The sequence below is a fragment of the Diadema antillarum genome, unplaced genomic scaffold (genome assembly GCF_040938485.1).
Source record: "Diadema antillarum isolate AM-2024a unplaced genomic scaffold, OU_Dant_1.0 scf00000116, whole genome shotgun sequence".
Taxonomy (NCBI): Eukaryota; Metazoa; Echinodermata; class Echinoidea; order Diadematoida; family Diadematidae; genus Diadema; species Diadema antillarum.
Window position 1 is genome coordinate 1,973,536 of NW_027271005.1, and position 72,089 is coordinate 2,045,624.

Sequence of the window (72,089 nt, forward strand, 5' to 3'; positions counted from 1 at the left end):
AGAAGAGTGGTTAAGCATACAGTTTATCTGTGGACACAGTGAAATAAACAAATGGATTTAATTAAACAGGCTTCACAAAATGCAGGATTTTCACAAAACAAAGTAAAGGTATACCTAACATAATAAGTTTTCAAGAGCATCTAGTGCTAATCATGATAAAAATCAACCCACCAATACGCAATCAGTGCTAATCTAACATACATGGCACTATTTCTATGAAAACTCTACCACTGATATGCAGTGTATGTACGTGGTTCCTTATTTCCTATCATTGTTTGACTTACCCTGTGGTAAATTCTAAAGTTAATGCCATTTGAATTGTGACTTCAACAATAGCCTCTCCTCTAGGGAATAATGCTGCATGTTTTAACCTAAGTATAAATTCCGATGAAGAGAAAACAGATAATGATCTTGAAACTGTACAGTCTTGAACACGCTATAGCTAAGCAATGTCATACTGCGGTCAGAAAGAAAAGACTACAAACCATTGATGCTATACAAAATTAGGAGCACTGATTAAAAGAACAAAAAAAAAACAGGACATTCACATAGTGTCTTAACATATAGTAATAGTAACTTTACACAGCTTACCCTCTTAGGGCAAAACACATCAGATATGTATGACTTCTCAGATTGTGCATTCAATTGATTACTTGTCTTGAAACACCATGAATGTTGCCAAACCCCAGTGCTAAATCAAAGATTCAATACTGGCACAGTGTACGTCTTAGCTCGTAGAATCCAGCAGTACATTCTATTTCTAACCATGTCATGTGTGACATATTCATGCAGTACACACAAAGTATTGTGCATCCATAGTATTAGACTACAATGAGCAGCTGTGCAATTACATAATACACAAGGGAAAGATCGAATCATAATGCTTGTTATCTGATTTTAATATACATTACTGCTAACTACATGAGACTTTGTCTCTGAAGTATATTTGAAAATATGTGCAAATCTCCCTAAATCCTATGAACTCTCTCGCACAAACATCTGGTGATTGATTTGCTGACTTCTAGTAAACCTGCCATCTGGGCGGAGAATATGGAATCGAGACGCCTCCATACTTTCATAGTACGTGCACATGGCCACTTTCATTTGTCTATGAGATGAAAAGCATTGACTGCCAATGTCAAATGTTCTTGATGCCGTTTGTTCCATGTCATCATTTGGACACCCTTTAGTCTCCTATCTAAACATCCCGAATCCTTTTTACAATGTGGCTTCAAGTGACAGTGACTGTTTCTTCACCATACTTTATGAGTTGCAATCTCATTTCATACCTCGATTTACATTTGAAAGCTCCATGCGTGTCTTACGAACAGATACCCATGATGACTAAACACAGTTATCACCCATCGAAAGTACAGTCTGAAAGTTTGTGTACTTCCTCATAATGAAGAAAGGTGTCTTTAGAAGTATCAGATCTCACATTATGGATACAGGGACACATTTGCTAAACAGCATATGTTAAAATGATATGCACATCTGCAGGAAATTAACTTAACATAAATGTTCTGATCCAGATCACAATCTGGTATTGCACAAAGTGAACAAAAACAATATACCTGGTACACACTAAAGATTTCCTCAAAATACATGCATCATCATAGCAACTACAAAAAAAAAGTGTTATCTCACTCACACACACACACACGCACGCACGCACACACACACACACACACACACACAATCTCATACAACCTAGGATGACTCAGGTATGCTTTAACCCTAAAAAGACTGGGGGGGGGGGCCTAAAAGGCCCCCCCCCCCTCAACATTTCACGCGATTACTCTGCAACACGCAATGCTCTCGCCGCGATGCTCTATGACTTTTTTCTTTCGAGTTTCGCGCACATTTTGACACCAAATTTGTGACGCCCCAGGGTACGGTTCTGAAGTTACATAACTTTTTGTACATGCACGTGAGGCCGAAAATGGCTCAAAAATGTGATTTTGTGTATAAAGTCAATGCAAATTGAGTTTTGCACATGGTTCATATAAATATGCTTATTTTTACTCTCAATGGCTAAAATTAATTTGTTTTAGGAGTATCATGCTTAAAAAAGTGTCTGCCACAAATTTTGCTTAAAAAAACAACAAAAACACAAGATCAAAAAAAAGAAATACATAAGAAATTCATAAAACAATAAAATAAATAAGAAATTGATTTTGATACCGAATTTTTTTTCGAGTGCATTTGCCAAAAATGCCACAAAGAATGATTAGACCAAAAATGAGCACTTTTGGAGCTTTATTTACTGATTTAGATCAAAGAGTCTGATTTCTCGCATAAATTAGCATAATTAATCAAAATAAAATAAAGGAAGACTATTTTGGAAAATTCAAATATACATTCTTGTAGATTACATCGCACACTACCATTGTGCAAATTTCCGCGGCGATCGCGCGATCTGCGGTCGAGATCTTAAGGGGGGGCCCTTTAGGCCCCCCCCCCCCCCCCCCCCCCCCCCCCCCCCAGTCTTTCGAGCTACCAAAATAGCCCAGTCTTTTTAGGGTTAAGATACAGGAAGCCTCCCCCCCCCCCCCAAAAAAAAAAAAAAAAAAAAAAAAAAATAGTGAACACACCTACCTGAAATTTTTTCTTGCTTCTGGGTACAAGCATGATGAAAGGTAAAACCTAAAAAGTTTGCGCGCAATTCAATTTCGTGAATTTTGCAAGAGGCAAGATTCGCCAAATTAAAATGCACAATTCGCAAAAATATTGTGCTGAGTGATATCAGTGAATGGACTTGCATCCCACTCTGAGTGGTACGCTTGATTTCTCTTGTGCCATGTGTAATGAAAGAATCCATATCCTGAAAGGGTAATTTTGGTTCATATACGGTACATACTTTCTCTTCTCTATGGTGCACCAACAACACCACCATCACAATACAAAACACAACAAAGGAAATCCCCACACCCCCTCAAAAACACATGTAGGAAATAACCCGTACAAAAGATACGATGACTGATTGCTGCTTTTCAGCATACAGTAATTAGCATATACCCCTCGCTGTACTCACAACACTACTTTGCACATCCAGTGGCTAGTTTTCTTTTCAATCAGCACTGATGAACCAAACTGCCTGTACTAGGGAAGAGGAACTAAGCAATCCCACCATTCAAAGCCCTGCTATATCAGTTTGACATTTATGAAAGTATGTTATATTTTTTATGAGGTGGGTTGTTTTCACACTTTGCATTCAAGTGAAGGATTAACATGCTGCTTGCTGACCATGGGAACATGAAGGGTCTGTACAGGAATTTCAATCTATTATAGGGAATGGGCCATGTGAAAAGAATAAATTTCTGTTCATGACAGAGGGAATAAAAAACCAGGGGGAAAGTTATCAAAACTTCTGCAGATGGGACATTTGTGTCAAGGTAGGGTTGTCTAATATGCCCATTACATAGTCATCAAGTCAAGTGCCAATACAGTATAGTTCAAAGAGCTACATGTGTTTGCTGCATATGAAATGTCCTTAGTCATGTAACTCTCTGTCTACATTTGCTGTGATACTTAGGTATGATCATGGAGCTCCATACTGTAAAAGTGGTTTCTTTCGCGTACAGAAACTTTCACGGTTTCCATCGGTGCGGATTTTTTCGCGTGTGTTTAAATTCGCGGTCGGTAATGATAGCGTTGTACAAACGACGAGTTCAAAACATTTTCGCGTGATGTTAAATTCGCGGTTCAACTTCAAAGCGCGAAAAGTGCGAAAATAAAACCAACGCGAAAGAAACCACTTTTACAGTAGTAGGATATCAGTGATTCATTATACTAGTAAACACAGCAGTAAGGTTTCCAAATGTGCTAACTCTTAATAGCAATGCACTACATATGCAGGGGGTATTACTCTCGCAAACCATTGTGTAATATTTTCTGATAAATGTATCGACAGCAGCATTGGTATCTTATTCACCTTTATCCCTTACAAAAGAAATCTACTCAATATTTTGCACAAGCAAATTTCCTTAATACAACTGTACAAATGGTGGGGGAAAAATAGGATAGAGGGTAGGTCAAGTCAGAAGTCATGTTATCATCAAAAGACAACTTCATCTGCATAGCCATTTGATATGCATTTCTGTACATCAAGAGTCCACCAAACACAGCCAACAGTGGAACAATTTGTCAGCAAAAAAATCAAACCTCCTACACTGGGATGAAAAGTTCATACTCCACAGTGATTATGAAATGATACAACAAATGAAGTACGAATCTTGGCATTTCAGGTGGATAACTTTGTTTTTCAGTCTATAAAGCAATGGTGGAGAACAACGTTCTAACAGAATAAAAAAAAAAAATACCGCCAGTCATTGAAATCTATGATATTGAAGTAATTTTCTTTCTGCACAAACTATTATTCATTTTTTTTTTTGCTTTTGTTTTTGTTTATTTACATGTACATATAACTCCAACGCTGCACGATACATAATCATTTTTTTTTTCAAGAAAGTTATCAAATTTCAGACTTATTAATACTTAGCACGGACAAAATGTATTTGCTTATGCTGTAATATGCCACGACATGACAGTAAATAAATAACTCCTCATATGTCACAGAATCTTTCTTGATTTCTATTTGGACAATTAATATTCTATTTCAGTCTCAAAACTTGGTGCATCTTATGGATCTACAGCTAGCAGGAATTTGAGGTTGACATTTTGTGCATTTACATATTAATGTATCAAAAGCCATGCAAAACAAAAAGAAAAAAAAAAGGAAAGAAAATCTGGTATCAATTTGGAGGGATTCTGTACAAACATATTACTATCTCTTTAACATCATCACGATCAAAATGCTGATTTTTTTCACATTAGTGCTGTTTATAGGCCCAGCTGAAGAAGAAGGGGGAAAAAAAGAAGAAGAAAAAGAAAACAAATATATATATATATATAAATATTCAAGTCTTCAAAGTCTTTGTGTTGAGTTGACTGATGCTGCTCTAATACACAAAGCCTCTGTTGAGTAAATTGTGTTTCAACTTGCAATCAGTCAGAACTAAACATACATTGTGGCCTTGTTTAATACTGCCACAATGCTACTACATGAGATAAAACTTCCTGGGTATCCTCACTAAAAACATTACACAAAATGATTCCCATCACTTTGCAGCTTGAGAACTGGAAGCATTCAGGTGATTTCAGTTTGATCGTGGTCATTGATTGCTTTGGTAATCTGATACATGCAGCATCCAACATCAACCCTCAAAAAGGTCTTCCAAAAGTTTGGTCTAATCTCCATTCATTGGCTACTACTGTGGTACCTTCCTTGCAGTCCATACTTGCAGATTGCAGGCGAAGAGGCTCGCGTCAGATTTAGCCCACTTCATGCACGTACAGGTTGGCTGTGACACACAAAACGATGATGCAGAATGTGTTGTAGTATATCAGCAGGCGAAATTTGGGGTCCACATCTCCCTGCCTGTACCAGTATATCTGTGGGAAACATGAAAGAAACTCATAAACAGCAAATTCCTTTCTAGTGATGACTCTGTGATGATTCTTTAGTAATCTCTTATTTATTGTTTCTTGATCCATCCCCCACCTCCATTTTCAGCCTCTGTTTTTCTCTACAGGTTGAACTTTGCCTTCTATGTATTTCTAATCTGTTCATCTACTCTCTCTCTCTCTCTCTCTCAAGAGAGAGAGAGAGAGAGAGAGTAGATGAAAACACAGTCATGCTGCCCCTGTGTATTGCTACAAAACAGCAAAAGGTTGTTTTGTAGCAATACATTGACCAAGTCATTGAGGCAGAGTGACAAATTAATTTAATCTTTTGAGAATGTAATGAGACAACAATTTGTTGTCTCATTACATTCTCCATGCGCTTGGGGTGAATTTCCTCTTTGATTCTGTACAATTATCCAAGGTCCAAGTTTGTTAATTTACATTGAATTTGTGCTGTTTACTTTACTAAGTATATAACATGTTGCTTTGTAGGAATGACATAAAAAGCATGGACTCACCAGTGCAATATTTCCAGCACACACGAAGATGATACAGCATGCAAAGAGAATGTTAACAGGTAGTGGCGGCCAGCTTGGGAAGACTAGAGCACTGATGAAAGTGATCTGGTTGAAGAAAGCAAGTGATTCACAGTGTTGAGTGCTTATCCAAAGAAGAAATACCAGTACTGCAGTGTATGTGTTAAAGATGCAATTGACTGCCTAGACTGTACAAGACATCACATATTGCTCAGAATGTTAGATCCATGACTTGCATTATGGGCCATGGCTTGCATTATGGGCCATGGCTTGCATTATGGGCCATGACACTTAAAACCATGTATCACATCCCCAGTATCACATCTCCCACCACAGTTTATTTTCCTGCAGACCTGAAAATTGTTTTTGTTTTTTTGCTGGAGTTATTTGTTTTTCCATTTTTCTAGCATAATGTAAGAATACCTGACATGGCTCCTTCTGAAAGCAGGGGATATTACCCTCAACGTACTTGTATGTTAGTACAAGTCAACCGAATGTGTACTTTTCATAAGATAGTAAGTTTATTGAATCCACTTTATATTTTCCTTACATCTTTGTCCTGCAGTGATGTCATCATCATGAACAGTTATGGTATTCTCATTTAAGCCTGGGCAACACAAAGATTTATGAAATTCATAGCTGCTAAATGGATTGTCCTATTTTCCTACAACTTCATTTGGTTGGTTTTTTTTTCTCCCAATATTTTCTGCATTCAGTCATGTAATGTCAGGATAAATGTCCCCTTTAAGCCCATCATTTTATCATCCCCAATGTATCAGTGAGTTATTCAGACTGTTGTGAAAAGAAAAAAAAAATATTACACAGGTGACTTAAAATAAGACTTTTCTTCATAAACTCAACAGAATTGTCTCAATTTACACAAATATGAGAGATGAATATGATGGATAAGAACTGGGGGCTACTTTCATTGCATTATAAACCAAAAAATAGAACATTGAACATGTAAATGTATAGTTAAAAACTGTAATCAATAACAGGTATGCAAATCCATACAGTGGTGTCAAATTGTCCTGCTTTTGATATAATAATAATTAATAATACAATACATTTATCTTGGGGATTAATACGGGTGTTTCTAAGCACTCAGTTTACCGCAAAAAATAATATTTTAGACATGCAGAAAATACGTCTGAAAACCTGCAGATATTCAATTTTATCTTTAGGCATTTAAATCTAGCATGCTATCATGAATACACTGGAGATACACTACAAATATCAAGGCAACAGTAGCCTTTCACTGCTTTGCTTCTGAGCAAGATGTAAATAACTGACCCCCAGAGGAAGCAACTGCTTCTTGACACTACTATTCATAAAAACAAAAACATGTTCATCTTGCACATGGTCTGCAAATGTTAGCATCAAAAAGAAGAGTTTTCATGCACGAAATACGATGCTCACTGCTTCTTTCCATTACTGACGTGGCTATTTAAATTCCTCACTGAAGTAATGGCTTGAAATTTGAATGTTTACTTCAATCTTAACTTTTTCACCACTGTTTCAGGTGAATTATTGTCTATAAATACATTTCTACCCTTCCAACCAAATCATGACATTCCTTATGGAAGTTGTGATTTCTAAACCTGCAATTTTTACCAGATGCTCAGCAACTCTTGACCTCTCACCTTGAGTTTTTTTGCCTAAAAGCTACTCAATGCTGCTACACATCACACAGCATACATGTACTTTGTGAGCCAGGTACCAAGAAAATGTTCTTATCAACTATTTATCGAGAATTGGATTTCTTGACCCCCGAACATAATGCCTCTGTTATCATTTGGGTCGGAGGCATAAAGACGTGCACATATCAAAGGTGATGTAGTTTGAACTCACACACACAATTATTTTCAACTTGACCCATGACATGGCATTGGGTAGTCAACTGGATACACACTTACCGTTACTATGACCATGGAGATGATGCCAATGGCGAGATTTACTACACGTTCCTGCAGTTGGGTGGAGAGAGGGAAGCAGAAAAAAATCTAATTCAATAACATGTACAACAAAATGAAAAGATATTTGTAGCTTCTGTTTAACTAACTAATATTGCCCTTGGTTGCTACAAATACACTCATGAACATTTTAGGACTTACAGATGGTCATGACACATTAAGCTGTACCGGCAGGCGAGAGAGCCCCCTCGTTAGTGCATATTACGTGTCAAATACAAAGTATTTTGAATCCAGAATTTGTAAATGTGATGTAAGCTGACAAAGAGGAGGGGAGTTTATTTGTCGGTCAGTGGGTGTAAACATCTTGTCTTAAGAGACAGGGAGGAGGCAGGGAGGGGAGAGAGAAAGTTGTGATCATCTCTAATGACAAACTTTCTTGGATTCCTTCATTCTACACAGGAGTGGAAGGGTCTGCTAATCATTGCCTGCTAGAAATTCTATTACATCAAGTCTTCTGGGCACATACAAACATGAAGGCCCTATGATGAGTAAATTGCCACAATTTTTGTTTCGCGCGGTAGATTTCACCCTGTCTATAGCGGCCACAGACCCGATGGAGCCAATAACTCAGCTTGTTTTTCTGCTTTGTAGCTGTGCCAGTCATTTCTTGGCAACGTTCAGTGATCGCCACTGCTGCATTCATCACTCATTCAGTCATAATAATGCACTAGTGTTAAAGGGGATGGCTAGTAACTGATCAGTGGGAATCAGTGGGAATGCTGGATGATGATCGTTCCAATCCTTGTGGGATTCATTTCAGACTACATTATATATCTATTGTTGTGTGAAAATTATTTGCTTCAGAATGGTCTCATATTCAAGTAATGTGCAGTTTAATGTTTCCAGGTTAGCATGTACTGTAACGGGCCGTTAACGATCGCCCCATCACTGTACAGGCATGCTAACCTGGAAATATTAAACTGCACATTACTTGAATATGAGACTATTCTGAAGCAAATAATTTTCACACAACAATAGATAGATAATGTACACTTAAATGAATCCCACAAGGATTGGAACAATCATCCCCCAGCACTCCCGCTGATTCCCACTGATCAGTTACTAGCCATCCCCTTTTGTGCTTTCTTCACAACTGTACACATGCCACTGTGCTTAACAATTTCATAAACACCGGCATAATTCAATGCATGAAACATGAGTGTGCATATGTACGCACATACATGTACATATATATGTACCATACTCATAGGTATACAACGCTGATATACGTACATGTAGGCAATGCACACAAAGTTGGATAACCTGTCTATAGTGGCCACCTGTCTATAACGGCCACTTTTTTGTCTCCCTTGGGTGGCCGCTATAGACAGGTTTGACAGTAGTTCTTCGTATAGGCCCTACGAAGCAAATTTCTCACCCATGTCTGCGTTTCACCAAAGAGAGGAGTTTGGATGTCAGTGTTGTAGTGATCCATCACTGATGTCATTCAGAGTACAATCTGCCCTTCAATACATGGGATGACTCCAACAGGCACTTCAAGGTGTACCACATCAACACATTCTCATAGTATCTGTTCCAGATGAAAGAAATTTATAAAAAGAAATTTGACATGAAAAGAAACATGGCACAGACAAAAACTTTTTTTTGTTTAAAAGAACAAATGTAATAATGTTCAGCAAACTTCATGTACACAGTCTTGCAGTATAATAGGATGAGCTTTATAACATTTGACATGAAAAGAAACATGGAACAGAGACATTTGTAAAAAAAATAATAATAATAAAAATGACGTTCAGCAAACTTCATGCGCAAAGTTTTGCAGTAGAATAGGATGAGCTTAATCCACTCCTTACGGGAACCTGGCGGTCTGTGTATTGATTCTATGGGGATTTAAGAATTCAGTACGGAACGGGTTATGTCAACAAAACAGTGGAAAAAGGTTAGGAAGAGACCTTGGCAGGAACTACACTATGTAATTCCTCCTTTAGACAGTTAATTGACAGAGTTTGGGGTGTGAGCAATAATAATGATCCCTCATAGTTCACCTGAAAAAGGGACTAAGCGTGACAGACCCTTCACTGATTTTTTGATGTGATTCGGAAATAAAGGCAAACATACAAGCAATCAAAATTCTGCTGTATGATAACTACAATGTACAGAATGTACACTATGTAGGTCTGTCACATTTTAGTCATAAATTACCATTGAACAATGTAACCTACAGTGCATAGTATTACATTAGAACAAAATGTATTTTCATACAATTTGTTGTTTGTTTTTAGAGACAAAATGCTTTAACACAGTAAGTAGACTAGCTGAAAAATAAACTATGGTAGATATACACCTATTCCCTTTCGTAATTTGTCAATAAAAATGTCATGATAAACCCACACAAATGTACTTGACACAATTAAAGAAATGAAGTCTAAATTCTGGCATGAAATTATAAATAATCTTATTTATCAATTGTAACAGCCCTGATTAAAAAAAAATGACAATGAAAACAAGGAGAAAATAAAGTCTAACATTCAGATACATCAGCTAGTAAATTGGAAAAAATGTAGACCCTATACAGTAGTCCACAAGTCATGGTCGGTATTGTTGGTAAGCGGCTAATTAGAGACTATCTAAATCCATTACAATCGTTAATAACGTTCTGTGCAAAGTTGATGCACTCCATATTACGCCGACACAACTCACTATCAACTAGCCCAATCAGACGAAATGATGATGAGCAGCAGTGACAGGACCACATCAGTACACATACAATTGTACTGTAAAACACAATATGTGACCCTGCATCACAAAACCAACAAAAAGTCGCCAGTTATAGATTTTTAGTTAAGGACAGATTCTGAAAGAGCAGACTCTATGCTTTAAAGATGTATAATTCAATTAAAATGGACTCCCCTAACCTACCTAAATACTGGAAAGAAAGCACACATTCTGGAAAAATGTGAACTGAGAAAAGAGGATCTGAAGTACAGGGTCTATTCAAGCACTTACTCTTTCACTAAGCCAAGTAAGATGTGCGATGAAAGGGACAAAACACAGGATGTCAACCACCGGATCAACAATGAAGGGATTATCAGATTATGCTGAAATTTAGCAAGCTCTATTAACACATTCTGTACATAATTCATGCCACCTTTCAAAGCAGTTAGCATTATCCTTTCAGAAGTTATTAGACTTGAAAGTGAAGAGTGTACAAAGGATTTCAAGAAATGTAAAGGGGCCTCTAAATACATACATAATCATTCTACTCTCCTCAAAAAAGGGGTTGTAGAAAAACTGTGGAAAACACACTTTCCTATTCGTGTTACAATCCCAAACTAAAAAAAAAAAACAATGTAGCAGAAAGATAGCTCTTTCAGAAAATATGAAAAACTCAAGATTGGGAAAGCTGACCCATTTCACCTTTCTTGAGTCCTCACATAAAAATCAAGGAGTGCGACTTTTTGTTTTGTGATACAGGCTCACATACTGTATATTCACTGCATGAAAATTTGGCAAATTGGTGCCGACTGCCCTTCATCTCATAGTAAGAAATTTTTGCGAAATGCCACTGGCATCCAATGGCCATGCATATTGTGTAGGCAAGAACTTTTGCGTGAATTTTAATTTCGCGACTGTTGGCACTCACAAAATTCGCAAAATTAAAATGCACACGAACATTCCTCACTTTACACTTTTTTTTTTCATCCCTAACAAAATAACCTACAGATGTAGTCTATTTGACTTTCAAATTCCACCAAAACTTGACAATATGGTTTGATACTTTTAGCATGCTCTCTGACACTACAGTGAGTACAGACACAGCTGGACAAAATTGAATTAACAAGCAGCCAAGCGTACAGTAGAAATGTGTTTCTAACAATAAGTAGTAACATGGTTACACAATCATATCAAATCTATACACAGCCCAGTCACCGTATAAATAGCGTTTGGTCGGGCTTAGAATCAAATCTAACTTTTAGGCTTAGGGCCTAACTATTATTAAACCTACACAGCTACCACAGACAGGCACAGCTAGCAGCTAGCTAGTATGGAGGTGTATCCTGTTACCGAACGATTTTTGTTTTATTGCTCCAAACGGGCAACATTATGCAATAATTCAGCCAAAAATATCCTTATAGATAATTGAAATGCTGATGACTTTAGCTGTAACGAAGATACTTGAAAAATAAGCCAACTTCTAGAAAAAATCCGTATTTCAAATAACCCTTCCACAAAAATTGTCTCTTTTTACCGACGCAAATCGTATTGTATTACCGAACGTGCGCCCTCTGTATGGGGAAAATTGTACATTGCATTTTCGGTCAATGTTTATTAACGCAGGACAACGAACATCGAAATTTTAGCAATTATTACGTAAATTTGAGGTAAATTACGTTTTGTTTTGTTTTTTGCTGCAGTTTAGCAATTTTCGGCACTGGCTTCCCCTGTGAGATAACAGCGCGTAGTGCAATGAATGCGTATTCGAGTTGTTGTACGCGCTCCATTGACAAAGTACGCGTTCGGTAATAGGATACCGTTCGGTAATAGGATACCTGACTATACCAGAAATGAGAAACCATGGCCCTTGCCTTATGGGGTTACTCTATACCAGTTTTGGAGAAAAAAAAAAAAATAAATAAAAGGTTAAAAAATTGACAAACGTCTAACGTTAACATAAAATTTAATTGAATCTGCATGCACCATTGTATTGGCATTGCCAATGATAACCGCAGCAGCGACCCCATACGGACAAATACGTACCGTGTACTGTGTTACAGCGCCCCGCGACGGGGTTATGCCAATGAAAGCTCTTACTAGACTACTGTATGTAAGACTGTCTGTTCTTGTGAATTTCCCCCCATAACCTTACACTACAGTCAGGCTTGCTTACAGTAGAACCTATTTAAAGCGTTTGATAGGCCCTAACATTAATGGTAATTTAATAGATTAGAATGTGCCAACAACTATCGTACTAACTGATGGTCAATGCATGCAAGTGACAAAACAGTGTCAAGTGTTAATCAACACATCATAATTTTCTCGACATTAAACTTGCCAAATGCGTTTGTCCCGTTTCCTGACGCTTTGCTAAAAACATAGCAAAGCGTCAGGATTAGCCACGCTACCAAGCAATTAATCTACAGTATGATACCACACCTGTGAAGAAACCTGGATCATGCTACCACCGCAACCATAACAAACCACCACAATGTTCAATGCACGTCTCACAACGGGCTCGACTGAATTCGAAGTAGCTTGTTTGGGGCCCAGCTCGCAGGCGAGTCGGAGCGGCGCGGCTCGGCCACTGGATAGGCTCTGATATGAGAGGAGTTGCACTTGATGCTTAGGCGATAGCCTGCGTGATGACCCGTGATGATGACAAGCATGCAAAGCAGAGGGGTCCAAAAACTTTCGTCTCGATAGAGTTTCAACTGAAGGTGGCGCTGTCACGTATTTCATAATAGAGAGTCTGGTAGTGAGTTATTGAAAGTTTGAAAGTTTATACGCAATCAAAAAGGTGGGAAGACACACTAAAAAAACAAAAAAACAAAACAAACAAACATGTTTTGGGTATCAGAGTCCAATGTAAAAACATATTTCACATTATCAATTCAACAGTATAAACCGAGTTTCAAATTACTGAACTATCTATAGGAGAGTAATCAAGAGTTTAGTTTAGTTTAGTTTAGTTTAGTTTAGTTTAGTTTAGTTTAGTTTATTAACTCAATCACCCTCCTGGGGAATGTGAGCAAAAATAAATAATGTAAGATACAAACTGGCAAGAATAACAATCTACATGACATACTAAAACATGCAATGAAGATATATACATGTACATGGAATAGAGATGAATATACGAATACATCAGACTACCGGTATCTACTTTCTATAACAGGCACTGTGCCTGCAATACATGTAAGCTAATAATCATCGTCACACACAAGGAAATCTTTTCAAAGTTTATCAAAATAATCTACAATTACCTTACAAATCTTTACTAATTTCAATATCACTGTTTGCGTAGAGTGGTTAAATAAAAGATCCATTTTATATACATTAGGTCGTTTCCAAAAAAATTCTTCATGGCTTATTTACGATCATTTTCAAATATTGGACACTGAAACAAATAATGAAATTCATCCCCGATCTGATTCAGGAAGCAACATTCACATATTCGATCCTCTCGAGGAATATTTGCATACCTTCCAGTCACTATAGGGAGCTTATTATTATTTTAAACATCGAAATCTACAAAAAAAAATCCTATCACATGGATTAAGGTGCACCAAATAATCTTCAAACACTAACTTCTGCTTATATATTCGATACACAATACATTGAGAATTCACATTTATATCGTTATGCCAATACAATTGATGGGGGAAAAAAATTATGTACAGCAATAAATTTTATACGCGATATCATGAACGAAAAACAAAGGAAAGAGAAATCGAGAGAGAAAGAGGGGGAGTGAAAAAGATAAACAATTAGGTTACTAATTCATTGTAAAGAAGGCACAGCCTATCAAAAGTTTATGTAGTAACTATAAGTAAAAGGACGAAATAGATAATCTACTAAACATGTGTCTTTATAATATAACCACAAAACTTGGTTAAATCAGAAAGAAATTTTTTCTTTTCACCATTTAATAATTGAAGAGTTTCTTCGCAAAAACCGATAAGTCCATATTTGAAGATTTTTAAGTACGGTCTCTGTCATAAAGTGCAAAATAATACTTTTTAAAGCCTATATTGGTCACTACATAAAAAGGTACATTTTTGAAGTTATGGTCAAAAGAAGCAAAAATTTTCTTATTATTCTCTCTATTTTTCTTGACCTTTAATCGCAAATATCTCCATTTGGCAAATATGGACTTATCGGTTTTTGCGAACAAACTCTTCACTTGATCCATCTTCATTGTATTGGGGGTATTTTCAGTAATACTTTTTTTTAAAGCATTTCTTTTGCTGTTCATTAAAGAGGCTGCATTGAAAATTGTCAAGGTATAAAATCATAATGAAATTCATCAACAATCTTATCCTCATTGCAATGGGTACAGAATCTTTCATTTCTAGGAATTTGATTACTTTATCTTTTGAACCAACATTAGCAATAATATTTGTGATTAGCGCAACAGAATTTCCATAAAAATATTCATCTGTGAATCATTCAAATGCTGGAAAAATTTCTCAATAGATCTCCTACCGGTACTTGAAAATTCGATAGTCAACACTAAAAAATTCATTCTACATCATTACAATATGCCACTCTTGTTTATGTCGTTTAATTTGGTGCTAACTAAACTTTTGAAGCCAGCTAGATTGAGATTTGATGCCCAGTTGTTCCAAGTTTTCATGAGACCTAGGTTGTCAAGTATCTTTTTCATTCTAATGACCCACTACATTGAATTTTCTTACCTCACAGATAAAACATAATTATTGGAAATTAATATAATGTGCTACCTTTGAAATACTACTGACGTGAACAAGCCTAAACCGAAACAGTAGTATCCGAAGGGTCACAGGCTTTTCAAACTTATATTTACCCATTTCACCATTAACTAAGCAACTTGAAGTGAGTTTTTGCAATCCAAGCAGTTCCTTACAATATCCACAAAAGAAAGTTTCAATTTGGGTGAGGTCGATCTTCAAAACCCCAAGTTTCTCTGCTGTAGAGCAATATGGGCATGATAAAAAAAAAAGAATATTCGAATAGCTCTTAGTCTTACATCAGTCGGAAGAACAAGAGGTAAAATATTACCTCTTCATCAAGAACAATGCTCTTAAGGCTTGGGATACTTGTTTGTTTATAGCTTTCATATCATAGCTTATAGCTTTCAATTATCATAATTGAACATTTTTCCTTAGTAGACATAAATAATCGCAGACACTATTTTCACCATCCTCAAAATGGATGGTTTATGGGAGCTGTTCTAACTTTCCCAAGGAAAAATAATTAACTTAGTCTTATAGTAGTATTAATGGTATTTATGTATTTTCAGCCAACAAAGTTGTATCATCTGCGTATAGTTATGTGAATTGATAAAAACATATTGTCTTCTTCAGTAAAACAAGTTTCATTCATAGCTGACGAAAGAGAATCCAGGCCAGGGTAACTCCGAGACAATGACAAAAAGTTGTTTAGATAAAGCGAAAATAATATATATATATATATATATATATATATATATATATATATATATGAAGGGTTTGTTTGCAAAAACCGATAAGTCCATTTTTGAAGATTTTGAAGTACGATCTCTGTCATATAGTACAAAATAATACCTTTTAAATGATATATTGGTCACTACATATAAAGGTATATTTTTGAAGTAATGGTCAAAAGAAGCTAAAATTTTCTCATTATTCTCTTTATTTTTCTTGACCTTTAATCGAAAATATCTCCATTTGGCAAATATGGACTTATCTGTTTTTGCAAACAAACGATATATATATATATATATATATATATATATATATATATATATGAAGGGTTTGTTTGCAAAAACCGATAAGTCCATTTTTGAAGATTTTGAAGTACGATCTCTGTCATAAAGTACAAAATAATACCTTTTAAATGATATATTGGTCACTACATATAAAGGTATATTTTTGAAGTTATGGTCAAAAGAAGCAAAAATGTTCTTATTATTCTATTTTTCTTGACCTTTAATGGCAAATATCTCCATTTGGCAAATATGGACTTATCGGAATTTGCAAACAAACTCTTCATGTATAACAATGCGAGAAGAAGAGCATTCGTGGACATAGCTGATCAACACAACACATTGATCACTAGCTACGTCCATGAATGCTCTTCTTCTCGCACTCTCTCTCTTTCTCTCTCTCTATATATATATAATATAAATGTATAATTATGTGTATATATATATATATATATATATATATATATATTATACATACATACATACATAACAACTCTGGATACAGCTTTACGGTGAAACTATGGAAACTGTGTTAGCTGTAAAGCATGGATTGAATGGGATATAATAAACAGTTGAAAATGAAAAGGAGACACATAGGGCCTATGGTCTCCTTTACATGTAGTAAGCATGTAGTATCTCTTTAAGCTGGCTTCTCAAGTGTTATACAATGTAGAGTCACATAAAAATAATGATAGGTGTGTGTGTTGTGTGTGTGTGTGTGTGTATGTATGTATATATACATATATATATATATATATATTATATATATATATATATAGGGAGAGAGAGAGAGAAAATGCAAATTTTTCTCATTCATTCAGTTGAAGTACATGATCAATAATATTTGAATTTAAAAAAAAAGGAAATAAACTCGCCTGTAGCGACATTACACCAATTATTAATTGGCTTCTTTTGACAAAGGACTCCTGTTGATGGAATGGCCTTTCCGGTATGTGTATGATCCCTGAGACAGGATCAAGAGATTATTATATTCAATGTTCCCCAGAGGACTGCAACAAGTTGTATGTGGGGGAGACTAACAATCACTGCAAGCTCACATGAATCAAGATCAAAGGCCAAGCCATTCTGATATTAGTAGTATCCCAGACTCAGCAGTCTACACAGTCTACACACACATTAACTCAAGCAAACATTCTTTCAGGCGATCATTTTGGATAGATAATCCAAATGGTTTAAAAGGGGTGATAAATAAGGAACCATCTGGGTACAAATGGAGAGACCCGCATACAACAAGAAAGGAGGCCTCCGCTTCAATTTGTCACATACGTGGGACCAGGCCGTTCACAGGATTCCATGCCATCTATCGCCTGAAGGACAAGGCGTTGGGCGTGTTAGCTCTGTACAATCTCATACTATATAAGGGCCGTTCCATAAGTAATCTCAAAACAGCTTGTCAACACTGACCACTTGTTTCACTGTCTGATACCAGAGAGGTGAGTCACCTCCTGTACATGCATAAATACCAATTGCTCTTTGTGTGAAAAGACAGAGTGTGTTACAATTTCATCATGAGCGACTTGCTCAGACAACTCACCTCGATGCAGAGCATCCAATGAAACCATCCAATCTACAATGTACGCCCGGAGTGCCTGATGTCTCGTTTTTCTATACAGTGTATTCGACCATAATTAATTAGTGAGTAGGTGTTGTTGTGGAGTGTATAATTGCAGACCTGCAATACGATTAATACACAAACACAAACGCACACACACATGCACTCACACATCCTCGCTCACTAAAAAAGCATATACATGTATACTGAATACACATACTGAACATTTTAACACTTTATTCAAGGTCCAAATAGGACATTACATGACAAACAGAATTTCCAGTTCAGTGGAAGACATCTTGAATATATAGAGAAACGATAAAGGTATATTCCAATTCCAATGAATAGTTTACTTTCTGATTTTCATATCTACCCTAGCATGTGATCAGAAATAACAGAATATTCACCTGCCACATGTAGTATACATTTATATGTTGTGTATACAGGGAATGCCGCATCAGTCAATTCTGCCTAGCACAGTCCAGTTTTAATACAAATGAAATTACATTCTCATGTATGTAGAGGACAAACTATAAAAACACAACCCACTGAAAATTATGCCAATATAACAATGAAAGGAAAATCTGTTGGATTACTATCAATACAACTTTGGATATGTATCTTTTCAAGAGATAACTGTTGTGTAGGGTTTTCTCAACTCACACCATTGACATCGTGAGCTACACATGTTAAGAAAATACACACAAGTTGAGCCTGCAAGTCATGATTTTGTGACAGCAAGGCAGGTCAGACTTGAGGTTTACGAAATAATATGATTTTAAACATTACCAAACATGTTACTAAAGTCAATGAAAGTTGAACATAATTCAGGGGAATAATTTACACAGATAAACATGCAGACACTAAAGACACACACTTATAACCGCAAACCTACTATGGGTATGTTTATCAACTCTTTTTCTTGGCAGAAACAGGTTTTCCAAACAGCTTTCAAGGAATTTTTACAAGTTGATGAATGCAAAGCTGATTTGAAAGCCCTTTCGGAAAGCCTTTTCGAAAGCCGCAAATTTGTGGCTTTCCAAACAGGTTTCCTAAACAGGTTTTCGGAAACCTGTTTGTAAAAACCTTTTGAAGTTAATAAACGCAAAGCTGTTTTGAAATGGCTTTGTAGTATTGTACTGCAGTTACGGACAATGCACGCCTTATATGAACTCTTCTCCTCGGGTCGAATTGCGCAATGCAGCTGTGCAGTGACAGGCCAGTTATCGTGTTCGCAAAGAGTTGATAAATGCAACTATTTTGGAAGCCATTTCTAAAGGGCTTTGGAAACGGCTTTTGAAAGCCGTTTAACAGGAGAAAGTTGATAAACGCAGCCATAGACACATACAGGAATCTCAAAAAGTTGTTTTAGTGTGTGTGTGTGTGGGGGGGGGGGGGGGAGGCGGTCAAGGGTATATTGCTCTTGGTTGGGTCAAGGGTCAATTTTTATGGAAAACATAGATTTCCTCTAAAACACATTCAGCATTAAATTATCAACAAAGGCAACCATATGTTAACTAAGCCCCCCCCCCCCCAAAAAAAAAAAAAAATGAATATTGAGCTCATGAATGTAATAATTCCCTACTTTGACATATTTTTTGTTGATTTTAAAAAAAGAAAGAAAAATATTCAATCTTTTTTCAGTAATTCCATATGAAATTCAACTCTTTAATGCCTTTGCGTATGTCTATGTTGAAGTGTCCATAATATCTGATACACATCTTTGCCTGAATTTATGCAAACATGAGCGAGAAGAAAAATGAAACCTGAGAAATATCTTCTGCTCTGTTGTGCAGCATATAATCTTTCTTACAAATCATTGCAGTTTGGATGATTTAAGTCAACATTGCTAGCAAATTGCAAATGGTATGAAATCTACCACTGAGGGCAGTATTCCACGATCCCACACTGCCTTGCTCTGGCTCCTCCATAGATGTCACCTCTTGCGGCTAGCATGAAGAGCCTCGGCTTTGGCTCTCAGCACTTTCATCTCCTCTTGGATTAGGTCTGTCAGTCTCTTCCTCATCTCAAGCTGTACATGAAAGAACAAACCAACAATGACTTGATTTCAAGAAGAGACAAATGACCAACATTCCACACTAAATCTGACAGAAGGTGAGATTTATTCATCAGCTCCATTGTGCTACTTATGTAAACATTTCTTTTTTTTTCACAGCAACTCTGCTTAAGAATGAAGATCCTTGGCAAATGTGCTTTGAAATTATATGTACGATTGAAGGATGAGTGTATTTTGATCATTCTGTGGACAAACATGCTCATGTCACACACGTAACCAGTTGAAATAGGGCATCCCATTATGAAGCAATGAAATTCAATGTTATCTTTTCCTGGCACAGCATGTACATATATGTTGTGCTACTGGAGAAAATAGATGCATAGTGAAGTGATCACTTTGTTGCATTTTGTGCAGGCTTATCTTTAAAAACAAAATATTTCCATATCTTGGTGATTTCTAGTCACTAGTCTCTGGTACTGATCTGCAGTGAACTAATGTGACTGGCCTCCTTCAAAGAAGACCCAAATGGCTCTTCACATAATATGCATAAATATGACCCCTCACCATTTACCCTGATCAACTCCCAGACCTAAAGGCTAAGAAGATGCCAAATAAGGTGATCTTGGTGGAAAATTTTAATATTTCTGTGGTTTTGGTTTAAAAAAAAGAACATTTTGTTCCAAGTTTGAGAAAGTTTTACATACAAATTTTTCAGTTCTTCTGATATTGCTTGTCATAGGTTTGTAAAAGTTGATTTATCATTTGTGAATGCGCAGACACATTTGTGTGCGATTACATGTTTTAAAGAGACCTACAAATAATGGCAGTTGTGATGACTGGCCATATACTTGTATTACAAAACAAAGAAGGAAAAAAAGTGGTGAAGTGAGGAAGATTTCCATATTACATTTGCAACCAAATACACGCAATGTACACAAAGAAAGTTTGACATTATCTTGCATGACGAATTATTGGAACCACGCCCATTACAGCTTCCATCACTTACGGGAGACGTCAGATCCTCCTTCATTTGATCCACCAGCTCCCTGAAGTCGAGTGGTTGACCTACTAGGACGGTTACTTTCTTGTTCCGTCGGGGAATGTATGGCGGGTAGTTTGGCAGGACATGCTCCATCCCTACATGCCACATGGGCACAACTGTGGGCACCACAAGACACTCGCTGAGGAGTCGGCCCACCCCTGATATCAAGAGAGGGAGAGAGAGAGCAAACATAAATGGTCAGACATGTGTAACTCACAGTCCTTTTGCACTCTACCCTTGTCCAGATTTTGATGAAAAACCAGTAAAAAACACATTATAATACTGAGTATTTTCATATGATCTGCAAGACCCCATCATATAAATGATTGTGAAATGGACTAGGCATGGTTTTGCATACAGGCACACAAAATAGTATATCCAGGTGATCATGATGTCAAACATGCACATTATATCTAAGGTACAACACTCTTCCTGTCCCATTTCAACACATGTACAAAAGAGACCCATCTGAACATACACATTGACATTTAATCCAAATATATGCCATTCTGTGTGCAAGTGACATTGAAAAATAGATTATTGCATTCTCTCAAATTCACAAATACACCACAAATGAAGAACTGTTTGACAGATGCCGATTCTTGGTATAGCCAATGCACAAAAAAACTTCTGCACACGCTGCAGAACCCTATCACAGATGCACTGTGGGATTCCTTGGGAGCATTGTCACTTCCAGGTGTCTTGCGTGTCTTAGTTGCTATGCCATTCAATGTAATTTTTGTCTGCTTTTCTTTCATTGCTGCTTTTTTCTTTGGTTTATAGAATCAAGCTAAAAAAAAGTTTAAAACTTCTAGATTTCAATGATTTGTGGTCACTAGAGTCATGGTTCGCTATTGCGAGGCTTCAGTGTGATGGCCACATATAAATCTTCAAGACAAAATAATCCTGGATAAAGATGGAATGCGACTTCATCAAGTGCATATGCAGCCAGTTTGTCCCCTTTAGCTACCCCATAATGCATCTAAAGCGATTCTTGCCGCGCAGTACGAACTTATTGGTGATACCGAGAATTGGCGAATGCATGGACACAATCATCCAAAGAGGGCACTAGATGGAGCGTGCATAACAAAACCAACTAAAAGTCACATGCTCTGCTTCAGCATGAGGCTCAAAATAGGTGAAACAGGTCAACCTTGCCATTACTGAGGGTTTAAAAAAAAATATTTCATAAAGGAGCAATTCTTCTACACTATTTTGAAGAATTGAATCATGAAACAAATGAGACAAGAGACCCGCGGGTCTAGCGCTCACCTGAGTATCGCAAGTTCACCTTTCACGCAATCACTAATCTAAATTATTCACAGCTCTACCAAAATTTGACCAGGCATTCTCAAGTAGAAGATGAAAATGTACAATAAGGGCCCAAATTTTTACAGATTCCTTAATTTGGGGGGATTGGAGCCCCCTGGGGCCCTCTGGGTGGGGCATGGTGCTCATTTTGATAAATTGAGATCCTGACCCCCTCGGGATGCTACCTGCCAAGTTTGATGAAAATCCGTCACGAGGTGTTCAGGAAGAGAAGATGAAAATGTACAATTCAGGCCCCCATTTGGACCTTCCCAACCACCCCCCCCCCCCCCACCCCTGCCCCCAAGAGGGGCACCCCTGGATCTCCTATGAACAAACTTGAAACTACAGTCATTAATGTACTCACTCGTAGTATTATCTTAGCTCTATAACTTCTGATTCTAGAGAAGATTTTTAAAGATTCCTTCATTTTGGGGGTGTGGGCCCCCCTGGGGCCCCCTGGGTGGGGCATGGTGCCCATTTTAACAAATTGAGATCCTAACCCCTTAGGGATGCTACCTGCCAAGTTTGGTGAAAATGGGTCATGGGGTTCTCAAGAAGAAGATAAAAATGTACAATTTAGGCCCCATTAGGACCCCTCCTCACCCCCCTCCCCTGGGTCCCGGGGGGGGGGGGGGCACCCCTGATTCTGCCATGAACAAACTTGAAACTACAGTCATTAATGTACTCACTCATAGTATTAACTTAGCTCTATCACTTCTGGTTCTAGAGAAGAAGATTTTTACAGATTCCTTAATTTTGGGGGGTTTGGGCCCCATGGGGGCCCCCTGGGTGGGGCATGGTGCCCATTTTAAGAAATTGAGTTCCTAACCCCCTACAGATGCTACCTGCCAAGTTTGGTGAAAATGGGTCATGGGGTTCTTAAGAAGAAGATGAAAATGTACAATTTAGGCCCCATTAGAACCCCTCCCCACCCCCCTCCCCTGGGTCCCAAGGGGGGCACCCCTGATTCTGCCATGAACAAACTTGAAACTACAGTCATCAATGTACTAACCCATAGTATTAACTTAGCTCTATCACTTCTGGTTCTAGAGAAGAAGATTTTTACAGATTCCTTAATTTTGGGGGTTTGGGCCCCATGGGGGCCCCCTGGGTGGGGCATGGCACCCATTTTAACAAATTGAGATCCTAACCCCTTAGGGATGCTACCTGCCAAGTTTGGTGAAAATGGGTCATGGGGTTCTCAAGAAGAAGATAAAAATGTACAATTTAGGCCCCATTAGGACCCCTCCTCACCCCCCTCCCCTGGGTCCCAGGGGGGGGGGGCACCCCTGATTCTGCCATGAACAAACTTGAAACTACAGTCATTAATGTACTCACTCATAGTATTAACTTAGCTCTATCACTTCTGGTTCTAGAGAAGAAGATTTTTACAGATTCCTTAATTTTGGGGGGTTTGGGCCCCATGGGGGCCCCCTGGGTGGGGCATGGTGCCCATTTTAAGAAATTGAGTTCCTAACCCCCTACAGATGCTACCTGCCAAGTTTGGTGAAAATGGGTCATGGGGTTCTTAAGAAGAAGATGAGAAAATGTACAATTTAGGCCCCATTAGAACCCCTCCCCACCCCCCTCCCCTGGGTCCCAAGGGGGGCACCCCTGATTCTGCCATGAACAAACTTGAAACTACAGTCATCAATGTACTAACCCATAGTATTAACTTAGCTCTATCACTTCTGGTTCTAGAGAAGAAGATTTTTACAGATTCCTTAATTTTGGGGGGTTTGGGCCCCCTGGGGGCCCCCTGGGTGGGGCATGGTGCCCATTTTAACAAATTGAGTTCCTAACCCCCTAGGGATGCTACCTGCCAAGTTTGATGAAAATCGGTCTTGGGGTTTTCAAGAAGAAGATGAAAATGTAAAAAGTTTACGCACGACGCACGACGGACGACGCACGACGGACGACGGACGACGGACGACGGACGACGGACGACGGACGACGCACGACGCACGACGCACGACGGACGCCGGACGAAGGGCGATCGCAATAGCTCACTTGAGCCTTTGGCTCAGGTGAGCTAAAAATTGTGTTTTAAGCAGTTTTCTAGATTTTTCATTTTTTTATTTTTTTAGAATAGTGTGATTAGGTATGTCTTTCAAGAGGCCTCATTTATTTGTTAAAATCCTTTCACACTCTTTACTTTCAACTTTAAGCTTTTGGAGGATAATGCTACTGCTTTGAAAGTTGGTATTAGTCATGGATAGACAGAATGTGTTGACAGAGCATGCTAAATTTCAGTTTAATCCGTTAATTCCTTTATTGTTGTTGCCCATTTGAATAAATTGAGATCCAAGTTTGGTGAAAATCCATCGAGAGGCTTTCAAGAAGAAGATGAAACTGTAAAAAATTACGCATGACGAACAACACTTAACGTACGACGCACGATGGATGATGGACGCCAGACAAAGAGCAATCGCAATAGCTCACTTGAGCCTTTGGCTCAGGTGATGTAAAAATCCATGTATAGTGAGTTTCTGTTAGTTTTGTGATGCAGGATTACATAGGGAGAAGAATGGTGGAGAGAGAGCTGAGAGACCTAAACACACCTGCGGGATTCCACAGCACCTGATGCTGCCCTAAATGCCTACAGCATAAAGGGCAGTGTGCCTCAAATTCACCTTACAAAAAGTCACCTCCTAACTGGTTAAACATACTGAAAATAACTCTGCCACTATCACATGGAGGGGTACGGAGAAATCAAGTCAATTCTTTCCCTGTATGACCTTGCATGAATTACTCACCCCATTTAAATCGCAAGAAGTCTTTGGTCATGTTGACTTTACCTGGAATGGACAAAAGAAATAATCTGGAAATACACTAGACACTATTCAAAGTAGATACTAACATCCAAAGTATGCATACCTCATGGCATTAACCTGACGAAAGTGTTAACAACTTCCATATTTTTAAACGAAACTACATAGTTTTTCCTTACTGCAAAGATCAGACAATACAGAATTGTATTCATGCCAAAGATTTTCCAGAAATGAGCTGCTTTCCCCCTGATTTTTTTGATAACACTGTTCTCAGCAAAAGCAGTAATAAATCTTTTTGGTTGGACAGTCAATTTGCTCTTCTTGACCTTCCACTTCCTGTCTGAGAGATGACATTATTCCTTCTTTTATAATAGCCCAGATGGCTGTACACGTAACAAATCTTTTACTTTTTTTGTCTTTTCTGTTTAGTATCTGTGCAACTTCTCTAAATGATTTTACCTGCCTGTCATAGTTCATTTACCCTCTTTCTTTCTGAAACAGATGCATTTTCCCCTTGTTTCTTGCCATTTTGTCGATCCAGCAGATTGACACTGAAAATTCCAATCCTTCAAGGACAACCTCAAAGATAGAGTCCAAATAAAACAGCTGTAAATCCATGAAAAGTCACAAAAAATTCAGCAAAATTTCACATCATGTAGGTTGACATCTTGGAAGCAATAGTCTGTAATTTCAGACTGAACGGACATACAGCTACCGAGAGAGAGCAGCATTGCACGATGAGGAGGGTATGCATACTTATGTGCGTCACCCTCTATTACAATATACAGGGTGGCCAATAAAGAATGGAACACCTAAAGATCTTTAATTTCAGCAATATTGTTGCAAATATGTCACTATTTTGCACACTGTTGGAAAGGCCATCCTTTTTCCAATAGAATGACACCTAGTTCTTTAATTTTGGTGGATGTGTAATGATTTTAGGACCATTTTTGTCAACCCTTGCAATTTTCAAAATATGATCATTCGGCTTGTCATAGAACCAGTAGCATTCACAATGATATTAACAATGACATTCACATTATTCAAAATGCAGGTAATGATAACGGACAATTACAATACCTTCTGCCCCACATTCCACACATCATGAACGCTACTGGTTCTATGGCAAGCCAAATTCTCACTGGTTTTGGTATCTCTGAGAGTGCAAAATGTTCACATTTTGAAAATTGCATTGGTTGACAAAAATGTTCCTAAAATCATAACGCATTACTAACCAGAATTAAAGAATTTGGTGTCATTCTATTGGAAAAGAATAGCCTTTCCAATAGTATGCAAAATAATGACATATTTGCAACAACGTTGCTTAAAGGACAAGTCCACGTTCATATGTATAGGATTGAGACAATGCAGAAATACATATTAGTAGAACACGTCAGTGAAAGTTTGAGGAAAATCGGACAATCTATCCCAAAGTTATGAATTTTTTAAGTATCTGCCAAATCACTGCTGGATGAGAAGACTACTACAGTGTATGATGTCATATGCATACAACGATATAAGGAAAATAAAAAGAGAATTTCACAAAACTTTACTTTTTGAATAAAGTGCACATTCCTTCAACTTGAAAGAGAGAAGTCGAGTGCTCTTTTGTTATGCAAGAAAAATGGAAATACGTTGAATTTCCTTTATTCTTTCTTTGTATAGTAGTCTTTTCATCCAGCCATGACTGAGCAGAATTTCAAAAATTCATAACTTTTGAACGGATTGTCGGATTTTCCCCAAACTTTCGCTGATGTGTTCTACTAATATTGCTGCATTCACTCAACCAACATGTCTATGAAGGTGAACGTGTCCTTTACATTATAGATCTTAGGTGTTCCGTTCTTTCTGGGCCACCCTGTATATACAATATTGGGCTTTAGATGAGATACCGTGACATAAAAACAAACAAACACACAAAAAAAAAACACAAAAAAAAAAACCACATGCCTCCTGTGAGGCAAAAGCAAAGTACCAGTGTACTAAGCACTCCTCTAGCTAGCTGTTGCGGGTGGTATGCATACTGCATACCCGCCTGCCTAGCCAGCCTGATAAAATTGCATGCCATAATTTGATGTGAGATACAATGCTTAAAATGTGTTTGCTGTGCATGTGAGTACACAGTTTTTGTACCTCAGCCAGTTGAGCCATGGCTTGATGATGTCATCAGAACTTTGACTATACAAACACCACATTATCTCTGAGCAATAATGGAAGCAAGACTTGGTCTCTACTGCAGTGGGAGTCACTATAATTTTTATACCCTGGTAAACAAAAACTTGATTGATATCTAATAGGACAAACTATCATTTCCAGTCATAACTTCGGTCACATCCTGTACATAGTGTCTTACCTTCTGAGTAGATGTGCGTCCATCCTCTTTCATTGAGCTTTTCTAAGCAAAAGTCCATACCTTGCTGATACACACCATCACCTGAATATAAAGTACAAGCAGAAGTTCATGTTTTCACATTCTCTTGCACAACTCAACTGATTTGAAAAAGACACTTTATGTACTCATAACGCCAGTAGTTACAATATATTCAAATTAGTTCTTGTGCAGAGTTGTGCTTATTACAAATTGATTGACAGATTGCCCTTCACCAATGTATTAACAAACACCAAATGATCAGTGTAGTAGCCGTGACTTTAATGTATCATGGACACTATCCATACTTGGGCTGGATTCAAACCAACAACCTCCTGATTACCTAACAGGTGTCGTATCCACTGGACTACTGAACTTCTGCCTGACAGTCTGTGCTGGTTCTTATCCTTATAGCACACAGCGGGTACTGTGTTTTTATCAAAATTAATTGATTCTTGCATTGAGTCCTTTCATTGCAACTGGTTGGCAGAGTGCCCTACATTGACATAAATAACCATCAATTAATCAGTGTTTTAGTAGTAGCCATGATAATATAATATCATGGCCATACATACTCGGGTTGGATTCGAAACAAGAATCTCCCAATGGCGCAAAAAATTTGTAGTACTAATAGCCATGATAAGATATCATGATTATACATGTAATGTACATGGGTTGGATTTGAACCAACAACGTCCTGACTACTGTTAATCACGAGATTGTTGCCTTGAATCCAGCATAAGTATGTATGATACATCATTTTATTCTAACATGGCTTCTAACTACGAAAACTCTGATTAAATTGATGCTTACATGTATGTATTTGCATTGATGTAGGGCAATCTGTTAATAAATTGCAATCTGAACATATTTTTTTTTGTCATTGAGATACATTCGTACATGCTCCATTCTAATTCATCTCCCAAATTTACAGTCTATCACCGACAACTTTCTAGATCCTTTGAATAGATAATGAGAAAATAGTATTCCAGTAATGGTGATCAAACTTTTACCTCTTAACTACGAGGCCCTAATATATTCTCAACTGCAGCATTACATGTCTAATTTCCATATCTTCTATTTGATCAGAAAATGTCCCATTGAAAATACAGAGGATTTTCATATTATATGTCAAAACTTTTAAAGCAATATAAAGTGGTACATTAACATTGCATTTCATTTTCAACCAAAGCTTGGTCGTGTCTTTATTCTTTATTGTATGCACAATGTCATTAAAAGCAAGAACTTCATGTGTGTAAATAATTTGACATGCAATACGAAATCTAAAGACCAACCTCTTAGAACTGGAACCACTTGGCCCAAAGAGAAGTAATAAACGTATCGCTTGGTAGTGAATGCAATCTCACTTGCTCCTGGGGTCCTGAAGAGTGTACAATGTATATCAAAAACATTTTTTTCATTACTATTCATAATGGTTTTCATTTCTGTGCTAAATTCAAGAATCTGTGTGGACCATATATCTGTTGACGTTCAAGACCGTGTTGTATAAAACAAATAGTGCATGGTCTTTACTCCTGCAATGAAAGGATTTCACACTTGGTGAGAGATGAGCCGTACTATTCAACTTGGCTTCGCCTCGTTGAATAGAATGCCTCTATCTTTCTCCTCGTGCGAAATCCTGTACCATCACACTTGTAAGCATTCACTATTAGTATATTTTATAAAACTCATTGAGGATGGGTTGATTTTGTTGTAACAGGTACCCATAGACACCTGCCGGAGTATACTCTGGACTACATGTAGTCTTCAACAGGTTAAAGTTTGGAAAAAGACTGTGATGTCTATAACAACAGGTGATTTGTAGCATCTAAGAGGGAATGCTCACAACCTCATTAAAAGAAAGCTGTGACATTGCCCCCTCCCCCAGCACACAATCAACCATAAACACAAAAGAGATGGAAATTACTTCATGTATATAATAGGAGAAACATGGCAAGACAAATTGTAAACATGTAATATCCGAAGCTCTTTCTGTGTGATGGGTGATATTCTGCAGGATTTTTTTTTTTTATTTATTGTTTTCAGAGGTGTTTTTTATTACTATTATTATTTTAGTATGAACTAGTGAGTAACAGTCATTTATGGTTTGCAAATCTGCTACGTAGAAACAATAAACATTTCAGCAAATGAAAACAAAGCAAAAGATGGATAGCTGCCTGTTGATCATCTGAAGTGCTACGGTACATTTTTTTTTGCAAATCATTAAAAAAGTTTAAAAAGTGCTGATTATTTGGACTTGCCAGGTTCAGTGTCATATTGGCTCCATCATGGTCAACAGAGTGTAGTGCCTACACATAAAATTCAGTTCCAGCACTCACCATCTTACATGCTTCAGGTGGAAAAAGCTGCGAACTTTCAGGGTTGCTACATGGGGAAAACAAATATAATGCACAAACAATTAGAAAGGCAACAACAAGTAAGTACTGCAAACTTGGCATGCGCCGGCATAATCAGGACATGTATACTTTTCTGTCAAACAATTCTACAAATGCATGTAAATACTCATTGTAACTCAAAATGCAGTCAGTCATAATTTCATACCAGCACATTGTAATACTGAGTATTAGTTGGAGAGAGAAATTTAGCCAAAGAGTGAGAGCATACATAACGGCATTACCATCATTATCTATAGTTGCATTAGTAGTGATGGTAACAGCAGACAGCGATAATAATGGTACTACTAGTAGTTAAAGTAGCAGTACTACAATGTAGTAAATGACAGTAGAAGTTGAAGAAACACTAGAAGCAGTGGTATGATTAGCATTACATGGCAAAGGTACAAGTGGGCATGATATTTAGAATTAAAGATGATAATAGTGATGGTTACAGTGGCAGGAATAGAAAGTAATTGTAGTACTAGAAGTACTAGTGATTGACTAATAAACTTAGAATTGTGGTAATACAATGATCATACCAGTAGTTAATCATCACCACCATTAGAAGTATAATCAGTGGTTCAGTGCTCAGCAACAAAACAAGCTGTGGTAAGAGTACTGTAAAAGTGGTTTCTTTCGCGGTGGTTTTATTTTCATGCTTTTCGTGCTTTGAGGTTGAACCGCGAATTTAACATTACGCAAAAATGTATTGAACTCGCCACTTGTTACAACGCCATCGCGCACATACACACACAAAGATTCAGCGCATTGAGTGTATTGATGGTCAACATACTGTACACATAGTGATACCGCGCAATGTAGGTACAAGCATGTTATAAAGTACTCGAGAGACGGGATTTTAGGTACCAGTAAGCCTGCATTTAATTTTTATTTCTATTTGATAAATAAAAGAATAATTTGATTATAGTTTGGGTTTTCATGTGCAAAATAAAACATTTTTTGCCAACTGTGAATACACAGATTTTGCCGACCGCGAATTTAAACACACGCGAAAAAGTTGGCGATGGAAACTGCGAAAATATCTGTACGCGAAAGAAACCACTTGTAGACAAAATGATAGCAGCAAGCGATGAAGTAATACTCTGATAGATTGTGGGACTACACAGAAGGGTGGCACTTTGCTTGCAGTGATGCTCGCTTCAGCAAGTACCCCGTACTGCGCATGCACACAAATTTTCGGTACCGTACACTGTTTTGCATCTGGGTGTCGTAGCGTATTTGTATCTGTTGCCATGGATATTAACTGGCATAATAACTGTACACAGGCACTGTGCGCACTTTGATTGGAATTATATGGCAGGTCGTTGCAGGTCGTTGCAACTACAGATGTACATTGTAGAGACTACTGGTTCTGCAGCATTTCTTTTTATTTATCATTTTAATTTATCTTTTATTTTTTAGAGCACACAAACTGCTACATCTGAATCTACATGATCAAAGAATGAAAATGTGATCCAATCATGCAAGTTACACACGCACACTTTTCAGTTGTTTGATTTCGATGACATGATGTAGTTTCTGATCTTACCACATAAAACAGCATCATCAAGGCAAGATGTATGGTTTGAGACAGTGACAAGAGGTTTGTGCTCCCTGCGAGATTTATCAACCTCATGTTGTAAAACCTCTGCGTTGTGGAGCTGGCATCTGTTTGCATACCCTGGTGGCAGAAGGAAAATGAAGATGAAGAAGACATACACATAGATCTTTACAAGTGATGATAAAGAAGCATTATACAAAAGACTAAGCTTATCTGTGTAATATACAATAAACCATCTTTCACTGACACAGGAGAAGAGAGACACATTCGATTATAATGGCACTGCTTTTTTTATTCAGACTTGTTATTGACCCATAGGCATTGAATCAGACAAGTGCTACAATAAATGTCATTCTGTACTGAAACTTTTAAACTTTCATGGAGCTTTATCATTACTATTCTAAGGGGTCTATTATCATTACTAATTTGTTTGTTGTTTTTTGTGAGGGCTAATATCATCAATTAATTTTTGTTTTGCTCAGAACTTTGATGATAACAACAGCATTTCTGCATTGATTTAGATGATTTTAACATTTCCCCCAAATTCATGTGTTGTTATTTCCATGCTAGGGAGTAGAATCAATAAAAAGGTAAGTCAAAAAAGAGGAATTTAATGCATGAGTGAACACCATTGTTTTTCTCTTCCGAGGCACAATTTAAAGTAAAAATTGCAAAAATGAACAAGTTTTCATTCATGCCTAAAGCAGGTTCGTGTAACAATAAGAACAAAAGACAAATCTAACACAATTAAAAAACATGAATTAAGTGGCAAAAATAAACCTTTGATCTCTATAAATATCTTTGTAGCCCAAGCAAAAGATCAATAAAGGCTAAAAATAATGGAGCAAAATGAAGAATCTTTAACTGTCAAATCCAAATTCAAATGAAATGCTAAATTACCAGGGCCCCGTTTTATCAAGATAAAGTTAGCGTCGATTGTGAAATCAACTATAACTTTGATCAACTTAAAGTCATCTAGATAACTTTAAATCAACTTTAAGTTTCCGTTTTACGAAGAGAATTGATAGTCGATTATAGTTACAGCTGATCATCATGACTTAATTATTGATTTAGTAAAAACAAAAAAACACAGGATGAGGCTGGTTTCCAGTACTGTCTGCTTACAAACAATACACAATACATAAAGCAAAACAAACAACAAAAACACAAATGGACATGATCGTTTGCCACGACCACGGAAGTGTAGTCTGCTAGTGCGCCGCAGTATGATTAGCGCTACAGCCGCTGAATTAGAAGTATGTTTGCAACAGAACTGCAAAATACGCTGTTTTGTGTTGTATTGACGAAAGTAGCTCGACAGATCTAGCACATCTCGAGCTCAACGAAAATCTGCATACGCGCGTACCATGAAAATCCTGCACACTACGTAACGTAGGATCTTAGATAACGTCACTATTTATTGACATGGATAAATAACCAACACAGAGAATTTCTGCAGTGGGACTGTCCAAGGTATGCATTGTTTCAAATCTTGTGTGTCACATGTAGGATTATGGAAACTTGTGAGAATGTGGTGACTAGCTTGTACCTTTGCGGCGCAGATCAGCTTTGTAAAGAATAGATCACGAGTCTACATGTCAAAATTCTAGACCTTAAACGCTCTAGTCTGCAGTGTTACGGTTAGTACTTGAACGACCCTGCCTAAACTGGTTAGATAGATCTTACTGTCATACTCGGTGCTATAGAATTAAACTCTTTACATTCTGTATACATACAATGTAGGCCTACTTAACTATTAATAAGTATCTATTGACGAAGTATGGACGAACTAGCTCTAGGTAGGCCTATGCATGTCAGAAATCTCTGTTTTTTTCGCATCCATTCTTTGGCAAGATATGCATTGCACACAGACGCGGTTCCAGCGCTTGGTTACTTGCCCTTGCTGGCGATGGCTTGATGGGTGGATGGGCAGGCCGAGGCGCCGGGCATGCAGGGTGGGATTGAGACTGCTGTCTAGAGTGTTTGTGTGCAGAAGTCGCGTAAGCAATGCGTGCCGATCGTGAATTTCATGCAAGGAAAAGACTATAACTAGATGAAAGAAACGTAACTAAATGTAGGAGAAAGTGAGCAGTTAACAGACAAAAATTTGTGACAAGACCCGAGCTAAACTAGGAAAGTGTGACACTCATCTCTCTTCTGTAAAATTGCCTTACAACTGAGTCTACCTAGAATGTCTACTACTTAAAGTTGATATTTTATCAACTATAAAGTTATCAAGGATTTGGAGCGGTTGTGAAAACTTAAAGTTGATTTGGGAGGAAGTTAAAGTTGATTTCAACTTTGGGTCTCTTGATAAAACGGACTTGAAGTCGATTTGGAAGTTAATCATTGATTAATGGACTTCTGATCTGAGAGGGTAATCATAGATTATCTTGACTTAAAGTTAATTTCATTTTTTGATAAAACAGGGCCCAGGTAATAAAAATGGTAGGAATTTGAACTGATTTCTAAAATTAAGAAAATTGTAAATTATATTTGGTTCTTGAAATTGTCTCATGAATTCTATTCATGTCTACAGCATTCTCATACTAACGTTAGGTCTCTAGACTCATCTAATCATCAGACGCATCTACTGGTACTACTGTACAGACACAGTCGAGTACTGCTTAGTTAGTTATGATGACCTCTGACAACACCTGTTTCTGATGAGGAATATAAAATATGGCCATTATCATGCAGGAGCAATAGCCCAACCAGATGCTGTGCGAAACCTTTATACAGCGACTGGGCTGTGTAATACAGCTACTGTAATAGGCCTAACGTTAGTTACACTATTACAGGAGCAATGGTCATCAGTACACAGTGGAATTCCGCAGAGAAGCCTACTCTGGCCGCTGTTGTTCCTGATCTATATTAATGACCTTCCCAATACTACTGAGTCTGGAATCAAGCTTTTTGCAGATGACGCTAAACTTTATGCTAGATTCCCAGAAATTGCAACTTGATCTGAATAAGATGCAGAAATGGGCAGAGGAATGGCAGCTTAGATTCCATCCAGATAAGTGCACTGTGTTGAAGATAGGCAGGTCACCCTCAGTCATGAATATTGCATGAAAAGTGGCAATGAAACAGTAACCCTGAAAGAATCTGAAGTGGAAAGAGACCTCGGAGTGCTTGTAGATTCTAAGCTCTCCTTCAAAGATCACATCTCCTAGGCTGTGTCCAAGTCCAACAAACTACTAGGGGTAATACGAAGAGCTTTCATAAACATTGATGAGGACACCTTCAAACTTTTGTATAGAGGACTTGTGAGGCTTGTCTTAGAGTATGGTCAAGCAGCATGGTCACCGTACAGGATTGGTGAACAGAGGAGACTTGAAAATTAAATGTCCAGCGTAGGGCCACAAAGATGGTACCACGTTTGAAGGACATACCCTACAAAAGCCAGTTAAGACGCCTCAAATTACCAACGCTTATCCATCGCAGAAGGAGAGGTGATATGCTTACAAGTATCTCTATGGCTTACGTGTATATAACACTGACACTGACCTGCTACATCTTAACAATGAAGACAGAAGCAGAACATGTGGTCACACTCTGAAACTAAAGAAGACATTCGCTCACCTTGATGTCAGAAAATTCTTCTTCAAAGCTACCAGAAGAGGTAGTCAGTGCCCCATACCCCATCTGTGAACTCCTTCAAAAACAGTCTAGACAACTACTGGAAAAAATTACCATCTGTATTCGACCCTGAAGGATACTAACACTAACACTAGTCTTGAAATACAATCCTCTCTCTCAACAGACCACACACACACCTTGCCATAGAACCACTCATAATTGAAAGATTGATTCAAATGACCACCAATCGATATATGAACAGGCCCAGACCTACTAGCATCGATGGATTAAAGTAAAGTAAATAAGTAAAGTAATAATAGACTAGCTAACAGAAAACAGATAAATTTTAAATTTATTACAGATCGATATTTTAAAAACTGAATTAGACTAATTTACAAGTCTACATTTACATATTGAAAAAACTTATTTATCAAAGTGGTCCCAATTTGCTCTGAATCAAAAGGGCATGTCACAAATAAAAAATAAAAAATGAAATTGTCCAAAATGACTTTTAGCGCATTTTGGTATATTATCTCCCTGGCCAGTACTAGTGCACTGTGCGGCATCTCTCTGTCTCTGGTCGGCTAAGTAATGTATTTCGGCCAAGGTCTGCTGCCAGCCCGTGCTGTATATAGGGTGGTACATCCAATTACCGGACGCTTTTTTTCGTGGCTTTGAATTCCGTACTCAGAGGATGAAATTTCGGCTAAAAATAACATCACTTATGAAATATTCACAGACTCCTGGAAATTACAAATTCAGCCAACTAATGTCAATTGTTCACTCCAGTTTTTAGAAAATATGCTTCAAACATAACCCTCTCAAAAAGTTGTCTTTTTGCGCGGTGCAAAATCGCATTGTATTACCGGACACGATTTTCGCAATCAATGAAATAATCGACATCTTTCGCACCTTATAAATCCTTGCACCAGAATCACAATTTATCCCACAAATCACCGTACACATTCTCACCGAGCGGATGACAAAGAAAACATCGGCAAAAGAGGCTCAAATTTCGTATTTCACGGTAAAATGTCTTCTTGAACATTTCGAACAGTTCACGCAATAAAACCTTGTGAGAAAATCGACAACTGGTTAGACTCTACTTCTAGTTTACGTGCTTTGTCTATGGGAGCTGCACGCGCGGGTGATGAGTTGTGGGGCCCTTAGCGCTCAACTATTCCGCATCGTTCGCGTTTGAGGACGATAGCTACAAATTTCCGATATCGATCAGTGAACTTTTTTGGTTCTATGGGAATCTTCTTCAGCATTTTTCCTGTATGTGAGTGGGATTTCATAGAATTTCAGTCGTGAAATGTGATTCAAACATGCATAAATATTAACTAGGCCTAGTCTATATCTATGATTCTCGTGAAGAGGTGCGGGTCACTCAACTATAAATTTGAAGTAAAATGTGAATTTTTTCGTGTTTTTACATTTTTATGTGGCGTTTTTTGAGATTTCGGTCCACACAAAGTTCTGTGAGGCTAATCTACGAAGTCTCGCGCGTACAGAATGTCATTAGTACGCAAAAATGTGCGTGTCCGGTAATACCATGGTGTCCGGTGACACCATGCTTGCCCCTACTATCAGTGACAGTATTAAAAACACTAATGTGCATGTATGGGACTAACGTCAAAGCACAACCTCTCATTATTGACATTAATGTCACTCGCGGATAAGTTTCTGTAAGTATATTTTACAGGTATACGGATCAAAACGAATAAAATAGAACTCACGAATCCAAAATCTTGATAGTGCATAGGTAGCCAATATTGTGATCCGTGATGTTAATTTCCAGAGTTTGCCGGGATTGGAGGGCAAAACCCACTGACCTGGATCAAGCGGCATGATTTGTGAATGGATTCAATCAAAGATTATGCATGGCGGTACCGATCGTACAGATACTGTCATGCAATCCGGATGCGATACCAAAGATCATACCGATAGTCATACTCTCAAGAACATGATAAATACAAAAGAGATTTTTCTCTAGATCCTCTTCTTCTTTTATCTTCATTCTTCTTCTTCTTCGTCTTCTTCTTCTTCTTCTCCTTCTTCTCCTTCTTCTTTTTCTTCTTCTTCTCCTTCTTCTTCTTCTTCTCCTTCTTCTTCTCCTTCTTCTTCTTCTTCTTCTTCTTCCTCAATACAATGCGGAAAAGCTCTGTACTATACGACCGCTATGAAACTAGCCCCGAGGTGCGATAATGATCTCCCTCTCCCCCGCCCGCGTGTTTTTTTTAGACGGCACAGATTGGGGAAACTAAAAATCTATCGGGGACCCTATCCCTAAACCTAACCCTAATCCTAATCCTAACCCTAACCATCAAACCCTAACCCTAACCCTAACCCTAACCCTAACCCTAACCCCAACCCTAACCCTAACCCTAACCATAACCATAACCAAAAACCCTAACCCAACGTTTTTCCCATAGGTTTAACACGCGCCATGCCCCAATCTGTGCCGTCTTAAAAAAAACGCCCCCCGCCCCCTCTCTCTTTTCATAGGCCTATTTTCTTGTGTGTGTGTGTGTGTGTGTGTGTGTGTGTGTGTGTGTGTGTGTGTGTGTGTGTGTGTGTGTGTGTGTGTGTGTGTTTGAAACATGTGTTTATGTGTTTGAAACATGTGTTTGAAACATGAGTGTGTATGCAGCATATATCCTAAGCATAATTTGCATAATTATTATGTTCTGAATGCGAGCAGAAATAACTGTGTGTTGTGGTGAGTGAATGTGTGTGCAGGGGGTGTGGAAGTGTGTTTAAGTGGATGTGTGTGTGTGTGTGTGTGTGTGTGTGTGTGTGTGTGTTTAAGCGGATGTGTGTGCAGGGTGGGTGTGTAAATGGGTGGGTGGATGAAAGGTGGATGAGATGAGAGGTGGATGAGAGGGAGTGTGTCTGTCTCGGGTAAGGAGGTGGATGTAGTGTAGAGGGTGGGGAGGTGGTTTAGAGATGAGAAGGACGTTTTTTGTTTTTGTTTTTTTTTTGGGGGGGGGGTTAAAGTTTAAAGTTATGAGTAGTTGAGGGTTGGGTATGGTGGAAAGGTGGGAATGAGGGTGGTTTATGTTGTTGTTGTCATCGTTCTTTTGATATAATAGAAATTTCATTTCCTGTTTTTTTAGTGTTTGGCTAAATTGCTCACAAATGCATATATGAATTCTGCTTGTTTGTTTTGTAGTTAAAATCATCATTCAAGCAGGATATTCGCGAGTCTGCTTTATCATCTTCGGCAGCTATGTGTCCTTCTGATGCTGTGGATCTTTACAATCGTACAATGACTACACTCTTGGACAAACATGCGCCCTTACAGAATAAGACGGTGACAACTAGGCCATCAGCACCATGGTACACGCAGGAATTAAGGAGAGCTAAACAGAACAGACGGCGTGCCGAGCGTAAGATGCGGAAATCTGGCCTTTCAGTTGATAAAGACATCTATCGCCAGCAATGTAACTCATACTATGCAGCCCTGAACGAATCCAAGTCCAAACATTGGACTGGTGTGATTGCTTCTGCGGATTGCAAGGAGCTATTCAGAATTGTTAAGAGACTTACCTGCTCTAACCACGAATCTGTTTTTCCAGATCATTTGTCTGATGCTGATCTTGCCAATGATTTTGGGCAATACTTCAGTGACAAAGTTAGCAGAACTATTTCGGCGATAGATGTCTCACCAACTGACGAGTTGCCATCCAGCGTGGAATCACGTTCACTGCCTCAGGTCAAGAGCATTGGTTTCTGCGATTTCCAGCCTGTCTCTCTCTCTGAAGTCAAACAGATCATGACAATTATTAAACCGAAGACATGTGGCCTTGACCCTATTCCTTCTAGACTCGTGAAGTCATGTACTGATGAACTCATTCCTTTCATCACAAGGATTGTTAATCTTTCCTTATCATCCGGGGAAGTTCCATGTGCATTTAAGACATCGCTCATCATACCGCTCCTCAAAAAGTCTTCGCTTGACAAGAATGACTTAAGGAATTATAGACCAGTCGCAAATTTGCCTTTCATCAGCAAGGTTCTCGAGAAGATTGTGTCAGATCAACTCATATCATACCTTGAAACAAACAACCTGTTTCCTCAACATCAATCTGCGTACCGGAAGTGTCACTCTACTGAGACTGCCTTAGTAAAGGTAGTGAATGATCTTCTGCTTGCCGTTGACAAGGGTCTTGAAGCTGCCCTCATTCTTTTGGATTACTCGTCGGCCTTCGATACTATAGACCACACCAACCTCATCAACTGCCTAAAAGAGCACTATGGGATGGATGGATCTGTACTTCGCTGGATCGAATCCTACCTCGCTGATCGTAGTCAGAAGATCGTTGTGAACGGCGTGGACTCCAGGTCATTTCCTCTTTACTGTGGCGTCCCGCAGGGTTCCGTCGTAGGACCATTGTTGTTCTCCCTTTACACTGGTCCGTTGAGCCACATCATTGGCTCACACCATGGAGTGCAGCACGCAATCTACGCGGACGACACTCAGTTGTATGTCATAATGAACGCTGATGACGACCACCGGGCTGCTTCCATGCAGAAACTTCATGATTGCTTCCTTGATATTAAGTCATGGTCTTCCCGCAACCATCTCAAACTAAATGAAGCCAAAACTGAGTTGTTGTTCGTCTCATCTCACTTTAGGCAGCAACCGGGATTTCAACCTTCTTTGGATATGGCTGGAGAATGCGTTTCTTCCTCTGACTGTGTGAGGGATCTTGGTGTTACCCTCGACAAGCATCTCACTCTCACTAACCACATTCGAAATGTCTGCAGATCGGCTTCCTTTGGCATTGCTAGGATCGGGAAAATAAGGAGATTCCTTAATGAGTCATCTACAGAAAAGCTGGTACATGCATTTGTGTCTTCACACTTAGACTATTGCAACAGCCTCCTCGCTGGTCTTCCTCGCTCCTGTCTTGCTCCGCTACAACGCATCCAGAACACCGCTGCACGTCTCATCACACGCACGAAGAAGCACGAACATAATCACACCTGTCATCAGATCACTGCACTGGCTACAAATTCATGACCGCATCATCTTCAAAGTTCTACTCCTCACCTACAAGATTGTCCACAACTTAGCACCATCCTATCTTCATCATCTGGTTTCCCTCCGGACTATATCTACTTCCTCAACAACCAGACGCCTTCGTTCTCACTCCACTGCACATCTTCAACTCACATCGGCACCGCGCACCCGTACCCGTTATGGCAACCGTGCCTTCAGTGTTATTGCACCCACACTATGGAACAACTTGCCCATCCACGTCCGTGAAGCTCCAACAGTAGACTCCTTCAAATCATCACTGAAAACTCATCTGTTCTCTCATGCCATGTAATTTGTATTGATTTATTATATGCAGTCTGTATATATGTTAAGTTCGTTCTATACGTTATAACTTACAATGTTTATCTTATGTATTTTGTATATTGTATTGCGTTTCATCGTATCTCAATCTTTATATGTTCCATGATTGAATCTATTTTTCCTAATTTTTCTTCAGCGCTTAGAAACATCGTAATAAGCGCTTTATAAATGATATTTATTATTATTATTATTATTAAAAAGGAATGATCGGATAATTCATTCTGTTTCCTCTCTTCTGTTTGATATCTGCCTTAAAATGAATTGAATGATTATTCTTGTTTTATGGATTATGGATTATGTCTCATAACTGTAGGAATATCTACATGATTTATGACAGATGTTATGTAGAATGTGTGTAATTTTTTTTGAATTGTTATATTCTCAAAGGAAATGGAATTAATAAAAAGATCACTGAAAAAAAAAAAGTAACTGTAAATGCAGCTCTATGGTTTGAAACCACTACAGGGGCCGTTGAACGTAAGGGGGTGCGGCTGGGAGACTGGTAGCAGCCCCCACATTTTTTTTTTTTTTTTTTTTTTTTTTTAGCTGGAGGCGGTGAGTGTTTATAAAGGTAGATACATGTATTGAGAGGGGAGAAATTGAGGGGAAGAGGTGAGAACAAAGTTGATTACTAAATACTTAGTTTAAAAGAGGCATGATATCCTACAACAGTTACACTAATAAAAGAAAAACGAGTGACGTGATTATAACTGAGAAAAAAAATAGAATCGCACAGATGTGCAGAAATTCCATATGAAAAAAAAAAACTAGTGAAAAAATGAAAGAAAACTGAATGGAGACAAGAGAAGGAGTAGGGAAAATGAAGAGGAAGATGGGAGCGTGAGTACAGATAAACAAATTACAAAATTATAAAGTACAAAGACGGCACAGCCTGTAAAAAGGTATCTAAATAACTGAGAAAAGGACGAAATAGAATCTAGATATGATGTCACAAAGTAACAGCAAAACTTGGTCGGATTAGAAAGGACTCCAGGTCTTCTTTTCACAATTGAATAATTGATCATCTTCATAATATTTGGATATTTCCACTAATATCTTACTAAGTATTTCTTTCATTGTTCATTAAATAGGCTTCCCTGAGAACGTAATGAAACTAATCACTATAATATCTATCCTCATTGGATTGGGTACAGAATCTATGAATTTGACTATACCTTCTACACACACTTGGCAATTTGAGATTAATAACATCGGAATTTGCATAAAATGTTCGAACCTGCGAATCAAGTTTCACGCATTCTGCGTGAGACTCATAAACTAGGGTCCGTCTCACGATCTCACGCATGGTACCCATTTTTCTCACGCATCGGGACATTATAGCTCAGAGGATTGAAGTGATAGTTGCACTTGAAGGTATTCCTTTCGTCTTTTGAAAAGAACTAAGAAATAGTCACTCAAGTATGCACCATATCGCACCATTGTTTTCTTTGTTTTTTCTTTTTCTTTTTACTTTTTGGCGTTTATATTTCTCCAATTCACAAATTGTCTTTCCTTAAATTACATAACCAAGTAAGAAATAATCTCACATCCGCATCTGGGAATCTACACCCTACAAGCAATGCTTCTATGTAGATTCCTCATATATTTCACATGTTTTAATGTCTTATAAGCTGTACTTGACAATTCATCCAGGCTTTTGTATTTTGTTGAAATGTGGAATATGGAACAATAAAAAACAAAACAAACAAACAATTAAAAGCTAAAAATTGAAAAAGCTCCCTACCTCGGAGGGGGGGGGGGGGGGGGGGGGGGGGTCTCCACCCTCCCCCAGCTCGGGCACTTCGTTCCCTTGCTCGTGCGCATGAGCGCGTGCCAAAATGCCCAGTCATGAAAGTCTCACTTATATATATATATTTTTTTTTTCTTTTAACTTGGCATCTCTGTTAAGACGGTCAGTTATTTCTCAGAATAAAGCTCCTGCTTGAAAATTCGATAATTCAAACATTGGGATTTTCTTCTACAGCCTCTATACTTTGCTAAATATATTATATGGATAGCCATGAAAGTCAGCTAGGATAGGATTTGATTACTGATTGTTTCAAATTTCCGTGAGACTACATGACAGATTGTATTATGATTAGTGTCAAATATCTTTTCGATTTTAATGACTCAAGACATAGAATTATCGTTCATCACTATAAAGCATATTGCAGCTTGTATAAATACAAAACATGTGCTATATGCAGTTTGACATGTTACATTGTACTGCTGTGAACAAGCCTAAACAAAATTATGTTAGAAGTGTCACGTTTTTGCTTTTTTTTTCTATCTTAATCAAGAAAGTACACAGTACTGCGCATATACTCTTTCGTTAAACAGTGCATAGGATCAGTATGATCCATGACCAGCTGTTCACTTTGTGCGTGTGCATGGTGTGCATGCAATGAGTAATTTACTGGAGTATCACAATAAGTCATAGGTCTATACAGTGTACTGACTAAAAGTACTAGTACATGTATATCATTTCTTTTTTTTTTTCTTCAGAGGGAGGGCAAACCGCGTCAAAAGCAGATCTAAACATTTTGACTAAGAGTCGATTTGAAGAAGGTCAGATTTTTTGATAGCACTTTTACATTAATATTTGCCGTTCGCTTGAAAAAGTGAGAAAATGCATTGAATTATACACACACAACCTAAATGGGTCAATTCCTGGCCTGACTAGCATTAAACTAGTCGAGCACGGTTAGTAAAAATTGCTATACGAACATGATGATAGTAAAAATGCGGCAATGCAGCTAGTAATGCTCTGCTGGATTAAATCAGGCCATGGTTTACTAACCCAAAGCTAGTCAATCAAGTCTGACTAGCATAAAATTGTATGCTGTACTAGTTTGCAGTGTATACGCCAAGAATTAGTCAAAGTGGAGGAACTAGTGTAAAGCTAGTCGAAGTGGAGAAACTATCATAAACTCGTTGATCTTACGAAAACAGCGCATGTTAGTAAAACTGAAGGAACTACCGTGAACTAGTAAGTCAAGCTGGCAGAACTAGGGTGAATTCCAGTGAATACATATTTGAATGCATTTGGTTAGGCCAATAGAAATTGAGAATTCCCCTGTCATGTGTTTACTTTAAGCCAATCACCAGCCGCAATTTCCCCTGGTTTGGGCGCGGGAAGGTTTACCTGAGCGACGCGTCTGTCGCCTGTGCGTGGACGTACTGTGTGCATGTGTATACGATGTGCTGTGCGTGTATTATATGCATAGGATTTACGTGCGTGTGCAATCGTGAGAATCAGAGCCTGGATGTAATGGACGTGAGAAAATTTCTGTCTTCAAATGGAGTGGGGCCGGCGGAGATATTATTCACATTTTTGAAGGTAAGCACACCATAGATCGATCTAATTATAACTTATTGAGTTTTTCCAGTATTATGGGCTACTACCTCTCCGTAAACGACCATCTAAGTTATCTTACGAATAACCCCGGGCCCGGGACGCTCCTTGTAACGTTAGTGTACACAGTTACTGAGTTAGCTATGGGGCTGGTCGCAGTTACCTTACCATAAACACCTAACAGCTAGAATCCGAGGCCGAAACTCAACTGTTTAATAGGTGTTAGGATCTAATACTACGTACTTTGAGTCTTTGTGCATGTTGGGATGGGGCTCGGCCTATTCGCGGACTATAAAGTCTTTAACTTTTTAACGTTAGAAACGCATTTTTCAAACAAAATAGAGTCTAGACCAGGTTATGATTTCCAAAATTAACAAAAATGAGTGACGAATGTAACCGTCATTGACATTGTACATCTGACATTGTAACTGTGTTAGGGGGCTACTTGTACTTTTGTAGGCACCTATAGAGCGAAGTTGAAAAAATGCCTCTCATGATACATCGATCATCAGGAGCTATCTTCTAATAGAGTTCTAAAAGTTCTAACGTTAACATTATGCGTTTCAGAAAATATTGGGACACACTAGAGTCTAAACTCTGAGTCTAAATTCTCCAGAATGTTAGTCGTAGGCATAACGTTAACTACGAACAGTGTAATGTTAGATCTTAGAGAAACTAATAGAACTAGACATGGTCTAGTCTACATGTACTTAAGTTGGGGTTCTACCGAGGTAGGCTTACTCTAAGTCTAACTGTAAAAGTTTAACCGTTAGTCTAAACAAGTCTCACAACCGTTGGCGTTAATTGTAGGCCCTAACGTTACTCATTTATTCTATTCCAACTAGAACAGCATTAACACGAAATAGGCCTACTATTACTAACGGGTTAGGCCCAACTAGTATAGTAGGTAGTCTAGAACTCCGGTTAGGTCCCCACTCACCCTTCACCGCTATAGCTGGGGACTTCTTTCAACCTCCATAGACTTTGCGCATTAGTGGAGACACACACGCAGAATGAGAGGGGACCGATATCACGATTTAGCCCTAGAACGTAGTAGAAGCAGAACCTAGACCACTGTTAAACATCTAGGGCCTACATTGAACGGTTTTCCAGGATAAGCTATATCCTAGGGCCTAGGTCCGGTTCTCATTGCGGTATTATAGACCTAACGTTAGGCCTACAGTGCAGTGGTATGAACTCTACAAGGACTACAAGCATAGCATCATGCACACAGAGATGATCACTGTAAAGTATGTAGAGGGAGACGTCTGGTCGAGTTTAGACCACGGTTAGAGATCGACGTATATAAAGCTGTGCTATAATTAACCCTATTTTAACTGGGGGGGGGGGGGTCAAATTGACCCCCTTCTCGACATTTCACCCCACGATTCCGCAACGCGCAAAGATTTTGCCGCGTCATTTCATGACATTTTTTCATTGAAGTCTCCCGCATATTTTGAGACCAAATTTGCGACGTCCGGGTACACCGTTTTGAAGTTACGCAATGTTTTGCATATGCATGTCAACCTGAAAACAGCTCAAATTCATGATTTCTGTGCAAATCCTATGCAAATTGTGGTTTGTTTTTTTTTTTTGTTTAATTGATATAGATTAGATATTTCAACTTTTAACCATTGAACTTAATCAATTCTAATGTAGATAAGCTTGAAAAATTTTGGAAAAAAAACAAACTAACAATGGAAAACAAAAGATCGAAAAAACAGTAAAATACATGAAAAATTAACAAAACAATAAAAAAAACAAAAGAAACTGATTTTGACTGCGCTTTTTTTTAAAAAAGAAAATTGTTTGATGTGTCTTGAGGAACTCTGACACAAAAATTTAGCAATCCTTCAGTCTTTTTGTTGGAGTTATATGTAAAAATATAATTTCATGCATAAATTTGCATAATTAATTTATTCAAAAATATAAAATCAACATTTTTTCTATTGTATGACTGTGTAATCTTGTAGTTGACATCCGGCTCTATTTTCAGGCAAAATTTTGCGGCGATTGCGCGATCGGCGGCCATTTTGTTGATAGCGGGTCACATATATATCATATATATATATAATAGAGTCATAGTTGCTCCGCGTATTGGCAGTACTAGAAATAGCAATAATAATGTCACAGCAGGGAATGCATTAAATGCCATTCTTGATTTAATTAAAAAATCCGATTTTCGGGGGTCCTCCCCCTTCGTCAGGGATGACAGTGTGAATGAATTCTCACAGTGATATTAAAGGGTGTGTACAGTTCTGGTCGAGGCGAGGATTTAGCTTTAACGTATTGCAAGATATCAGAAACCACTCTATGAGATGTCAAAGAGCATGCAATTCTAAGGGTATCTATAAGTTTATTTGATGAAATCTGTTTTGAAATGGCCGAGGTATCCAAAAACAGGTGAAACAAAGAGATCTTGATAAGTTGTGGCCTGTCGCCTTTATATTATCACTTATTTGGATATTTCAGCATTTGAAAACCAATTTTCATCAAATAAATGTTGAATCCTTCTTAAAATTACATACTCTTTCATATTTCATAAGAGGTTTCTCATTATCTCACTTAGGAATGTTCAAAACATGAATATCCACCTCAACCAGTACTGTACAGACCCCTTTAACAGTGAGGTGTTAAAGTGAAAACAAAGTTGTAAGGGATTGAGAACCCGTCTGGCACCATTTCGTATTTGCTTGCAATATATCGAAAGAGTCTACAAAGAAACCTACCTGGTTGACGCGATTTGCCGGATGATGAGTCGTTTTGGAGTATTTTGAGAAAAATAAAAAAATTCGTAAAACCGACTTTTATTCAGAAGGCTCCAGACTAACTTGGTCTCAGGAAATCTCGAACCGATTCGGGTTCGTTGAGGGCAGCAGACTTTTCATGGCACTGGGCGCAGCCATAGTTGGTGTCTCAGCCGACCCCCCCCCCCCCCCCCCCGCTGCGTTTTTTTTTTTTAAAGACGGCACAGATTGGGCATGCGCGTGTTAAACCTATGGGAAAAACGTTGGGTTAGGGTTTTTGGTTATGGTTATGGTTATGTTATGGTTAGGGTTAGGGTGGGGTTGGGGTTAGGGTTAGGGTTAGGGTTAGGGTTAGGGTTAGGGTTTGATGGTTAGGGTTAAGATTAGGATTAGGGTTAGGTTTAGGGATAGGGTCCCCGATGGATTTTTAGTTTCCCCAATCTGTGCCGTCTAAAAAACACCCCCCCCCCCCCGGCTCTCCCCCACCCCGGGCGACATGTTTATCACGCACTTGTAACAAAGGTTCGCGCAGTAAGCAAGCATTTGCGCACTCAGTACGACACGCCCATTGGCTAAAGCAGTTTTTCATTCTGCGCGCGTGCTAATGTAGGGAGAGGATTGGGGAGTGGGAAGGGAGGGGGGTCGGCTGAGACACCGAGTAATGGCGCTGCCCATGCCAAAAATACACATAGCGCGTCACAGAATCGGTCAATACGCACATCACCTCAGTTGCTGAGACGCGCGGTCTTTGAAGTTTTTGTTGTTGTTTATCAAGCGTGGGTGCGTTTATAAGATTTTTCTTTTGGCCAGAAACAGTCTTTTGAAACACTGTTTATGGCCAAACAGTGATTTTAGCTCGAAAAAAAAAAATTCTTATAAACGCTCACCGTGATTTGAAACAGTGTTTTGAAACACTGTTTGTAAACGCACTATTTTTTACAAACAGTGTTTCTGTAGAATCAGTGTTTCAAAAATCTTATAAACGCAACCGCGATCGCAAACACTGTTTATAATGACGTCACAATGCCTTGCTTGCACCCTGTTTGATCTTTTGCCGAGGAAAAACTGCGCAGAGTGAGTTGCGCAATGGCACAGTCTGAGCGAGAGCCCCAACACGCTCGGAGAAAAAATCTTATAAACGCTCTCCTGACGAAAGTGTGATTTGAATCAGTGTTTCAAAACAGTGTTTCAAAACAGTGATTCTAGGCCCGCAAAATCTTATAAACGCACCCTTTGATTAGCCATGTCTACACCTATTCAAAAACTTGTAGTTATACTGACTACGAGTGCAAAAATGCGTTCCTCTAACCACAACAAAACTTCGATGCCGTTCACACCTACATGCAGTTAGCAAAACCTCGAGGTAAAGATAACTACGATAGAAAATAAAGGGCGCCTAGTTTGCCCATAGGGTTGCGCACTATTGTGGAAAAAAATTGAGCGTCGTGGTTAACAAAACTCCGTTCACATCTGTCTAAGGGTGCGTTTATAAGATTTTTCTTCTGGCCAGAAACAGTGTTTTGAAACACTGTTTATGGCCAAACAGTGATTCTAGCTCGAAAAAAAAATCTTATAAACGCTAACCGTGATTTGAAACACTGTTTTGAAACACTGTTTGTAAACGCGCAAAATAGTGCGTTTACAAACAGTGTTTCTGTAGAATCAGTGTTTTCAAAAATCTTATAAACGCAACCGCGATCGCAAACACTGTTTATGTGACGTCACAATGCCTTGCGCGCACCCTGTTAGACCTTTTGCCGAGGAAAAACTGCGCAGAGTGAGTTGCGCAATGGCACAGTCTGAGCGAGAGCCCCAACACGCTCGGAGAGAAAATCTTATAAACGCTCTCCTGACGAAAGTGTGATTTGAATCAGTGTTTCAAAACAGTGTTTCAAAACAGTGATTCTAGGCCCGCAAAATCTTATAAACGCACCCATAGTTTAAGCGCGCTGCCACAGCGCGCTTAAACTACGCGCTTAAACCACGACAACACCCTAAGAAATCTTGTGGTGTTGTCGTGGTGTCTTCGCCTTAAGGTTTTGTCGTGGTTTTCTAAACTACATGCGTCTACATCTACGCTAACTTGGAGTTTAGTGCCTCGTAGTTTACAAAACCTCGAGGTTTAGAAAACCTTAAGGTAAACCTCACTATTGTTTTTAGAGGTGCTTGAAAGGCGCACCCTAATTTTTCATGCGCGCCAAAGAGGTTTTTGATGCGCGCGTTGTAACAACTCGGACCATTAGGGAGCTTTAGATTTTAGACGCGCGGACGTTCAAAGGGGAAAAATGGTCTGAGCGTGCTCAGAAGCGCGGGTCAAGTTGACGTTCGCTTCTGCGCACGCTCAGAACATGTTTTTTTTTCCTTTGAAGTTCCGCGCGTCTAAAATCTAAAGCTCCCTAATACTGCGAGTAGCCAGAACGCGAAGCGTTACAATGTAGTATATACGGGCCGCTCCCATAGTACAATACTGTACAATCCAGAGGGACAACCAATACAACTCATCCCGCCGTCAAAGCGAGGCCGAATTATCCCCGAGTCCGAGTTTAGCCTGACCCCGTTCCGGTAAGTTCTGAGACTGAACCTTTTTTGGTTAATATTTCGCATATTCGTCGTTACCCATCGAATATCTTGTTATTACAGCGTTATTCCGCACATTTCCTAGGCATACGTTAACATGTGGGAGCGAAATTTGACAATTTTTACAGGCGAACCAGAACTTTGTGTGGGCTTTAATACCACCTAGTGTGACGTCTTTTCTATTATAACGTAAAGTACGACACTCATAAGGGCACAACATGCGTTTGTTGTTATTATCTGTTTTTTTTTTTTGTTTTTTTTTGTTACACTGATTGCGCGTGCTAGTAGGGTATTAACACCTCACTGTTGATATCACTGTGAACATTAATTCGCACCGTCATCCCTGACGAAGGGGGAGGACCCCCGAAAATTCTGATTTTTAATCAAAATCAAGATTGGCATTTAATGCATTCCTCTTTTGTGACATTATTATTGCTATATATATATATATATATATATATATATATATACATACATATATATATATATATATATATATATATATATATATAATATTATATACATGTAGTATTCTTTCACACCATTGAGTTCCAAGCCGACCGTTTTTACCGACAAATCATCTTCTCTGACTTATAAAACAACTAATCCGTATTTTGTGAGGGGGGGGGGGGGGGATTCTTGCCCATTACGAGTCTGGCATAAAAGTTACAGATATCTCTGATCATTCATCTATAATTGCATAAGCCCTATTAAATATACAGACCATCAAGCACAATGATTATGCGAAAAATCAGCGTTGAAAAAGGAGACACTACTGATATTTCCTACATTTGTTGCAAGGCAATCGGGAATGTATACACAGTTCAAGAGATCAATGATAGTTCCGAGTTCAAGTTTTTAGTTTTAAGTTTATTTTTCCTCCTTCTCAACACCACCAATAACATTTTATGCTTCATGCGAATGACAGAAATGTAAACATGATGTTGAGTCAAGGAAACATTTAGAAAAGTCAAAATAAGTAATAGAAAAAAATACAACCACAATATTAAACTATCTCACATTATGCTTTTTCAATGTAATAAGATTCTACATTTCTTTCCTTTTTTAAGTTTTTTTGTTATATTAAAGATGAAACATTACATTTTCAATCAACAGAGTTGGTTTTTTGATATAGTGACTTGTAATCATTTTTTTTTTTTTTTACTCGGATTGATCTGTTTAACAGAAAATAACTTCATCCAGATTAACCATGACAATTTTGGATCACAGTCGATGTCGACACGGTGATTGCACATGGCCATGAAAAGTAATACAAAGCATGAGCTATAAATTCAAAAGGACGAGTAGATCACTACTGCATTAGGAGCAATCAAGGAAACAAACTTCATCCACATGGATCTTGACAAATATGAATCATAGCCGATGTCGTCACGGTGATTGCACATGGCCATGGAAAGTACAGTGCACTCCCGTTATAACGAAATGCTCGGGACCGGCAGTTTTCTTTCGTTATAACCGAACAAAAACAGTATATAACGAAAACAAGGAACCACGTATATATGTTTGCTGAATACTCATCATACACTGGAAAGCTATGTGAAGTGTGATGGGATAACTTACTGTAATGCAATAATAAACGCAAGTTCCCCTCAGAAACTGTGCGTGACACATAAAGCGAACACCCATGCAGAAACGCTATAATTAACTGCTTGTTCCGCTACGTATTTTCGAAAGCAATTCGCATTTCGTTATAACGGAGCACATTTCTTTGTTTTTCTTTGCCTGTGGCGCTCGGAAAAGACCTCGTTATAACGAAAATTTCGCTATAACCGTGTTCTTTATAAGCGAATTTTGTACCATAGACTTTAATGGTGAAAATTTTTGGACCAGAAAATTTGCTTCGTTATAACGAAATTTCGTTATAACCGTGTTCGTTGTAACGGGAGTGCACTGTAATACAAAGCATGAGCTATAGATTCAAAAGGACGAGTAGATCACTACTGCATTAGGAGCAATCAAGGAAACGAACTTCATCCACATGGACCATGACAAATATGAATCATAGCCGAGGTCGTCACGGTGATTGTACATGGCCATGGAAAGTAATACAAAGCATGAGCTTTAAATTCATAAGGACGAGTAGATCACTACTGCATTAGGAGCAATCAAGGAAATACAGAATATTCCTGCAATTATAGCAATGAGAAGGATGTTAATGAAAATGACTTGCACTAATTACTAGGTGAGCTGCCAAACCAAAGTTAAACTGCCTATTCAAGTGATCAGTGTCAGAAATTTATTACTGAAGGCCAAAATGTCCGGCAAAAAGAAGGCCCAGAAGCAATTACGTCGGGAGAATCAATGTCGAATCAATATGATATTGCAACAGCTGACGGTCCTTCCTCGAAGTAGGAACAGAGGGGGTTGTATTTGAATTTATTCACCTGTATTGTTTAATTGTGGCGCTGCTTTGTAATATCATCAGTTTCCAGCAATTACATCAAACATGATTATTATTATACATAAAGGTAGGCTCGACATTAGCGGTGGCCCAGACCCACGAAAAATAGATGAAGGGCCACCACTTTTTAATGGAAGATATGATATTGCCTGGTAGGGCCACCAAACAACCACCCCCCCCCAAAAAAAAAAGAAGAAGAAGAAGAAGAAGAAGAAGAAGTTAGGGTCGAGTATTTCTTAAAGGGTACAGCTCTTTTGTATAATTTCTGTAACTTTCATATCACACATAATACAATTGTAATTTAACAACATGCATTTCACATCAATGTTTTATTCCGAACGGTAGCGAAGAATAAGCAATATATATATATATATATATATATATATATATATATATTGTAACGGATTGTTCATGACAACAATAAAATAAAGGAAGGGATTCCAAGACGACCCTTCTGAAAAGAGCGATAAGGAAAGGCAGGACGATGATTATAATGATGATAGAAGCCTGGTAATCTGCATATAACGCTGAAATGTACATTGACATACACTGGGCAATGCAATAGAGAACATGCAATAAAACGGCGATATCATGGTGTGTCCATAATTACATGCATACACAAACCTACATATATCATCATTAATGCGCATAGCATTCATTGATTGCAGTAATGCGTCATTGCATAATAACATCACTATGGCATATACATACTGTATAACTATTGCCAGGTAAAATGTGCATTAAATGTGGAGTAAAAAACAAGAACAACAGCTACAGGAACACGGAGGGGGGGGGGGGGATGGGCTGAATATAGCCGATACAGAGACAGGTGGAAGAAAGTGAATCCCACCATGTGCACATGATGTACATGGTACATGGCATTGTTTAGCTAAAACCCGAATTCGCAGATGTAGGTAGTTTTCATGCTGCATGGATCATCCCTGAGTTTAAACCCATTGAAGCTCACACAGTTTTGATTTCTACGAGCGTTGTCATTTGGCTGACCCCTATTCCACATACTACTTGAGACGGGTAGGGTGCCGCCGACTCGCTCCCATGTGTAGACTCCTTCGGTCGATCTGTCATTCAAGCCAGTCCAGATCCATGGGAAGGTGGTTATTCCGTAGTGCGAGATGAGAACGTCCTCTCGGATGCTGAGCAACTCACCTGGCGTTTCTATGGCGACCAAATATCCTCCCAGTTCATCGCATGTATTCCGGGCCACCTCCCAGGGCTGTGTGTCCTGGCTGTAGAGATAGCAGGAGTCTGGGGACGATGCATCGCCAGGGCAGACGATATCTGGATAACACGCACGGCAAGGCAAAATATTGTCTACACGTCTTGCATCATTCTTTCAGTGTCAGTGCTCTTTCATGAGACTTTGCATTCCACGTATCATGTTTTGCTCTATCTATGTAAACGGAAGATTAGTGAAAATTGTAAGCAAAGTAATATGAAGCGTTGTTCTTTTTTTAAGATGCTAAATCCATTTTTATGGTATTAAAGGAGAATAATAAAAAGTCAGTTCTAGATCGCTTTCATGCAATGAACAATGGACAATAGTACTTCCTAATTAAGGGATAAACAAAAGTACCTTGAGAAAACCTCCGTTTTTTTTTTACAAACAATGATTTGTATATATATATATATGTGTGTGGGGGCATAGCACTGTTGAGAAATCACCTCGGTGCAAATAGTTTTAACCATTCCCCTTTGAAATGGTCGGTATTTATTAAATATCATGCGTGTGTGTATTTCTACGTGTGTAACACATTAATCTCAGATATCTCCAATTGATTACAAACAACAAAAGTCGGTTTGCACATTAACTCCTTATTCATTCACATACGAATAATGCTACAAACACCTAAAGCTACGGTCACAAAGGTTCGTACGAACGATTAGTTTGTACGAATGTCACTGTTCGTACGAATTCTGGAGTTCGTAGATTATTTAAATTAGAAGATGGGACACAGATTCTCACGGCCTTCTAACGATGTTTGTAAGAGTGCTGTTTAATTCGCAAGAACATCTTAAGACCTGATAGACAAATGAAATGATTTTCAGTTACACAATGGCTCTAGAATTCCTACGTTTTTCGTAAGAATTTTGTCGGGTTGTTAAAAAGGCGCTTATACATGTCCTGTCAAAATTTCTGTAACAGTTGAAACTTTTACTCTTCAAGATGGCAGTAGTGCCAAGTAGACTACAACTCCAGCATTCATTGTCAATGAAAAAGTCAACGAACTTTTGCTCTGTGGTGGCATCAAAGTCATATCCGTTATATCATCGTCATCACTGTCACCATGCCGTCTTGATGGTTCTCCCTTCTCCTCCTCCTCCTCCTCCTCGTAATCTTCCACCGTCTCCTCCCTGTCACTTTGGATGTCCATCATCTCTTGAGGTTGTTGCTCAAGCTCTCCCCTCTCGCTCCTTCCTCCTCATCTCCCTCCTTTCTTTTCTTCCCCTTCCCCCTTTTCCCTTTGATTGCCTTCCCCTTTTTTCCCCATATCTAACAGAGGTGCTTTCTGGTCGAACACCTAGAACAGAGTGAGGATCTGGCGCGTTGGGATTTATGCCCCCTTAAACTCAACAGTTCCCCCAAATTATGTACCTACGCCTTACGAGCCCTTACGAACGCCTTACAAACTCGAAGAGTTGATCAAAGGAACGCCGTACGAATCCCCGTTCGTAAGGCATTCTTACGAAAGACGTCAGAGCCCTCTGTGAACGACTAAGACGATCTTACAATATTCGTACGAATTGAAGGCTTCTGGAGAATTGTCTCTCGACCATACAAAATCTTGCGTAGTTCTTACGATGTTCGTACGACTACGACCAGACTACGAAATTACGCACGGTCTACGACCTCGGGTTTCGTACGGCCTTCGTAAGAAAATCTTAAGAAAGTGCGTAAAAATCGTTCGTTCGGCGTTCGTAGCAGCTCTTAATGGTATTTCTGACCGAGCCATAACGGCATTATTTACCATTTGCAGATAAAACAAGTTTAGTAGTACCAAAATGTGAGTTAGTGATAGAAACAAACAAAAAATATTTTTTTTGAATCGGTATGATTAGTGTTAAATATTCAAATTGAAAATACTACTACTACTAATTATAATGTTTCTAGACTAAACTGTCTACAGTTATGGTTTCATTTTTTAGGAAAATAGTGCGATAGTCTTATGTTTTAGGTTTTTCAAATTTATGAAATTCTTGAAGTCGATATAGAGCAATTTGTCAATCAGTTTCAATTTTAGGTTTAATTGTGAATTTTTTTTTTAATGGTAGAATGTTTTGAGGTACAACTGACCTACACATAGGCATCAAATGTGATATCCCAAAAAATAATTATTTATTTTAATTCACTGTTCCTGACGGTATAAACAGGACCTTTAATGCCTGTTTGAGGATGAAAACCACAGCTTCGTTTACTCACACGTACATACCAATTTCACATCTCTTTCCAACGAATAATTCCGGGCATTCGCAGGTGAATTCCTTCAGAGTTTCAAGACAGGTTCCTCCATTCAGGCAGGGATTAGGAAGACAGTCTGTTTGTGCAATGAATAATATAATGGTATATGTATCTAAGTCTTTTTTACTTATCTTACATCAGGCAAAAGATTATCAACAAGGAGAGCTCTATACACAATCATAACTTCAATTACAGGAGCGAGAAAGAGCTTTTATTAGCGTTGAGTCAGCATGAGAGAGTGTATTTTGTATCTACATACAATTATAATGAAGCTACGCTAACGATTATCTATCCTTTTCTTCTTTAACGTATATCTTAGCAATAGCTGTATCTTGTAGCCCCAAAATTCAAATTTTGAGGAAAATTATTTCATTCCTACTTGATTCTGATGCCAGGGTTAACAAAAACTAATTAGGGTTAACAAAAACTAATTGAGTTTGCATTTTCCATAACCATACACGTCATGTTGCTGCATTCAGGCCAATGATCACCTGCATTTCAAATCAATATTCATAGGGGATTTGAAATCGAGCGACATCTCCGCTTGCACATTGATTACGCAATGACTTTGTGTGTACTATGGACCCCAAATAGTAAAAAGGGTCCACCTGGTCAATCAATACTGAGTTGTTCATGTTTTTCGAAGAAAAAATTGATTCTTCTATGGAATTTTTAAAGAAACAAAGTAATAATTTCGTGTTTTAAGCAGTTTTTCTACATTTTTTTAGAATAGTGTGATAGTAGAGACGAGTCCCCTTTTCATATCTTAAAAACTGTTTACGCACAGTTCCTTTCAACTTCAACTTTTATGTGTATATATATATATATATATATATATATATATATATATATAATGGCCCTGCATCACAAAATCAATAAAAAGTCGCCAGACAGGGATTTTTAGTTAATGGCAGATTCTGAAAGAGCAGACTCTAAGCCTTAAAAGTATATATAGCTCAATTCAAGTGGACTCCCCTAACATATCTAGATAATGAAAAAAAGCACACACTCTGGAAAAGTGTGAACTGAGAAGAGAGGCTCTGAAGTACAAGATCTTTTCAAGCGCTTAATCTTTCACTAAGCGCGGCTAGCTGTGCCATGAAAGGGACAAAACACAGGATGTAGACCACTGGAGCAACAGGTATAAAGGGATTCAGGGATTCACTTTGTCTCCCTCTACAAATTAAATAATTGTTAAGATCGCAACTGCTGATCTGTAAATTAACAAACATGTCGGAAAAAAGGAACCAGTGGGACTCGAGTATTTCATCTACTGCTTTCCGGGCAGCGACACACCACCAGGCTGTCCCTGGTTGCCGGCAGTGACAAGATGAACATGGAACATGATACCGAAGCTCCAAAATTCCGACATTGTTAAGTAGACCAAAGTGGAAAAGGCATATTGAATGAAAGAAAGAAAGATATTATTCAGACGGGTGAAGGTTCAGTTGCGAGTTTCTTCATTTTGTCTCCCTCTACAAATTACATTTCTTAAGATCGCAACTGCTGATCTGTAAATTAACAAATATACCAGAAAAAAGGAACCAGTGGGAATCGAATCTGTCATCTACTGCTTTCCGGGCAGCGACACTACCACCAAAACAAACACCAAACGCCTGATAAGCAGACTCCCTTCTCTCGTGTTATAAAACGATTATGCTGTTTTTGTCATACAATTTGTGCATTTACCGGTCACCTTTGACGAACCAATGGGGGTTGTTAGTTAAACTACTTCGCTCTCTAAGAATGTGCGCTTAAGGGCAGTCGGTTTTAAAGCAATATTTCAAATGACAACACGACCCATACCCAATACAATTATATTTGAGTACACAGGGACATCTCACCCGGATGGGCACAGTAGAGGTTGGTCTTTCCTCTCACTGCTTCGGGAACCATGACGTCATACTGAGGGTGATCACGGGGGACGTATTTAGGTGTTGACCGGACGAAACCCCGCATTTTGTCAGAAAAAATCTCGGGACAAAGATTTCCAAAGGCTAATTCCGCGTTCCGACATGTGTCTTCTGTGGTTGCTGCGTAGCAAAAAATCGCCAGACATGGATTCATAGTTAAGGGATGATTTTGAAAGAGCAGACTCTAAGCTTTAAACTGATGTATAATCCAATTAAAATGAACTCTCGTAGCCTAAATCTAACCTAAATTTTGGAAAGAAAGCACATACTCTGGAAAAGTGTGAACTGAGATTGAAGAGAGGTTTTAAAATACAGTCTGTTTAAGCGCTTAATCTTTACCAAACCGCGCTAGCCGTGGAATGAATGGGACATAAAAACAGGAAGTAAACCACTGAAGCAACAGCAATGAAGGGAATAGCAGATCAAACTGAAATTGAGTAATCCCGTCTGTCCTTGATTAATACCAATTTTCAAAGCAGTGGCATTATCCTTCAAAAAGTTATTACAGTTAAAAGTGAAGAGTGTGCAAAGGATTTTCTACAATCACATCACACATCACATGCGCACAAATTTCAAATCCATGAACGGATAAGATGTTTGTGTGCGCATGCGCTGGCCGTAGTATTTAGTGTTTGTAGTTCTCCCAAGGTCCTCTCGACCGAGTCACATTCAGTCATCAATTCGAACAGAAAGGGACTATCGACAGAACCAAACGTTGCCCGAAGCCTGTTTTCAATACTTCAACTTAATTGGTAAGTCTTCAAATCGCAGAAATTTTTGGATTTTAAGTTGATATTTACCCGCGATACTGAATCTGTTATGATCCTGAATGCTACAATGCGAAGCCCCATTACGCTATGCATGTGGGGCTGCTAGTCGCTATGCGTATGGGGCTGTTGGTCGCAGTTAATTGCACGATTACTGAGACATGAGAGTACTTTGGGCGAGTAAGTCTCACAGTGTCAGTTATGTGAAAGGTACTTTAACCTGAAACACAAAATTCAGGGAAACTTTTGAGGTACCAAAACTTTATATTATATATTATCTTTAAGAAAGATACGTTAATGTTTATCTTTGGTTTTTTTTTTTTTACCTTGTTTAGCTACTTTTTTTCGAGGCGGAGAACAGTTATTTTTTAAACTGAAATATATTTACAAATCTCTTCCTTCTGTCCTCAACTTTAATTATTATTTCCTTTTTATCGATATTTTATCGTTATAATTATTTTAATTAATACTGTTGTCATTCATATCGTTAGAATTATTAGTATCATTGTTATCATCATTGGCATTTACAACAGGAAAAATACTCACCTCTCTGAAAGGTGGTAATATATAAAACCACCTGCACAGAAAATCTCTTGAAAAGCTGCATCTCGGGTATCGAAGACTCTGAGACTCTGGATTAAAAGGGACAGGAGGAGAGTTCATGCATCGTATTAAGCCATTACAATAGCAGGGCTGTGAAAGTCGATAGATTGACTTTGTTGACAGTGACGAGTAAGTTTGAAGATGTTACAAATAGATGATTTGGACAATTACTGTCTTCTTTGTTTGTGTTTATATTTAAACATGAATTAAAAAATGCACTCAACCTTCCCGCTGCTTTTTCAGAAGGTTCACACACACAAGTATTCATGAATGAAGAAAGATAAAACAAACATATATTTCAACAATGGTGACAAATCAAATTCAGTCTATTCATATTATAACACTTACCTTGATAGGTATAGCCATCTACTTAAACAATCTGAGTAGAATTACAGAGTTAGCAGCATTAAGAAAACATAATATATAACCTAAATCGTAATTTGAAGAGTGAAACAATAAATAAGCCATGCTGAAAAGGGGTAAGCAATACCATCACTACATGCAAAAAAAGAACAACAACAACAACAATAATAATTTAAAAGCATCTTCTCAAAGTTCATTTTCATATACAACGGCAAAATCAGCCAATACACAGTAGAAGTGGCAAACCACTACTGAGATCGCAACATTCCTTCGGAACGTGGCTTGCCCTTCCTTTAGTTATCAAAAGAGTGTAATCCCGCCCAAAACGTCGACGAAAGTCTGTTAAACTGCTGACAATAAATAAAAGAATTTTAAGAAAGAGGGCGCGTGGACAAATGTACAATATCCTGCCTACCCTGTTGTAAATCCTTATTCTGCAGTAAAAAGTACGAATTCTTTGCGTCAACTAGAGTATACCGAACCCTTCGAAGGTCAGGAGGCAAATGCAATGTGAACTGTATCAGATTCTGAGCGTATTGGCTGCATTACTGAATCGGGAGCTTTGTGTGAATGTTGGAGCGTCACCCGGCTTCTGGAATATTACTCCGCGTATAAGAGAGTTTCGTTAAAGGAAAACGCGTTCCGTACAGAGCTTTTAACTTTGCATGTTACATTGAAATGTCCATTTAATAGGTATGAATCAGGGGCGGATCCAGGAATTCCGTAAAGGGGGGGGGGGGGGGGGGGGGGGGGCTCCACCGTTCCAATTTTTTTTTTTTTTTTTCTGTATGTATCTTGTTAAAACAAAACAAAAATAAGACTGGGCGCGCGCCCGGTACGCTCCCTCTAGATCCTAAAATGTTAACTACATCTAAAAGTGCTTTTATACGCACATTTGTGTCTGAGCTCAGGTTAGGTTATTGAAAAAAAAAATCGATTGTTAATGCAATAAGAAAGAACAATGTTCATAATTCTTCTCTTTTTGTTGGCGTTGCAAAGTAAAAAAATCACTTTGTGTAATTCACTTTGTGTAAATCACTTTGTGTAAATTCCCTAACATAAAAAATGTTAGCAAAAAAAGAAAACGAATTACAATGAATTAATGCGCAACTTTGTTAATTTTTATGTCTCTTTTATTACATAGATGAATACGTATCGCATTTAGCAAGAACAAAAAAAAAATCATGATATAGCTTTTACTGTACCGGGTAGTATCTCGTCGTCCGTGACGAAAAATCAATATAATGATGGTATGCCAAAACTGCCACCTTTAACCTTGTACTGGTTCTGTTATGACACGGCTGGTAAATATCCTCTGGAAGAAACGGCCCTGGTACGCTTGGGCATTTATATTTTACATGGTTTTTAAGCTTATTACCATAATATAATATCTTGATTTTCATTTTAATCCGATTTGAATTAGAGCGGTTTTGAATGCCTTTATGCAGCTGTACAAACAGCCTCCTGTATGTCCAGCTTTCCGTCATATTTTATTGGAAAGCTCTCTCTGGTCTTTTGAGTGATTATCTAAAATATCTATCAATTCTCTTCCATACCAACCTACACATTGCGCTTTGACAGCGAAAACAAATATGTTTTTCTCTCCGCCTCTCCCTCTCTCTCTCTCTCTCTCCCTCTCTCTCTCTCTCTCTCTCTCTCCCTCTCAATCCAGCAACACTAAATTAAAGACAGATGGCGTGAAATATATCCTATCAGCCTTCTCATAATGAGTGAGTTTACACTATTCTAAATCAGCAAAGTAGTCGTAGGGACATTGCTATTTTCGAAATGGCATATTGCATATTATATTACCAACGTGATCGTACATTCCAAGACCAAGTCTTGTTTTTCTTGGAGGCCTTTCATCCCTTAAAATTCTTTAAACACTACCCACATTCAATTGTAATAAACTTTGAATGGAACAAGCTATACAGAATGTTTGAATGAATGAAATGAATAAAAGGCAATAAGTGAATTACTGCAACGTCCACGAGCAGGGGGGGGGGGGGTGCCCTCTTTCTTCGTCACAACTGACACTACGCACCCATCATGCACGTGGCCGAAATAACTTCACGTTAGATATATGTACACACACATATGTGACCGTGCACCTCAAAACGAACAAAAAGTCGCACACAGTGATTTTGTGTGAGGACTGAAAATAGGTGAAATGTGTCAACCTAACCAATCTTGAGTTTTTCATGTTTTCTGAAAGAGCAACTCTTTTTCTATATTATATCAAAGTCTGGCATCATAAAACAAACACGAAGTTGTGTTTGCAGCAGTTTTCTCGAACACTTTTTGGTGAAATAGTGTGATTAGTTGTTTCTCATAGAACTCTCTTCCCATTTCTCAAAAACCCTGTCCATACACTTCACTTTCAACTCCGATAACTTTGAAGAAAATGAGGCTGCTGCATTGAAAGTTGGTATTAATCGTGTACAGAATGTGCTAATGAAGCATGCTCAATTTCAGTTTAATTTGATAATCCCTTCATTGTTGTTGCTCTGCTGGTCAACATCCTGTTTTTTGTTCAATTTATCCCACAGCTAGCATAGCTTGGTAACGATTAAGCGCTTGAATACACCCTGTACTTCAGAGCCTGTTTTCTCAGTTCACACTTTCCAGAGTGTGTCCTTTCTTTCAAAAATTTAGATTGGTTAGAAGAGTCCATTTGAATTGAGTTTACCATCATTTTAAAGCTTAGAGTCTGCTCTTTCAGAATCTACTCTTAACTAAAAATTCATGTCTGACGACTTTTTGTTTGTTTTGTGATGCAGGGTCACATATATCATAGACAGAGAGAGAGGGTACAAAATGGGAAAAAATCTTTCTGTCTTTCGCAAGTTACGAAGGACTTTTTATTTCATTTCTTTTATCATGCTATTCCTTATTCAATCAAAATGTCATACTGTTCCTGTCAGAAAAAAAGTGAACCAAAACACGACCAAAACATATCTCAAGTCATAGCAATGGCTTGGTTTAACAATTTGTGGGAAATGAGTCTGTGAAAATAAGGGCAATGTGGATCTAACACATCGTGGACATAAACAATAATTAGTGCTTTAGTAGTAGCCATGACAAATAATCATGGTGATACTTACCGGGATGGAATTAGAACTCCGACAGGTATCTTATCTACTAGACCACCGACATCGACAGATCTTTCTCTCGACAGCCGATGCTGGTTGCATCCTTGTAGTTAAAACTTGTCCTTTTTCTCTGAATGCGGCTCACATAAACTTTTGGTTCTCACGTTTGTTTGATTGTTGTTGTTTGTTTTTTCTATTATGAGCAGGAAATGCTGTTTACATTTGTTTTTGTTTTTGTTTTGTTTTTTCTGAGGGGGAAACTGCAAGATACAAGTTCAAAATTTTACCAGTCCCATTCATTTCCAGCGGCCTCTTTAGTTAGCAATTATCTAATACACACTTAATTAATCTAATTCATTATAAACAATAATTTTATTAATTCCACTTGACCATTGAAGAACTAGCATAGGAAGGGGCTCGAAATCCTATGTCTTTGTGTACCGTGAGTTTGTCATGCACGTGTTTGTGATTTTGTTCATGTATACTTATTTTTTCTGTGTTGCGAATACGATTCTTTGAGTGCTCCACATTTCTACAAGCTTGTCTTTTACGATACGTTGGACTATCTTCCCCAATAAAACAAAAAACTACATTAATTGTGTAAAGAAAAACAATGTTTCCCATTATCTTGTTTCTTTACTGCATTAACTTGACGTATACTTATTTGGAGAAATTTGTTAAGAATAACCACTATCAATTCTACACTACAGTCAAACGCACACGCGATACAAGAAGTGACATATAGGTTGCTACCATCACTTAGTCTTTCACATTTTGTCTGGATGATAACTTTTTTTTTTTAAGCGTTCAATTCTTTAACTTTTTTTTGTGTGTGGATCAGGTCGCTGAATTGCCACCCTCTCCCCTGCCTAACTAATCTCAAAATTTATTCTAAAACGAGGACTCTCATGCACAACAAGAAATAACGACCATTTGAAGTTATCATATTTTCCTTAAACACGTATTTTATTACTTTTTCTAAGAACACTTGCAAAACATTCCATCCATCAATACAGCATATCGTTGAATTTCAATTTCCTTTAATTCCAGTTTTCATATTCCATTTTAAACGAAAGTGCAACTGCGATCATTCGGAATATCTAACCAATCTCACTTGGGAAAATAAACCCTGTTTGGGAGGGGGACTATACCACCCCCAACATTGCACCCTGCTCGGTGAGCCTCCATAGACATACTGCATCGTACAGACGGAACAAGAGGTGACAGATCTCATGTTGATGTACAGCCATTCATAACTTTATGTGAGTATTCTTACAAGTATAGATACTTTTCCAAATTTGTTCGCTTATATGACTTTACTCACTCTTTGATTTCAATTCTGAAAGTGTTGAAGGTTCTCTCGAGTTGCAGGGGAAAACTGTCCTCTATGTCATCCACCGAGGAAGGAGTGTTTCATCCTGGAAAAAAAAAACATAAACAAAAACAAACGGAGGGAAAAGAGCAACAAGAATAAAAAAAAATGCTTATGGCCATGATAAAGAACATGTCACCATCCGGTTTAAAAACCACAGAAATCAGGCTAAAATTAACTTTCACTCCTCACCAGGACGTACAAATCTACAGAGTTTAAAGGAGTATCTTCTACGCTTTAAAATGATACACGACTCGTCAGAATATTGGAGCACCTTAATCTATTCAAAAAGTGATTAAATTAGGAGAGAGTTCGGAGGCGTAGTTTGAGTGTCAAAGAAAGGGGCGAAAAGATTAAAAAATCAGGGTCACAGGAATGCTGTGAATTAAAAATTACCAATTGTAATTACAGTGAAAGCAGAGCCTGCTGAACAAAACATTAGTTTGAGCTGCGTGGTCACATTATGTTTTATGAGAGCTGACTTTAGTTAAGTAGAAACACTATCTTGTTATCATCGTGCATATCAGCTTTTCCTGATATTAAAAGCCTGAGAGTGACCCTGATAAGAGCGGAATCTTGTCAATTAATCAGTGCAGGAAAAGCAACTTTTTTATAGAAAAGTTGAGAGCTTGCATGATCAGGAAGATTGACGTGCCTACATGACATTGAAACACATCTTTTTAATTAAAGTGTTTGCAGTCAAGATCAAATCACCGAAAGACTGAACAGCTTTCTTGAATCATTCTAGAGTAAGCCTATATAGAAAATTACCCTCCCCCTACCCCCCCCCCCCCAAAAAAAAGTTTTCAGAGAATGTGCCTTGTGTCATATTCAAGCCTAGCCTTTATTGTCGATTTTAGGGATGCGTGGCAGTTATGCTAGACGAATGGGAATAATTGCGTAATAAAAAGAAGAAAAAAGAATCGTCATCACCTCCCTAGAACAGAAAATAATACGGGAGCAAGACGTCCTTATCTGCTGGAAGATGAAAGGTTGTTCATCCCGACACTATATCTTGCTAGTAAAACAAATGCAAGGAATCTGCACGTTAGCTCGTAAAGCCGAGTTACATCTTTTTTCCTATTATACAAGTATTTGAAACCCATGCTCCTGAGCGATGCATGAAGAGTTTTATGTTTTTAACGACAACGTTATTCCCGAATCATGCTAATAAGATTCACTGCACTTTAAGAGAAATGCTGATGTGTAAAATCGAAGCCATATGTTATTACTCGGAAAGGTCGATGGTAAAAGACCAGATCTTTATTCAGTGAATGTGAGTTCATCTATGCACGTCTTTGTAATTAATCAATATTCCTTGCATTAGGTGAAAGGATCAACGTATTTAATTTATCACCCTTTGCCAGCGAAATCAAGGCATATTCGGTAAGGAGCATTCATCACTGCATTGACTCCTTCTATTCCTCCTGCCAAACTTATATAATTATGATTATAAGTTATTCATAAAACGATGAAACACTCTGAAGTCATCACTAAATGCACGTACAAACATGCGGGAACTGAAGGTTGCATAAATAGTGAACTAAGTGGATACATCCTATAGCGTTGGAAAATTCCATATTTTTTGTCTACGCATTTAAAGGAAGCTTATCTTAAACGGTGATTTACTTTGATTAAATCTTTAATCATAGTGTACAGTATCCCCCCCACCCGAAAAAAAAAAAAAAATCCTACCGGATTTTCGCATTGAAAACTTCCGATATGATTTAAATGTCTCAATGATTACGCAATGACTTTGTGCGTGCTATGGAACCAAAATAGTAAAAAGGGTCCACCTGGTCAATCAATATTGAGTTGTTCATGTTTTTCGAAGAAAAAAAAATATTCTATGGAATTTTTAAAGAAACAGAGTAATAATTTCGTGTTTTAAGCAGTTTTTCTACATTTTTCTAGAATAGTGTGATTCAGCGTGTTGTAGAGACGAGTCCCCTTTTCATATCTTAAAAATTGTTTACCCACTCGTTCCTTTCAACTTCAACTCTGATGTGTATATATACATATATATATATATATATATATATATATATATATATATATGTATATATATATATATATATATAATATATATACATACATATTATATATATATATATATATATGTTTATATATATATATATATATATATATGACTTTCTACAATAAAAGGATCCGAAAGTCGGGGAGGATGATTTTCTGAAAATGGCATAACATTTTTGCCTTACTCTTCTTCTTTAATTTCATATATAGCACAACTCATAGAAGTACTCGGTTGCGGAGATATCGATGATTTTATTAGCGCGTGTCAAGTGGTTGAGGATATCAGAGTTTCGAGAAAAACGCCTTCAAAGTTTTCCTTCCGACGCTATCATGATCAAGGGGATGCGAGACAGTTTTCAACGCTTGACAATAGAAGGCACGCTCCTAGCGACCTCCGCGATGTTCATTCAAGCTTAGCGCCAGCGGTCTACGCACGACCAATCAGTAATCAGGATGTCATGCACTGACCAATAAGATCACTCCCTCGTTGCTAGGGGCGGAGTCTAGCTGCGGCGCTAAATCCAAATCTTCGGACACGTTTCTGTTACGTTGAAAGTTGGAAAATCATGGCCCAGAAAAACGCTGATTTCTTGCATTTCCTTTAATCATTAATTAGCTTCGAAATTTCGACAGACGATAGGCAAAACATAAGATTACAAAATTATGCCAAAAACGAAAATTCGAATGTTCTAACCGATTTTGATGATGTGACTTCAAACTCGATTTTTTCTCGGCTCAGCCGTCAGCGACTTTAGGATCCTTTTGTTGTAGCGGGTCACAATTCATATATACATGCATATGTATGTACGTATATGAAGAGTTCGGTTTCAAAAGGTACTACATCCATATCTTTTTTTTATTATAATATTTAGCAGTCTCAGACTGGAAAGATATTTTCCCCCTATTATACTGCTATAATTATGATACAACACTAAAACCACTCTCTAAAAAAATCTAGGTCCATACATTTATTTCTAATGAATTAAAAAATTTTATATTTTTGTGGATGTAATACCTTTTGAAACCGAAATTTCACAAACCAGAGATATATTCAGTTTGATGTCATGACATGTTCCGCGGATTTTTTTTTTCCAGCAATGGTTTGATGGGGATGGGATACGAGGTCAAGGGGGGCTAGGTAATTGACAATGCCCTGCCCTATTTAGCAGCAAGAACAACAAACCAATGTACGCAGCTAAAGCCCCACTTCTCCCTTGCTGACCAATATTTTGAATGAATAATTGTCACTGGTCATAGGCATTCAAACAATTTTCACATGCTTTGAATGTTCTGGGGTCACAATATCTCACCAGGTGATTTCTCTCTTCCTTTTTCTCCTTTTGTTTTTCTCTCACGGGCTTTATCCCATGATTTCTTTTGATTTTCTTCTTTGTATTGATTGTTTCTGGCTATTTTCCTCTCTTTGAATTCTCCCTTCTCTTGTCTCAAGAATACTGTATTTACTATCGTGTTTTTTTTGTTTTACCTCATTCTTTTTGCAATGGAACTTGGAAAGGAAAGGGTGGAAAAGCAGCATCTGAATGTGCTGTATTTTCTTAGCACTGTAATTAAATTCATTACATGAATTTCATTCTGGTGTGTTCTTTATCAGGTAAGATAAATCTGATAATCTAAAAGCTGATAAAATCAAGACAGTCGATGAGTAATTATTATGAACACATATACTAAACACAAAGGTAAAATGTGTCATTTACAAGAAAAATATATATTTATCTAGTATTCAAAGTTCTATGTCACTACGTACTCGGCAGGACTGGTACTTTACATTATGCACGTATAGAATTCAATTCAATTCAATTCAATAGTTTATTTCTTTCCATCATCACAAAGAAAAGAAAAGAAAAAGTTGACATAATCCAAAGTGAAACAATTTTTTTTTCATTTTTCTTACACTCGTCTGATAAAGGATTTTTTCAATACAATAAAAGTATATTATACACGAATGATGTAAAAAAGAAACAATGCACTTTGTCATGGCAACAAAAATAGTAAATAATCACAATGAAGGAAAACAGTGTTCCACTAAAAAAGCCACGCTTGTAAAACGTGGAACACTGGAACAAAACAACAACAGCACCAATTTGTTATACCAATAAGACATATAAATTTTAATTTCTTCTATATACTATTGTACATTTTACTCATTGATATAATGATGTTGATACTATGAACAATACTTACTAGAATTTTAGGATGCAAACGTATAAACTATATAACATATCACATTTGTGGCACAGACACTATGGGGCCAGGTGTGCCAGGAAAATTGAACGGAAAGGAAGATATGCAATCGGCCACAAAAAAAAAAAAAAATAACGACGACAACAACAACAATAACACAATACACAGAAGTAACAGAATTTGAGGAAATGCACTCAGACAGATACTGGACAACGAAAAACGAGGAAAAAGGAGCAGGGAAGAATAGAGAAGGAAAAGGAGAGGGATGGAAAAGGTCTGTGGACACACTACAAAATTTCAAAGAAAAATGAAACATGACGGGTTTTTTTCATTGAACAGAATTAACTGGTATATTTAGAAAACAAATATTTTTTGAGTTTATACTTAAATGTCATTAACTTCACAGATTCTTTTAGATCATTATCTAAGCTATTCCAAAATCTGGGTCCAGTATAAACAAATGTATTTTGAGTGTGTACAGTTCTAACTAAGGGAAGATGAAATTCTTTAGATTGTCTCGTGGGATAATTATGTACGTGGCTGTTACGGTGAAATAAAGAATAGAATATTTTGGGTAAATGGTTGCAGTTGTAATTAAACATAAATTGACCAAGTTGAAACAAATACAACTCTTTTATTTTCAGAATATTGTGCTCAAGGAAAAGCTTGTCAGTATGTGCTCGGATATGAAGGTTAAAAACGATTCTGAGCGCCATCGTTTGCAGAAGAAAAAGTTTATCTAACAATGTCGAATATGTATTCCCCCAAGCAAGAATTCCGTAATTCAAGTACGGCAATACCAAACTTGAATAAAGCGTAATCAAAGCCGAAGAAGGAAGATAATATTTCAATCTATTCATTATGCCTATGTTACGTGCAATTACTTTACAAATATTGTTTATGTGACACTTCCATGATAACTTATTATCAACACAAACACCTAAGAATTTAGTAGACGAAACCTCTTCTAAGGGAGTAGTGTCAAATATAACATTACCTGGTAATCTATCTAAAGAATTACTGAAAAACATATACTTTGTCTTCTCAATATTCAGTGACAATTTATTTGCATATATCCATTGTGAGACATTCTTCAATTCATAATTCACTGTAGTAGTTAAAGTATTAGGGTAAGGTTGGGAATAAAAAAGATTGGAATCATCCGCGAATAATATGAAAGAGAGTTTATCTGAAGATGTATAAAAATCATTAATGTAAACTATTAATAACAGCGGGCCTAACAGACATCCTTGCGGAACACCACATTCTATTTTCTTAATAGAAGAATCAAAACTGTTCACATGTACATATTGAAATCTGTCAGATAAATAACTCGTAAACCATTGCAAGGCTTTTCCGCGAATACCATAATTGGATAACTTAGAGAGAAGTATACCGTGATTAATCGTATCAAAAGCCTTTGAAAAGTCCAGGAAGATGCCTATTGTATGCGAAAATGTATCAAGTGCATGTGTAATCTTTTCCACAAAGGTAAGTAAAGCGTGAGTGGTGTTGTGATTTTCTGTGAATCCGAATTGAAAATTCGTAAATATATTACTCATATTGAAAAATTTTACAGTTCGGATATATACTATTCTTTCCAAAATTTTAGAAATTGAAGGTAATAACGATATTGGTCTGTAATTATTGACATCATTTTTCTCCCCTTTCTTATATATAGGTATAACTTTGGCAGGTTCATATGACTTGGTACAAGCCCAGTACGAAGTGATAAATTAATAATATATACTAAAGGATCTAGTATTTGAAGAATTATATTTTTCAACAAATAATTATCGATTCCATCACAACCTGGGCTTTTTCCTTCTTTCAAATTATAAATAATATCAATAACTTCTTCATTATACGTAGGGTCCAAAAATGTAGTTTTAGGATTAGGTATATCTAAAAAATCATAAAACACTTTATTAGATGAAGGGATACTTTGTGATAATTTTTTCCAAATCGATGTAAAAAAAATCATTAAAAATTTCAGCCATACCAGCAGGTACATTGCTTGAGGTATTACCCCATCGTACTTCTGAAATACTAGATACATCATTAGATGTATTCATAACATCTTTTATTGTTTTCCAAGTATTCTTAATATCATTTTTATATTTCATTATCTGGTTGACATAAAATTTTCCCTTTTGTAAACGCAATAAATTAATAAGCGTGTTTTTATAAATCACATATTTTTGTCTATTTTTATAGGGTTACTCCTGTATTTATAAAACAAATTATTTTTTCTATTAATCGATCTTAGAAGTGATTGGGTTATCCACGGGAATCTTGGAGTTCTTCTGTAAGAACTTTTTCTTGTGCAAAACGGAATATGTTCATCAATTTTAGAAGTGATAGTTTTCATAAAATAATCATAACACAAATCAAGATCGGTATTGTTGTATACAAAAAAACCAATCAATATCTTTTAAACTATTTTGCAAATTAATGAGATTATTGGCCGTAATCTTACGACGTCTCTGATAATAATTTTGCCTAGGAGATAACTTAATTGGCACTTGTGTAAAGATTGGATAATGATCAGAGATGTCAGATAAAACAATACCAGACCCTGGAATTGGGAGAATATTACAAAAAATATTATCAATCAAAGTGGCAGATCGGTCAGTAACACGGGTCGGCTTAGAAATTAACGGTAATAAAAAAACAGACATTAAGGTTTCTACCAATTCTTGCGAAATATGTTGGGAGTTACATTTCATAAGATCAATGTTAAAATCACCCATTAAATAAACATGTTTATTTGTAAAAAATAGAGTTCTGCATTAAATTTTGTATATACAACAAAAAATCATTCGGATTCGATCCAGGGGGTCTGTAAACAACTCCGATCAATATGTTTTTCCCATTTGGGTTTACCATTTCAGCAAAAAGAGATTCAACTACATCAGTCATGACATTCAATTCTTCGTGGATAGAATATTCAAATTTGTTGGGGATGTATAAACCCACGCCACCACCCATTCTTTCTTTTCTATTTCTGTACACGAAATCAAAGCCGGATATAGAAAATAACTGACTTATATTGGGAGTCAACCATGTTTCGGTCAGACCTATAACAGAACAGTTACTACCAGAGTTTTCTAAAAATAATCGCAACTTATCAAAATTTCTACTTATGCTTCGTATATTCAAATGAGCTAACAAAAGATTATCATCATCACTATTCATAACATATTGTTTATACTGGTTTACAGTCAGATAAACACATGATGAACTTTGCACAGGATCTTCAGGATCAAAATTATATTCAAATTCTTGTGCTGAAGCATTATGTTTGTTCGATATGTATGCTTCATATAAGGTGGAAGTTTTGTTTTCCTGCGCGGACGTAAAAGAGCGCCCAACTGTATCATAAATTTAATAATCGTTCATAGAGTTGAAAACAAATGTTGGATTAGCCATAAGTATAAAGAAAATCACGCCGGAATCGACAAAAGTTCCACTTAGACCTAGATCTGGAGATTGTAGTTATGTGGGAATGTACAGACCTGGAAGAAGAGAAAGAGAAACGCATATACACAAACATGAAACACATACAAGAAACACACACATGAAACATAGACATGAGACACACACAAGACACGAGAAACAACAAGAACGCAGTCAAGACATAGCCGATGATATCAAATTGCATAGCATATCAAATAGCATATCAAATTGCATATTAAATAGCATAGCATACCGACAGGTGAAGCACTGTTGGTAGGGATGTCAGAATTTCATGCCATTGTATACATTTAACAAAGTAACTTTGCTTTCAGACTAGTTGTCACACACGTATTAGCTTTGAAGCCATTTATATAAAGCATAGCCCATCCCTACAAAGTGTTTGTATTTAATTCTGGGGACAATTTATGGCTCAAACTCAACACCCTTCTAGTAACGCACAGTATATTACCGGTAACTAACAGTAAACGCAGTACATGGGATTACATGAAAGCCGCGGAATTTCTCCAGTTTCTTCACCGTTTCTCCTTCGCTCTAGTCTACTGCTTTTCATTCCTGATCCTTTTCTTGGGATGGTTTGTTTTGTCAATGGGTTCTCCTTCATTTTCCTCCATTGCTTGATCGAAATGTGACGAGTTTTTTCAAGATATTTGTCAGATTTGCGTGGTGATTTTAACAGAAAGCCGAAAAGCGAGAGCCAACTTCTAGGCCCGAATTCACGAAGGTGGTACATTAATGAAACTATGGTTTAAACCATGGACAAAAATCATGGAGCGCCAAGTGTCGCATGGAATATTTCATTACGAAGGCAGTCATTTCGTCGATGAAATGATTATTTTGAAACGAAATGACAACATTTTGTAACTAAATGAACATTTCGTCCACGGAATGATAATTTCGTTGACGAAACGGTCATTTTGTCGACGAAATGACCAATTTCGTAACGAAATATTCCGTGCGACTCTTGGCGCTCCATGGTTTTTGTTAATGATTTAAACCATGGTTTCATTTGTACCACCTTCGTGAATTTGGGCCCTATTGTTTACAGATTAAGTCAGTAGACAATGGTAGAGGGTCAAGTCAATGCTACTCTCTGATTGGTCAATTTCCCGATGATGTCATTTGAGGGGATGGAGTACCTTTTGAAACCCAACTAAAATGGATGTAGTAGCTTTTGAAACCGAAATGATTTTTAAATGTAATTTTTAAACACTTTCTGGTTTGAAATTCAGCTTTTTGTAAGTATAAGTGTAAAGAGGTCATAAAAAATGAGTTCTTCAAGACCAAAAAGTAAATTTTGATGAAAAAATTGATGT

General features: G+C 37.7%; 3 protein-coding genes across 3 annotated transcripts; all 3 read right to left on the bottom strand.

Annotated features, from left to right (window-relative positions):
* Window positions 1-4,940: 4,940 nt before the first annotated feature.
* Window positions 4,941-13,187, bottom strand: LOC139719886 (transmembrane protein 243-like). The gene is made up of 5 exons (XM_071631271.1): window positions 13,091-13,187; window positions 9,354-9,506; window positions 7,919-7,969; window positions 5,985-6,089; window positions 4,941-5,454 (listed from the first exon to the last, which is right to left on the bottom strand). The coding sequence occupies exons 2-5, from the start codon at window positions 9,420-9,422 to the stop codon at window positions 5,335-5,337; spliced, it is 345 nt and encodes a 114-aa protein (XP_071487372.1). The 5' UTR covers window positions 9,423-9,506; window positions 13,091-13,187; the 3' UTR covers window positions 4,941-5,334.
* A 6,695-nt stretch (window positions 13,188-19,882) lies between these two features.
* Window positions 19,883-36,851, bottom strand: LOC139719887 (tafazzin-like). The gene is made up of 8 exons (XM_071631272.1): window positions 36,740-36,851; window positions 31,407-31,538; window positions 29,801-29,846; window positions 28,757-28,842; window positions 27,447-27,527; window positions 25,079-25,120; window positions 20,976-21,169; window positions 19,883-19,984 (listed from the first exon to the last, which is right to left on the bottom strand). Exons 1-8 carry the CDS (start codon window positions 36,849-36,851, stop codon window positions 19,889-19,891), a joined length of 789 nt encoding a protein of 262 aa, XP_071487373.1. The 3' UTR covers window positions 19,883-19,888.
* Window positions 36,852-52,358: 15,507 nt separating this feature from the next.
* Window positions 52,359-53,862, bottom strand: LOC139719915 (perlucin-like protein). The gene is made up of 2 exons (XM_071631299.1): window positions 53,718-53,862; window positions 52,359-52,768 (listed from the first exon to the last, which is right to left on the bottom strand). Exons 1-2 carry the CDS (start codon window positions 53,860-53,862, stop codon window positions 52,359-52,361), a joined length of 555 nt encoding a protein of 184 aa, XP_071487400.1.
* Window positions 53,863-72,089: the final 18,227 nt, after the last annotated feature.

Excerpts from the sequence above, each read along its gene's own strand:
- LOC139719887 (XM_071631272.1), bottom strand. The coding sequence starts at position 36,851 with ATGCCGCTTGATCCAGGTCAGTGGGTTTTGCCCTCCAATCCCGGCAAA. Across the intron at positions 29,847-31,406 it reads TGATGATGCTGTTTTATGTG|CAACCCTGAAAGTTCGCAGC; the intron begins GTAAGATCAGAA and ends TTCCCCATGTAG. Across the intron at positions 27,528-28,756 it reads AGTGGTTCCAGTTCTAAGAG|GTGATGGTGTGTATCAGCAA; the intron begins GTTGGTCTTTAG and ends CTTTATATTCAG.
- LOC139719886 (XM_071631271.1), bottom strand. The coding sequence starts at position 9,422 with ATGACATCAGTGATGGATCACTACAACACTGACATCCAAACTCCTCTC. Across the intron at positions 7,970-9,353 it reads TTGGTGAAACGCAGACATGG|GAACGTGTAGTAAATCTCGC; the intron begins GTGAGAAATTTG and ends ACCCAACTGCAG. Across the intron at positions 6,090-7,918 it reads TCTCCATGGTCATAGTAACG|ATCACTTTCATCAGTGCTCT; the intron begins GTAAGTGTGTAT and ends TTCTTCAACCAG.
- LOC139719915 (XM_071631299.1), bottom strand. The coding sequence starts at position 53,862 with ATGGACATCCAAAGTGACAGGGAGGAGACGGTGGAAGATTACGAGGAG. Across the intron at positions 52,769-53,717 it reads GATGCCACCACAGAGCAAAA|ATATCGTCTGCCCTGGCGAT; the intron begins GTTCGTTGACTT and ends CGTGTTATCCAG.